A 61,665-nucleotide genomic window follows, 5' to 3' on the forward strand; every position below is an offset into this window, starting at 1 on the left:
CTACATGTATGTGTAACTGAGTCACCATGCTGTACAGTAGAAAATTGACAGCTATCATGGAAAAAAATAAAAACCATAAAAAGAAAAAAAAGAGGAGTTTCCGTCGTGGCACAGTGGTTAACGAATCTGACTAGGAACCATGAGGTTGTGGGTTCGATCCCTGGCCTTGCTCAGTGGGTTGAGGATCCGGCGTTGCTGTGAGCTGTGGTGTAGGTTGCAGACACGGCTTGGATCCCATGTTGCTGTGGCTCTGGCATAGGCCAGCAGCTACAGCTCCGATTCAACCCCTAGCCTGGGAACCTCCATATGCCACGGGAGCAGCCCAAAGAAATAGCAAAAAGACAAAAAGAAAAGAAAAAAAAAGTATGTAAGAGAAGCCAGGCACTCACAGCACTGAGGGTGCTGAATGGGCCTGGCAGGCTATGTGTGGGACCCCCCTCCCCATTTCTGCTTTTCCCAATTTCCTCCCATTCTTCCCTATGCTTCCTTTTTTTATTTTCTTTTTCATCACCTAGACCCAGGAACTTTGCCTCCGGCAAGCCTCGCTCCCATATCCAAGCCCCTCCATATTTTGGAATACTATCCTCCATAGTTTTCACGTTCAAGTCCTTCATTGGGGCTGGGATGGGGTGGGGCCAGCAATGCCATTCAGGCCTCCTGAAGCTTAAAGGGTGACCTGTGGCCTGTGACCAGGCCCTGATGCCAGGGGGACCTGCCTAGCCAGGGATTGTGTCTGGGGCAGGTGCTTTTCCATTTTTTCCCTTATTTTTGGTGTGAGATTGGGCCTTCAGAAAAGCCATGCTGATTTGGGGTGACTCAAATAGTTTACAGAGACAGGGGCCCTGAAACCTCAGCCCTGACGAATGTGCCCGTCCTTCTCCCCCACCTCCATCCCCAGGCACCTGAGAACCTCCAGCAAGTTTTAGCATATCCATGACTCTCAGATTTAGATGGATGAACTGAGGCCTTCCAAAGCTGCCAGCTGGAGGAGGGCATGCCTGGGCTGTTAGAGAAGCCCCCACGTTCATTCTGCTCTTTGGCCTTTGCTCTTCAGGTGGAGTTTGCTATATGCTATTTTAGCAAATGGGCCTAAGGTAGGAAATTTAAGGAATTATGTACCTGGATCTCTGACTCAGTATAGGAGTCATTTTTGTACTTTGGGGAAGAAACATTAAACATTCTCAAATCTTAATTTTGTTCTAAAGTCAAGTCCATTTCATTAAGTAATAATGAAGATAGTTAACAATTACTGGGCTATAACCTTGCAGACCCTGAGTTAATTGCTTTAACTTCACTATTACACTTAATTTTTTAAACAATCCATTGAGGAAGGTACTGGCATTAATGTCATTTTACAGTTGATGAAACTGAGGCTAAGGCACATCAGACAACTTGAGCAAATGGCACAGCTAGTGTCTAGCCTGAGTAGATCACATGCCTCAGCTCCGTCACTGAACTATTTATTAACATGATGATATAATAATGGTAGCAAACATTCATTAAGTGCTTACAATATCAGAGGCAATGCACTATGAGTTTTGTAAGTGTCAACTCATTTAATACTTACAATAATAGGTATTGCTTCTTCTTTTTTTTTTTTGAAATTACAAAAACCTAATAATAGGTATTACGTCTATCCCCATTTTATCTGCGAGGAAACCAGATTACAAAAAGGTACAGTAACTTTACTAGCAAGGCTGGATCCGAGATTTGGACTCGTGCCATCTGGGTCCAGAACTCACATTCTTACCCTTCATGCTTCCTTCTTAACATAGGTTGATTAGGCCACATTTGGAGTTTGGTTTTATGGGTGGGAGGTAAAGTAAAAACAAGAACTCACTCTGTTTTCTGTGCCCTGGGTATAGTTGACCACAAAAGACTATTGATTTGTCTTACATAAGCTTTACTGCAGCCCAAATGAAGGGTGCCCCATCTGCTGAAAACTACCTCAGAAAGGTGCAAGCCTGGTACCCAGCCAGCCTCCTGCTGCCAATACAGGGCAGTGGTGATGCCCACACGATCCCCTTCTGTTCTTTCTGACTCCAGGAAGCTCTGAGGAATGATGGGATAGTGGGTATCAGCAACTTTCTTTTTTTTTTTTTTTTTGTCTTTTTGCCATTTCTTGGGCCACTCCTGTGGCCACTGAGCCATGATGGGAACTCCTATCAGCAACTTTCAAGTTCTAGATGTCAGCCCCAGCTCTGGATGGCTCTGGATATCCAATCCAATCCAATCCAATCCAATCCAATCCAATCCAATCCAATCCAATCCAATCCAATCCAATCCAATCCAATCCAATACAATCCAATCCAATACAATAAGTATTGCCTGTTTGCTGGGATTACAACAGGGTGGGGTTTGCAAAAGCTGTGCGTGGGGTGGCATCGACCCCCTTGGCCTCAGGTAACAGACGAGGCAGCTGCCAGAACTGCCCTGGCGGCTGGGGGACCAGACCCCGCAGAGGCTGATGGGAGAGAGGGGGAGGGTCATTTTTGTCGGTCTTCCTACTCTTTGTTCTCCTCACACAGGCTCTCTGAGCATCCTTTCGAGTATATTCTCAGGAAAGTGACCCTGGACTTGATGTTGGCTAAACACAAGCCAGGAGTTCCGTCGTGGCACAGCGGCTAACGAATCTGACTAGCATCCATGAGGATGCAGGTTCGATCCCTGGCCTTGCTCAGTGGGTTAAGGATCCAGCGTTGCCACGAGCTGTGGTGTAGGTCACAGACGTGGCTCGGATCTGGCGTGGCTGTGGCTGTGGTGTAGGCTGGCAGCTACAGCTGCAATTTGACCCCTAGCCTGGGAACCTCCATATACTGCAGGTGCAGCCCTAAAAAAGAGAAAAATAAATTAAAAAACAAAACACACAAGTCAGTGTCCTTCTGGGAAAGCATTGTGAATAGGGGAGTATTGTGTTCTCTTGTATTTGGTGCTATTCCTGACATCCAGTCTTTTATCAGCTTCTGGTCCCTTATGGCTTTTAGAGGTTTTATTTCCCAGGCGGGTAGAAGGTCTGATCTTCTCTCCAGCCACTCTTTGCCCCCACTCAACAGGGTTTACCAGCTAGGGCTTAGCTGCTGCTTCTCCCACTTGTGGACTTGCCGTTTTCCCTATGAGAGTGAAGCCCATGTTTAAAAATTACACATCCTTTCATTTCCTCTCCCTGAGGAGCTGCCCCTGATGTTCAGCACCTGTGCCACGTGCTCTGGGACTGACCTCAGAGTGACTGATGGGTCCTGAGGTCAGTGGCTGGAAATAGCAGGAGGGCTCCGGGCTGCCTCTGTCCATGGCAAGGGACAACTAGCCTCTTGGGGACTGTGACCAGCAGCTGTGGCTGCGCAAACCCAAGTGGAGAGGCTTGAGTTTCTCTGGTGGGAATGACACAGAAATGACATGCTGTTCCTGGGTCGTCTGGGATGTGACAGCCCTGCAAGGCCTGCTGCCAGCAGGGCATATTGAGCAAGGTTGGTTAGTGTCATGAGTCCCTGTGTCTCGAATGATCTGCCCTGTCATCGAGCCAGGGAGAAGGCTGAAGACTGTACAGTTCACCCAGAGAGGCAGGTCAGAAAAGAAAGGAATATAGGTTTATTTTATATGTCTGAGTGGTAGCAGGGAGCCACTGAATTTGTAGCAATAAGTAGAAAGATGCTCTGAGATCATTGGCTTTGCATTTTCTTATTCTTCCCTCTTTGCACAGTTTAGGGAACTCACAGTGGGTGAGGTCTCCATGGAGCTGGAGATGCTTTAGCAAAAGAGTTGCAAATGTAAGATACCCACCAGTGCCAAATAAGCAACAACTGATTGAAGCAGGCCTAGTGTAGGGTGATAGGGAGTGGTGAAGACTGTGGTAAACTGGAGAATCTTGGCCAAGCAAGAACTATGAGAAAGTCAGATTCAGACCAGCAACCACCACTTTCCTACTACAGACCAAAATTTTGGTCTAACTTTGTCTCAGACTGCTAAGTAAAGGAACTTTTTTTTTTGTCTTTTTGCCTTTTCTAGGGCCACTCCCGTGGCATATGGAGGTCCCCAGACTAGGGGTCTAATTGGAGCTGTAGCCACTGGCTGATGCCAGAGTCACAGCAATGTGGGATCCGAGCCATGTCTGCCACCTACACCACAGCTCACGGCAACGCCGGATCCTTAACCCACTGAAAAAGGCCAGGGATCGAACCCTCAACCTCATGGTTCCTAGTCGGATTCGTTATCCACTGTGCCACGACAGGAACTCCAAGGAGATTTTTTTTTTCTTTTCATCTTTTTAGGGCCACACCTGTGGCACATGGGGGTTCCCAGGCCAGGAGTGGAATCAGAGCTACAGCTGCTGGCCTACCCAACAGCCACAGCAATGCCAGATCCGAGCTGTGTCTGCAACCTACACTGCAGCTCACGGCAACACGAGATCCTTAACCCACTGAGTGCAGCTGGGGATTGAACTTGTGTTCTCATGGATACTAGTTGGATTCATTATTGCTGAGCCACAGTGGGAACTCCAGGAACTTACTAGTTAAAATTATTCTTCTGAGTGCAAAAAAAAAAAAAAAAAAAAAAAAAAAAAAAAAAAAAAAAAAGACAAAAAAACAGACTTAGTAAAATTCCCTTAAGTGCTTCTACTGTATTTGCCCTTCATGGAAACCATTCCAGATGCCCTGTATAAACCTTTGGGTAATGAACATATGATACTGCCCTTACACAGTGTTTTGGTAGAGTGAAAATTACCATTGAAAAATCTTTCAGGGAGGTTCCACGTTGGGCACTTTATTAGTACCTTTTGCAGAAATTCCACATGCCTGGATGCTAAAAAGTATTGGAAATCTTTCAGTTGAACAGGAGATAAAATGGTTGGCTTGTGTCAGGAGCCAAGTTGTTTGGGAAATTCTAGTGCTGTGCTTTACACACCGGAATCACTCTCAGCACATCGGAATTGGGGCCAGTTGAGGGAGCCTTCCATCTTCCCTCTCCCACTCACTCTGAGGCCTGTGTTCCCTGGGGCGAGGGTGGAAATGAGGGGGTCTTTCCTTTATGCATGTGTACAAGCCCTGTGCTTTCCTTCGCTGAGTTCACGTAGTCAAATGCTTATGGTCAAACACATGTGATAAGATTCCAGCATTCAGAAGGATACAGCTGTACACCTTACATGTGCACAGAAAAGAAGGCATCGGTGGTCTTGTACTGCATCTGCACACTTGTTTCAGGCTTTGACTGGTGGCAAAGTGTAGTCCTAGATTATGCCCAAGAGTTTACGTTATTCTCACTGAAGGAAGGGATCATGAGCAGAGCGTGATCTGAGCGTGGAAGGTTTATACAGAGAAGTAGCCCTGGGCTTGGGCTGTCCTTTAGGGAAATGATGTATTTGCCTCATAGTTTATATGCAAATCTGATTTTGTGTCTCACCTCTGCCCCTGATCAGCTCTGTGACATGGGTACACTATTTCACTTCCTTGGACTTCGATTTCCTTATCTGTAAAAATGGGCATAGGGACCCCTCAGGGTTTGTTAAGAGAATTAAATATAATAATGTGTGCATATCACTGAAACCATGGCATCTGGAACGTAATAGGTGTTCAATAAAAGTCGGCTTCCAAGGTTTCCCTCCAGACTCTGAAGACTACGTCAGCAGAGGTGGTTGAGTGGTTACGGTGACTGAGTGCTCATCTGCATACAGAATTCTTTTTTTTTTTTTTTGTCTTTTTTGCCATTTCTTGGGCCTCTCCCGTGGCATGTGGAGGTTCCCAGGCTAGGGGTCGAATCGGAGCTGCAGCTGCCGGCCTATGCCACAGCCACAGCAACCCAGGATCCGAGCCGCGCCTGCAACCTGCACCACAGCTCACAGCAATGCCGGATCCTCAACCCACTGAGCAAGGCCAGGGATCGGACCCACAACCTCATGGTTCCTAATCGGATTCATTAACCACTGAGCCACGATGGGAATTCCCTGCATACAGAAATTTTTATCCTCCCCTAGTTCATTGTGTTTTGGATGCAGTGTGTGATAGTAGAATCAGCAATGACCCTGGGAGACCCAGGTTGAAATCCCAGAGGGAAATTTTAACTGTAGTGAAATCCGTGGCAAGTGATTCAACTTCTCTATTTCCTCCTGCACAACTGGTAATAGTAATTTGTGAACATCGATTGAAATGATGTACATGAAACACCAGGCACACCCCGAATCCCCATTAGGCATTCATTTTCTCCTCCTTTACCCGCTCCCCTTTTTGTTTCTTTCGGCCACTTGGGTCCATTTTCTCAGTATTGTCTCTTCCTTCTTCCCAACATACAGAATCACCAGAAATTTTGTTTGTTTTGTTTTTCTTTAGGGCCACACCCGCGTCATAGGGAAGTTCCCAGGCCAGGGGTCTAATCAGAGTTATAGCTGCTGGCCTACACCAAAGCCACAGCAACGCAGGATCTGAGCTGCATCTGCGACCTACACCACAGCTCATGGCAACGCCGGATCCTTAACCCACTGAGCGAAGCCAGGGATCGAACGTGTCCTCATGGATACTAGTCGGGTTCATAACTTGCTGAGCACAACGGGAACTCCCAGAAATGTTATTGGAACCAGCATGCGATAAGGACCTTAAACCACTTAGTCTAACCATTCATTTCAGAGCTGAGCAAGTTGAAGTCCCGTGCTCCGAGTAACTTGACCACACAGCCAAGGTCGTGGTGGCATTTGATTGAAATTTCCAGGTCTCCTCACTGTGGGTCTCCATCTAATTTGGTTCATTCATTCATTCATTCATTTTTTTCTTTATTTCCAGCAGTCACCTAATATTTCGAAGTTGTGTCAGGCACTTTTCTAGGCACAGGGCTACTCTGGTTGAACAAAACAGTGAATGGAGCTTACATCCCGGTGGAAAGGGCATAGCTGCCTCCAAAGACAGGTTGGCATACACCCCATTTCCACTATACCCACAAGAAAGGCATTAGCCCACTCAGGCTCTCACAGCTAAATCTGAACCTCTTCCTCATCAGGGGCATGCGGCCTCTGAGAGGGGGCCAGGAGGGGCAAACTTACATTGAAGAGAGGCGAGTGTGTCACTCAGGCACCCTGCCTGTGTTCTTACATTCTTTAGTGATGAACGTCCTCGAGCTCTACTGGGAAAACATACGACCGATCCTTTTTTTGAATGTGTAGTCTCATCTTGAAAAAGGCTTTTCCCTTTGGAGTTTGTGAGGTTCCCCTGACGATGTGTATGAATAACAAGCTTATCGTTAGCATCAAGGATGCTGCCCATTTCAGAAAGCTTTGTTTCTTGAGGAATAATGAGAAAATGAGATTAGCCCTCTTCTGAAACCGTCAGCAACTGTCTCCAGCATGACAGCTGATTGCTAAGGACAGGGCAGGGTGGCAGCGATCACCGCCACTGGAGCACAGCCCCTTGTACAGGAGGGTAAATGTGTGAAAGCCCCAGAGGCCCAGGGCAGATCTCAGCCAGCGAGCCAAGTGATGCTGGCCTTCTGGCCCAGCACCTCCACTTAGGCTGATCCCGGATGCTAAATCTAGTTTGGTCATGGACTCTGCTGCTCTGGAGTCCATCCTGCCCCCTTTTGAGAGTTGAAGGATCCTGGACTCTTCCTGTGACTCCATCAACGATTCTTCTTTGGGAAGAGCTCCTTATGTATTAAGCTTTACTCTTGGCAGTTTAGCTGTCAGCCTGATAAAAGAGATGGCCTATTTTTAGTGGGCTTTTGTGTTGAGGTGTGTCAGAAGAATTTTCATACTCCAGGCACTGAAGGGAGGGAGAAAGCCATCAGCTGAAAGATAACAGCAAGGGGATGCATTGTGCAGAAAGCTTGTATTTAGTGGGGAGGAGCGTGAGTTTTATGAAATTAAGGCTCAGCTTTCTTTTCTTCCATTCATACCACCCTGTCTTTCAGTTCTCTCAGATGCTATTTTGTTTCCTAGCAGCGCATCTGATTTACAAGAAATATGTGGAACTTATAATATGTGGTTCTTTAGTAGGAGGTGGTAGAGGAAAATTGGCTCGCTCTGTGGAGAAAAGCAAAACCAGATCCCTACCTAACATTGTAAAGATAATAGAAAAAAAGGTGGAAGAATATTGTGACGTAGGTGTAGAGAATTCAAAAGACTTTCAAAAGCATGAAACAGAAAATCCCTGATGAACTTGATTATATCAAAATTAAGGATTTCTGTTCAACAAATGGCGCCATGAACGCTTTTAACGAATACAGAAAGAATTGGAAAAGACTATTGCAATGCCCCAAACCACTGATATTCTGCTATCATTCTAGAATATAAAATGGACCCCCAGAGTTCCCATTGTGGCTCAGCGGGTTAAGAACCCAATGTAGTGTCCATGAGGATGTGGGTTCAATCCCTAGCCTCACTCAGTGGGTTAAGGATCCAGCACTGTCGTGAGCTGTGGTGTAGATCGCAGACATGGCTTGGATCCTGTGTTGCTGTGGCTCTGGCGTAGGCTGGCATCTACAGCTCTGATTCAACTGCTAGCCTGGGAACTTCCATATACTGCAGGTGCAGCCATAAAAAGGGCTCCCTAAAATCAACCAGAAAAATATAGAAAACCCCATTAGATAAAAGGGCAAAGAATTTGAAAAGGCAATTTTCAGAAGAGGAGCCCCCAAAGAATGAACAAGTGCCTAAAGAGATATTTGATGTCATTAATAAATCAGGTCAATGTCTGCACTAATCAGTAGTGTTTAACTGGCAGGTAACAACAATTAGGTGCCAATTAGACTGGAAAAATTAGAAATCTAGTTGACGCCAAGCAGGCATCAGGGAGAGGGTAGTAGAGATACAGGGTGCTTTGGGGGGCGGTGTTGCTAACGGGATACTGTTATTCGGGAGCACCAGCTGGCAATAGCAGTCAGGTTACATATATTCAGACCTGTGACCTCCAAGACTCTGTTCATGGGTTTACACCCTAGAGAAACTCTCCTGTGGGGTCATAAAGGAATGTGCCTGAGGTGCTTACTGTGGAGGAGGGTGGAGGCCACCAGGGGAGTAGAGAAATAAGCGAGAAGACTTCTTAGACCATCCAGGAGTTAGGAGCGATGGATCAGATGGATCGGATGGACACAGGGAACGTGGGAGGAAACCTTGCACGGAGTGAAAAACCAACCAACCAACCAAGAAACAGATGAGGCCTGCAGGATGACGTCTTCAGAAGTTAAGAACACGTGCACACAAAGCAGTTAATACACAAAGGGCTTTACATTAAATTAATTAAAACGGTTGGGTGGGGGAACAGGATTGGAGATGAACGGAAACAAACAAACATACAAATAAGCAAACCGGCTGAACTTCCGAGGGCATTTTGTAATTTACCTAGACCCACAGAAGAGAGTGACAGATGGGTGGGGGCCGATTTCCCACCCACCCAGCTTTAGGTAAACGCCTAAAGGATTGTGAATGAAGGAAGTCCAACTGGTGCCGTCATCCAGGACTTCACTAATCCTCTAACGTCATTCTCTTGGAAGAGCGGGGAATGCACGAGGTGGGGGAATCGGTGAGTTTGCTTGGCCCACAGCGAGGACTGTGCCTACCCATCGCTATTATTTTCTACTGAAAAATAAAATGCCAAGTTCTCTGTCTAGAAAATATGGTTTATTAGTTTGGTCCTAAGTAAGCCATATATAAAGGCCAAAGCCGGATCAGATAGATGTCTATCTGATGTCTGGCAGTTCATTGCCATAAACTCTTTTTTTTTTTTTTTTTTTTTTTTGCTTTTTCGGGCCACACTTGTGGCTTACGGAAGTTCCCAGGCTAGGGGTCAAATCAGAGCTGCAGTTGCTGGCCTGCACCACAGCCACAGCAATGTGGGATCTGAGCCATGTCTGTGACCTACACCGCAGCTTAGAGCAACACCGGATCCTTAACCCACTGAGCAAAGCCAGGGATCAAACCCACATCCTCATGGATCCTAGTCGGATTCGTTATTGCTGAGCTACAACGGGAACTCCTGGCACAAACTCTTATATAATATTTGGCATAACGTGTTTAATCTAAGCTCCATTCTCAGGACATTATAGTCATGCTAGCAATGGTGTGCTGGAAAGAGTCATCCATGGAATTCTCTAAGAGTGAAATTCTGGGTTCCCATCCAGTTTTTCTAGATTCGACCTATCAGATCCATAGCATCCAAGGAGAAATGGTTCTTAGTTCATAGCACGTACACAGAATAAGAAGTTAGCCAGTTGCTAGATTCATCTTTTCTCTTCTAGTTCTGTTTCTTTCTCTAGCTCATGTCTCTTCATTAATCTCCTTGGTGATGATCTCATTTCTACCTTCCTATTAGCCTAAACCAGGTTTCCCGAGCTTGGGAGCTCGGCAGTCAGGGCTTGATAGTCGTTGTGGGTGTGTGACCTTTGCGTTGCAGAATGTTTAGCAACATCCCTGGCCTCCACCCATTAGATGCCCGTAACACCCCCCAGTGTGACAACCCAAAACGTCTCCAGACATTGCCAAATATTTCCTGGGTACAAAATTGCCTCAGATGCATCACTGTTAGCTAGACAAAGACCTTGGGACACCTTAGCATTTCTGTACAAAACCTATTTGAGGAATATTCTCATCTGTTTTCAGGATACAAGATACAACATTCCTTTTGCTGCTTCTGTTAGGTAAATGTCTAAGACTAGATGTTCAGAGAAGATGATTCCAGGTAACCATCTGGCCACATCTACTTGTGAAACGAAGGCTGGGGCCCATGTTCTGGACTAATTCAGAAATAAAGCAAAACACAAAAGCTGAATCTCCACATTGAGTTAATAGAGTAATCAGGGCAAATATAGTTTTTCTGTGCCTCTATTTTTCCAGGGTAATTGCTTCAGTTTTCCTTTTACCACAGCCAGGGTTTTCTATGATTTGCAAGAAGAGAACAATGCTGGGAGTTTTGAGTTGGTTCTTTTGAGTCAATAGCCATCACTGTCCCACTGTCCTAGGAAAAGACTGTGCTAAAAATTGGGTTTCATAGAACCAATGAAAACAGAAAGCATATGAAAAGATTGAGGATCTACCGGGAGATTGTTCGATAAGACATAATGAGGAAAATGCTTGGCTATTCCAGTTGATACCGCAGCACTTCAGAAAATGACTGTTGCTGATCATGCAGAGGATGATTGTGAAGAGGAAGGGAATTCAAGTCCAATCTGGCTCTTGCTTAGGAATTTTTTACAGCTGTAGTTATTATTGCTCTTTAACTGATGCGGGACCTGATTTAGGGAGATGAGATGCCCTGAGAGGGTCCTCTAACTACCAGCTAGGGGTGCTCAATCCTCTAGAATTATGGTGGAAAGAAAAAGGCAATTGATGTTTCTCTACTTCCAAATTATGATTGAGGGGATTGATCGAAGGGTTAGGGGCAGATTTTATCACCATGGTGATGAACCTGGGCTATTGTGGGGAGGGAAGGAATGAGAAAAACACTGGAGAGAAGGAAGATATGGGAGACACTGGGAAGCATATGAAAGGGAAAAAAGAATAAGAAGCCCAAAGAGAAATGACAAGCTTTCTGAAGGAGGGAGATTAGAATCCTGGAGAATAAGCAAATGACTGCAGTGGGCAGGAGAAGACTTTTTTTTCCTCTCTTTTTATTTTTAATTTTTAATTTTTTTTCCTCTCTCTCTTTTTTTTTTTCTCTTTTTATTTTTGTTTTTTCCATCATGGTTGAGGGAGAAGGCCTTTCTTCTGCGGTTGGTGGTGAATCCATGGGCATCAGTCCCCACTTGTGACTGTCAGAGCGCTGCCTGGGGCTCCCGCCTTCTCACATAAACTCCCGTGACTCCTCATGACTGCCAGCGAGACATAGCAGATGAGCCCATCTCACAGATGAGAATGTGAGAGACAGAAGCAGGAGGCCCTCTCACACACTCAGTGGGCAGGGAGCAGGGGTGGGGGTGGGTGTCACACACTGAGTTTCTTTCTTGTCTTCCTCCCATCACACCACACGGTTGCCTGGGCTCTGCAGATCCTCAGAGAGCAGACTTTGTGATAAGAAGTTCTCAGAGGAGTTCCCGTCAGGCTCAGCAGTTAGTGAACCCAACTAGCATCCATGACGACTCACTTGGGTTGGATCCCTGGCCTCACTCTGCGGGTTAAGGATCCAGCGTTGCCATGAGCTGTAGGGTAGGTTGCAGATGCGGCTCGGATCCCGTGTTGCTGTGGCTGTTGTGTGGGCCGGCAATTGCAGCTTCGATTCGACCCCTACCCTGGGAGCCTTCATATGCCACGGGTGAGGCCCTAAAAAGACCAAAGCCAAAAAAAAAAATAGAAGGTCTCTTAAGGAAGACTGAAGATTGGCTTAATTTCTCTGCAGAAGGAGTAAGCTATAACGGGAGAACACTAAAAAAGAGGGGTGTATATTTAAGTAAGCTTTTCTTTAAACTAATGGTAGATTATATATTTCTCCATTCTGTTTAAAATATGTTTTCCCATAACTTTGCCAAACTGGATTGAAATGGATGCCTGGTGTTCTGGAGGCAATGTCTTAAGAGGTTGACAGGACAGTGAAGGGGAGAGAACAGCCTTCTTTGTTTTGGGGGGTGGCAGTCATCCCTAAATTCTTGCGTGACAAAGAAAAAGCCCATGGGCCTTTATCTCTACTGACCTGTGGACCCCAGCATCAGGGCAGAGTTATCTCTCTGGAGAACAGAGAAAAAATGCAGTTAAGTAGGGCTTGACTTCCCTGTGCCCAGAGGGAACTCCCTGCTTGAGAATTCCATTGAATGCAGAGCAGAGCTGAGCCTGTTCTTGGAATGGATGAGCCCCAACGACTAAGCAGCTGGACCCTGTGACCATTCATCCCGTGGTTGTGAATTTCCAGAGCCCAGGAGAAAATGGGCTAGGCAGACAATACAGGCGGGCACAGGAGAAGAAATCATTTTGGTTTTGCAGCTTTGGTCTGTGTCGGGTAAAAACTCATTTTCTAGTGAAGAGAGAATTTCTTCATCCCATCTGGGCAGTTGCTGGCTTGAGTTTACAGCTGAACTCAACCCCATGGGCTCATCAAAAGGAGTTGTTTTTCAGTTTTCAGTGTGAGGAGGAAATAGAGGCCACCTCAAATTTTGATGAAATGTTGAGGAAATTAAATAATCCCTTGGGCCAAGGTGCATAAGGGATAGAGGGAAGCAGAGATAAATGATCTCTCCTAGTCCTCCACAAAACATATGATTCTATTTGTGTATAATTTATCACCTTGGATTTAGGAACAAAAATTGATTCTATTTCAAAAGCAGCTAAGTAGAAACTTACTTGAATGTGAGCAACAGATTAAAGCCAAAGAAAAGAGAAGATTTAAGTTGAAACATCCAAGAAGATAGTCAGGAGGCTGGGAGAAGATTAGGGCTCCTGCATTTGAGCTGTGCTGCTTGGGGGCCTGATCGCGTAGTCTGTATATCATGCTTCGGAAATATGGGTGCCTTTCCCAGGTGCTAACACTCTTGACCAACCGAGAGAACCATTTCTTCCAGTATTATTTCCTTTTAGTCTTTTGAGAAAAGTCAGTTCAACTAAATATCACTGGGGTCATGTAGCTAGAGTGGCCCCGTGGGATGCGATGTCTTATAAGAATATGCTAATTATAGCCCTGCATATTGGGAAGCATGGAAAGAGGAAGAGAAGGTGCTGCTGACTTTCTACTGTCAGAATGATGAAGAGGACCATGGCTAGACTCCAAGGTGGAGCACTGCCCTCCTGTAGGCATGCATACAAGGTCCAAGTACACAAGCAGGGCAGATGCAGACCTGCCTCCAAGGCTGGAGGGATTTCAGCCTGGCTCCCACAGGCATCCTCTGGAACTCTGGGCAAATTGCTGGCAGGGAGTTCCCGTCATGGCTCAGTGGTTAACGAATCTGACTAGGAACCATGAGGTTGCAGGTTTGATCCCTGGCCTTGCTCTGTGGGTTAAGGATCTGGCGTTGCTGTGAGCTGTGGTATGGGCTGGTGGCCACAGCTCTGATTCGACCCCTAGCCTGGGAACCCCCATATGCCGCAGGAATGGCCCCCAAAATGGCAAAAAGACAAAAAAAAAATTGCTGGCAAATCCCAGGCCCTTCAGACAGCACAGCATGGATGCAGCACACTCGACAAGAGTGAGGGCTCTTAAGTCAGGTAAACCTGGATTTGAATCCAAGTTCTGCCACTTCCCAGTGATGTGACGTTAGTCATATTACTTCTCTAAAGCTCTACTTTCTCCATCTTTAAACTGGAGATAATAGTGTATCAATTCATAGGACTCCTGTGGGGATTCGTGGGATTACCTGTGAACTTTATAGACTGCTGTGAACACTCAATAAGGGGCAGCAATTAGGGTTATTTTGTTTCTTAAGCCATATGCATCTTCATCCGATGACAGAAACAGTGAGAGCAGTATTCTCAAGACATGGCCTTCTGGGAAACGTTGGAAGCCCCCAACAAACAGCCACCCCAAGAACTCCTTGGAGGGAGTTAGTCACCCCGCATCCCCATCGTGCAGTCCTGGACCCCCTTAACCTCCCAGCTGCAACACCCTACTTCATCCCAAACAACCTGGAAGACACAGTAACTGGTCCCATGTGGTGACATGATTGGGATTTGTACTTTAAGACTCTGAGTGAAATGGCTGCAAGCCTTGATATTTGGTTCCGTAGCATTTGGTTAGGTAGGTGTCATGTTCTGGAGACTTCTCTAGTGTTCAAGACCTAAGAGTAGACACAGAAGGAGATGGCCAGGGAGCCCAGGGTGCGGGCAGACACCGAGGAGCTAGAAGGTGTCAGCCTGGATTTGTCAGGCTGGACACTTTGATTGCTTTCGAGGAGGCTTTGCAAATGCCTTGTACTCTGAACACTGTGGCAGGAAGTAAGCAAGAGAGTCACCAGGAAAAAATACTACAGCGTGAAACGTAGGTCTCATTTATAGCAGTACAACAATCAACCATAAATATTATATCTATAAATGTATAGTTGTACAACTGTAAATGTAATAAAATCCATTGAGTAATTAAAAAAAAAAAAAAAAAAAAGGTGGGTCCCTGGAGAAGGAGAAAGCCTAGGGAGACGAAAAGGACAAAAGGTTGAGAGAATAAAGGTGCAAGAGAGAAAAATGAAGTCTCCAAGATCACAAAAGAAACTAAAGGGAGATGGAGCTTTCTGATGCTGATGAAGCTTAAGAAGTAGGAAATGATAATAGTTATAGAAAGAGGGGTGAGGTGGTTAGAAAGCCTTGAATGAGAAATCGGAATTAGGAAGGAGCTTTTGAGGCATTATATGATCCATCTCCCTGTCTTTATAACCGAAGGAAAGAAGAAAGGGGTGGCGTTCTGCTGTGGTGCAGCAGCTTAAGGATCTGGTGGTGTCTCTGTGATGCCAAAGGTTTGACTCCAGCCCAGCACAGTGAGTTAAGGATGCAGCTTTGCTGCAGCTGTGGCCTAGGTCATAGGTCCCAGCTATGGCTCAGATTCAGTCCCTGGCCTGGGACCTTCCATATGCTGAGGGTGTGGCCAACAAAAAAAAAAGAAGAAAAAGAAGAAGAGGAGGAAGAGGAAGAAAGGAAGAAGGAGGAGGAGGAGAAGGAGGTGGAAGAGGGGGAGGGAGAGGAAGAGAAAGAAGGGGAAGGAAAGAGAGACTCCTTTGTCTCCCTCTTGGCAGAACTGTGATCTATAAGGCCCTTTGCAACGCTCACAGTCTGTGCTTTGTAAATCATGTGCATGTTTTTAAGAGTCCTGATTTGGTTAAGATCTGTCCCTGTGGTCTGCTTAACTTCTATGAAAGTCACTTTGTCATGGATGGCATGCATGTGTTTCTTTTCCTCGGTTCCCAGAAGGTCAGGATCATAATAATGCCCTTCAAAGTTTTCAGTAGCTTATACAGTATGATCATTTTTAAAAAACACCTGACCAGGCCCCAGGTATGTTCTGGAACTCATGCTTGAACTTTGGGGAAAGTAAGAATCTGAGTTAGAACCAGGTCCGAGAGCTTTCTGGCCTTCCTTTGGGGGACTCCTCCGTTTGCTCGTCGTTAAACTCAATGATATCCGTTTCCTTGGTGTCCAGGTTTTCCATTAAATACAGCACATCGGGGGACACTCGAGAACCAGCCACAAAGTTGATTCCACTGGTGTCTGAGGATGCTTCTGTGTCAAGTAAAGAAACTGGCTCAGGGCTCGTGGGAGCCAGACTTGGGGCTGCCAGGGAGGTGTGGCTGGACCCTAGCAACCCCGGGAGGCTCCACCTCTGAGGGGACTTGTCATTCTTCCGAAGATCCTCCCCGGAAGCGAACTTGAGGATGTTTCCCTCAGCTTTGGCTGGAACAGTCTGGAAGCTGGGGTCCTGAGGAGGTGTCCCTTTCTCTGAGGGGAACGGGATGGATCCCACAGGGTCCTCCTGCTGCCCAGTCCCGCTCGGCTGAACCCCAGTAAAGTCAGAGCTCTGGATGGAGGCTGTGGAGTCGTAGTGGTCCTCCTCCGCCGGGGGCACTGGTGCTGTGACCCGCACCTCGGGGACCTGCGGCGTTTTGGTGGGGGAGCCCCTCACGCTGGACTGGGGCGTCAGGCTGGTCTCTCTGATGGTGGACAGCTCTCCCAGGCTGGAGTGCACCTTGGGGCTCCCCTCTGCGGGCCACGGCTCCTTCCAGGGGGCCGAGGCACGGTGAGGGCTCCTCGGGGGCACGTCCAGCAGATCCCTGGCAGGGCTGAGGTCCCTCGGGGTGAGGAACATGGAGCTGTCACTGGCCTGCCTCCCGTAACTTCTCCTCCTGGGGCTGGCGGCGTGTTCGTGGGCGCTCAGGAACCGCTTGACCCTTCTAATCACGGAACGGCGATGGCCGTGCTTCTCATAATCCCACAGCCACTCCTCACTCGGCAGGTCAGACCCGGACAGCCTGAAACACACAAGAACAAGATGCAGGCAGAACAGCTTCAGAGGCCCAACTTTGGGGCCAGGGTCTCAAAGTTAAGGACCAAGTTCAGGATTTTCACATTACAGATTTTGAAATGGAGGAGGCAGGGGGACTTCACCTTGAGATAACCTAGCAGAGGTTCTCTAAACTTTTGGTCCTCAGGACCCTTTAATACTTTAAAAAATTACTGAGGGAGTTCCCGTCGTGGCGCAGCAGAAATGAATCCCACTAGGAACCATGAGGTTGCGGGTTCGATCCCTGGCCTTGCTCAGTGGGTTGAGGATCTGGTGTTGCTGTGGCCATGGTGTAGGCCAGCAGCTGTAGCTCCGATTCAACCCCTAGCCTAGGAACCTCCATATGCCAAGGATGCGGCCCTAAAAGGACAAAAGACAAATAAGCAAGTAAGTAAGTAAATAAATAAATAAATAATTACTGAGTACCCTGAAGAGATTGGTTTATGTGGTTATAGTGACTGCCATTTACTGTGTGAGAAATGATGACTGAAGAATATAGAAAGCACAAGAACGAACAAGCATGCATTCCATTCACTAAGTAATGACATCATCACATAGCACATAGCCTCTGGAGAATTCCACCGGACACTCACAAAGGGATAAGAGTGAAAAAGGCAGATAACAGCTTAATGTTACCATGAAAATAATTTTGACATTAAGGACTTGGATTCTGGGGTCTCAGTTCCTGGGGATTTCCAGAGGTCCCCAGACCATTCTTTGAGAATCACTGATGGGACATTAAAAAAAAAAAAGGGAGTTCCTGTCATGGCACAGTGGAAACAAATCCGACTAGGAACCATGAGGTTGTGGGTTTGATCCCTGGCCTCACTCAGTGGGTCAAAGATCCAGCATTGCTGTGAGCTGTGGTGTAGGTCACAGACGTGGCTCGGATCCAGCTTTGCTGTGGCTCTGGTGTAGGCTGGCAGCTGTAGCTCTGATTAGACCCCTAGACTGGGGACCTCCATATGCAGTGGGAGCGGCCCTAAACAGGCAAAAAAAAAAAAAAAAAAAAGATATAGTATGTGTTCTTTCTCCATTGTTACAGGTGAACTAAAGTCATTTTTTCCCAGGACCCATATAACCCCCTAAAACAATGGATCATAGCTAAATTCAAGACAATCCAAACAACAGCTAACATTTCCTGCACCTCCCATGTATCAGTTCAATCATCACAGTAGTCGTGTATGTTGGTATCATTATTATTCACACTATGCAGGTAAGGGTACTGAGGCCTTGAGAGATTCATTAAGGCTATGTAGCTAGTGAAGGCCAAATGCAGAAGCCAGATCCCAAGTTCTTTGCTCCTAATCCCTTCCATATAATGTCTGCTACATAGATGTTAAGTGAGAAGATAGAACCCAGGAGCAAAATAATGTGTAATGTGTATAATACAGTCCTTGCCCAGAGGTCATTTGCCAGCATTCCTGGTCCATACTTTGCATTTCTGTACTTGGGGAACGAATACAACCGTCAGGATGGTGTGGACTTGCAAGGCAGCTGGACTCTGCTGGTGATTAAGTCTTATGGATTTGGTATTGCTAAGAAGAATACCCTGTTGAATTTTCAACATTTAAGATATAAAACAAACCCCCCCCCCTTTTTTTTTGTCATTTTAGGGCCGAACCCACAGCATATGGAAGTTCTCAGGCTAGGGGTTGAATTGGAGCTGCAACTGCCAGCCTATGCCACAGCCACAGCCACGCCAGATCTGAGCCTCATCTGCGACTTAAACCACAGCTTGCGGCAATGCCAAATCCTTCAACCCACTGAGCGAGGCCAGACATTGAACCCAAATCCTTGTGGATACTAGTCAGATTCTTAACCTGCTGAGCCACAATGGGAACTCCAATTCTAACTTTTTTTTTTTTTTTGTCTTTTTGCCTTTTCTAGGGCTGCTCCCGTGGCATATGGAGATTCCCAGGCAAGGGGTCTAATCAGAGCTGTAGCGACCTGCCTATGCCAGAGCCACAGCAATGCGGGATCCGAGCCGCGTCTGCAACCTACATCACAGTTCACGGCAATGCTGGATCCTTAACCCACTGAGCGAGGCCAGGGATTGAACCCGAAACCTCATGGTTCCTAGTCAGATTTGTTAACCACTGTGCCACGACGGGAACTCCAATCCTAACATTTTTAATCTTCTCCAAGGCTGAAATAAATGGATAATGGAATGACAGTAGGGCTATTGGTAAAGGTAGGTTCTCACCTCAAATTACTCGGTTATTTGTCTCACATCTTTGTGGATGTACAGTCTTAACGAGTTTCAGAGAACTGTTTCAAGCCCTGCCCTTAAACCTGCTGGCTCTAGGAGCAAGAGTGATCAGGCCGTCCCAGTCCAGTGTTTATATTGACATCTGTGTTGACAAGATGCTTTAACCAAGTGCATTTTATGGGACATAAAGGAAGAAGTTGGAAGAGCATAATAGGGGAACAGCATAGTACTGGTGTAACCTGAAAGTGTAAAGTGAGCGGCCAAAGAAAACGTTGTTCTTCTGTGTTTATGAATAAAAGATGGATGATTGAGATGATTAACTGGCTCAATGTCCTGGCATGGCATCCGATTACAACCTTGTGCTGTTATTCTAAAGCCCCGGCAGTGCCCTTGGCTACCAGATAGGCTTCTGGCCCACCCTCCACTGTTCAGGGCTCAGATTCTGTTACACTGACTTGAGAAACGCAGACTCATGCTTCAGCAGCCTTGGTGGCCCTACTTATTGCATTTCATTAGGTCAGATCTTCAGTCACACTTCAGGAACCCATTTAGTTACGGAGGACAGCAGAGCAGTTTGTCACTAAGACTGGGAATCCAAGGTAGAGCTGGCAATCCCTCCGTAAAGGACAGGCCTCTGTCCTCCATTGGGGATCTTGACTTTTTATTTAGGATTTGTCTTCCCTAACTACTTCTAAACCACATGTCCTTGTAAGAATGACAAAATCCTTTTTATTTTTTTGTCCCTTTGCCTTTTCTAGGGCCGCACCTGCAGCATGTGGAGATTCCCAGGCTAGGGGTTGAATCGGAGCTGTAGCCACCAGTCTACGCCAAAGCCACAGCAACGCTGGATCCTTAATCCCCTGAGCAAGGCCAGGGATCAAACCCACAACCTCATGGTTTCTAGTCGGATTCGTTAACCACTGCGCCACGATGGGATCTCCAAGAATGACAGAATCTTTTGGGGAAAGCATTTTTGTATTGTTATTACTTTAAAACTTTGTGGATCCTAAGGAAAAACTTTGTAACTACAACTGATGTAGTGGTATGTACACTCACCTGGGGCAAAAGGATTAAGGGTCACAAATTGGAGAAAAATAAACTCGTTGCAAGAGCAAATGGCAAAAAGGCCAGGCCTCCTGCAGATATTCTACTGACTCACCCCCTGATATTGGGCAGGACTGCCAGTGAGATCTGTGGCACCTTCCTGCTGTTTGAGACTGTGCTGTGGATGCACAGGATTTATCCACGTACCCAACTAAATGCATTGAGCATCTGTCATGAGTAAATTTGTTGTGTTAAGTTCTGTATAACATGATTTAAAAGGAGGGGGGAAGGCCTGTATATAAATAGCTCAATTGGGGGCAAAGTAAATGGTTGAGCTGGTCTTTGACACTGAGTAGGAATCAGATAGGTAGAGAAGGGACAGAATATTCCAGGTGGAAGAAGTGACCTGAGCAAATGAGATGGGGGGAACTTCAGGAATTTGTGAGGAATGGGAAATACTCGAGTTTGTGTCAAACACACAGAGTAGATGTCAGGTATAAAGCTGGTAGCCTTGGACTTGTGTTATAAAGAGTCTTATAGACCCGGCAGGAGGATTAGGACTTTATCCAAAGGCAGTGGGCAGGTATGGGTTGTCTTTGAGAGGAGAGGGCCTAACTAGAGTTGTGTCATTTGGTAGTTGTGTCCACATAGGAAAGGTTACATGGAGAGCAATGTCGATGAGTATTCTCATGCAGAAATGCTCTGGAAAAGAAACATGACCTTGGAACTTTCTACACCATTCGTCAGAAAGACCTAATAGTGCTCTCTGGAAGAGCACTTGGTGGTCTGTGATTTGGAGAGCCATTCTATGAGTCTCATGCTGGAGTGGTAAAGGAAGCCCTCTAGCTTGCCATGCTATCAAACAGCAGTAGTGAACTCTCCCCCTGCCCCGCTGCATGATTGACCTAATGATCTTTCTTCCAAATGTTTCTGTGTTGGAAGTTTTCATTGCCAACACCCAATACCCATCTCCTTTCTCTGAGTCATGGTTCCCCATATGACACCAGTGGTTTGAGAACAAAATGGTTTAAGGCTTAGAACATGCAACATAGAATACATTAGAAGATTCTTTCTTTCCCAGTTGAAAGGAGGTAGCTTTTAGGTCCTTTCTGCTCCTCCTTATTTGATTTTTAAAGGGTACCTTTAGTATAGGGTTACAATCCTGAAGCCCAAATATAACACCACTTAAAATGCCCCAAAACAATTTAGCAGAAACAATATATGATAGAATGTAAGCCCCCTCAAGATACTGCTATATATTAGAGAAGGTCAGATGAAAAACCTGGGTCTTGTGTTCTGGAGTCCACTTGGACTGAGATAGGCAGGTAATTAGAGACCTGAGGACATTCATGCAAAGTGCCATACAGCCATTAGTGTCCAGAAGATGGAATTTGAGAAGTGCTTCTGTGGTGAGGAAAATGATTTATTTCAGGAGCTTGCAGAGCCAGGATGACTGCTGCTGTCCAGGCTGACACTAACTAGCTGTGTGACCTTTGGTGAGTCACTTAACCTCCCTGTGACCTAGCATCATGCTTGGTAAATCAATGACAACAAACCCACTCTACCGGCTTTACAAGGGTGTTTGGAAGTTCAAAAGGAATAACAGATGTAGAAAAGCTTTGAAGAGGAGAAGATATATAAAGGACTCTATCAATGACTGGCAACCCTTCAGAGATGGTTTCCAAACCACCATCGACTGCATATGGTTGGAGGAAAAAATAGTGTCTGCCCGAAGGTCACTCCCTTTCCTCCTTCAAGGCTGTCCTTTAAGGAGTTCCCGCTATGGCTCAGCATGTTAAGAACCTGACTGGTCACTTGTGATGAAACATGACGGAGGATGGTGTGGGGTGAGGAATGTGTATGGATGTATGACTGGGTCACTTTGCTGTACAGTAGGAATTGGTGGGACACAGTAAATCAACTATAATGGAAAAAATAAAAATCATTTAAAAAAAAGAGAAACCATGAGGATGCATGTTCCATCCCTGGCCTTGCTCACTGGATTAAGGAACTGGTGTTGCTACAAGCTGAGGCTCAAATCTGGTATTGCTGTGGCTGTGGTGTAGGCTGGCAGCTGCTGCTCGAATTTGACCCCTAGCCCGGAACATCCATATGCTGCAGGTTCAGCCCTAAAAAAAGAAAAGAAAAAAATAAAGAGTGTCCTTTAAAAAATGTTACTACATCTCAAAGCTGCCATCTAACCATTAACATGTTGAAAGGGATAACTACCTCAGTCATTTAGTGGTGAAACTAGAGTATTGAGCAGATGGAGGGGAAATATAAGGCTGGGAGGAAGCTGGGTTGAGAGAAAGAAGATAAAGCCAATCAGGTGGTGGGAACGCCTTGACCTTGCCTCCCAATGCTGTTGTTTGGTGCCATTTGTGGACATTGTCAAATCCTGCAGGGAGCCTTTACGGCACAACATAAATCATCAATGCAGAAGAAGTGAGATTGAGAAACATTGTGGCATGTATTGGGCTATTTCTGAAAGGGAGGCGCAGGGTCGCTGGCAGAGAAAGAATAAGTTACGTTAAACTCAGCAATCTCGTTGGTTCTAGTTGAGGTTGGAAGGTGGGAGACCATGTACTATTTCTACAGGTCAGATCAATGTCCAGATTGAGATGTGTTCTTATTGTAACCTCGAGTGTTAAAAAAAAAAAAAAAATGCCAGTTTTCAAAATGGTTATGGAGCACCTACAAAACCATCAGCCCCACAGTCTCCCTGACCAATGACAAATATCAGAGGGCACCAGCAGCCATGATTTAATTAAGGCCTCTTGAAAAGATGCTTGGGTTGGTCACAGGTGCAGAAGAGCACTTGTCACCCCCTGTTACCATAACAAAGAAGAGGCAGGGCACAGGGCTTAAGCAGAGGGCTTTCAGACTTCTTGGGGTATATCTGACATGGAAAAGACCAAAACGGCCCTGATGACTTGAAAGATTTAGTGTATTTTTTCAAAAGCAAACCCCTTTTCCTTAGTGTGATCAAGTAAATATGGATTTTCAAAGATTGAAGGATAAAACCAGATGATGCTTGTCTGTCTTTCTCTGTGGCTGCTTTTAAAGTGGTATTTTGACCATTTAAATCCAAGTAATCAGAGGTCACTTTAGCAGAACTGAAATGAGGAATTTAGCAATATTATATTTAATCCAGTGAGTCCTATGTGTCACGTCAGCTTTACTGTTTTCAAATTGCTAGTGTATTCAGTCAGGCGGCTGCTTGGAGCGAGCCACTAATTTGCCTGAAAATCTCTCAGGCAGAGGTGCGTGTGCCCTTATTCGTGGGAAAAGCAAAATGTACGCTTCAAACCCATTAGAGGCAGTGTTATTTTTAACCTTGTGCACTGCAGAATCGCCGTCAAAGCTGTCACTAAGGATTTAGAAGATGAGTAAGTAACCCTCATGCTAAGCTGGGAGCGTACGGCTGAGTGTTGTGAGGAAAATCCGGCTGACAGAGGGTTGTATGCACCCAGCCCCCTCCCCACTCCCCTGCTGGGGACAGTTTCAAGCAGTGGAGCATGATGGGAGCTTGCTGAGCTCAGACGCTGGCCACCCTCCCGCTGCCTCTCTGTTGCCTCTCTGCTGCCTCTCTGCTGGTTTAGACTGAGGATTATGGCAAAGCTGGTTAAAGAACAGGCATATCTAGCCTCACGTTACCACTCCGGGATGCTCACTGGGCCTCCACCGGCTGTTGCAAAAAGAAGCTGTGGCCTAGAGTTAAAGTCCCCACCTTTCCATACTGTTGTATTCAATGGGAGTTTTGTTAGAATGGGAAATTAAGCCATCTGTACCCCTCATACCACCTAGGAGGTGAAAACTGAGCGCCAATGGTGACCCCGTGTCAGCTATGAAAGAATCCCTGAGCAGGTTCTAAAATTATAAACTTAATGCACATTCATCCCCTTGGGAGTTTCCATCTCTCCTTCCTTTCTGGTCCATTAAATGAAAATCAATGTTCCGAGAATATGTCTTTGGTGAAGTTAGGGATTCAGAATTTGGGATATTTTCGGTTGTTTGTGGCGCAAGCATGCATATATATCTCAGACTGTGCATTTTTCTTTTAAAGTTAAAATACTTGAATATTGTTGGCTAAGAAGGGATTACTGAATAAAACATCCATTTAGAAGTATGTTTAACCACACCTTAATAAAGTATTTGCTCGCCTGAATACTGATTTTGCTAATTCAAACTAATAGCACTAAGAATATTCTGACTGTACTGCAGTATCCTAGATGTGCTATATACATTAAGTACATATATGTAATAATTGCAAACAAGTAGTTGTATTATTTCTACATATTCTTAGGACTTTGGGGATGACAATAGATACGTAAAAGTCATTATTTCCAGGTACGTGACTGTAGTTACATAAAACCAAATAAATATTATTAAAAATTTTTTTTTTGTTTTTTGCTTTTTCAAGCCACACCCACGGCACATGAAGGTTCCCAGGCTAGGGGCCTAGTCAGAGCTATAGCTGCCAGCCTACGCCACAGCCACAGCAACGCAGGATCCGAGCTGCGTCTGTGACCTACACCACAGTTCACAGTAACGCTGGATCCTTAACCCACTGAGTGAGGCCAGGGATTGAACCCCCAACCTCATGGTTCCTAGTCAGATTCATTTCCGCTGTGCCATGATGGGAACTCCCCAAATAAATCTTAAATAAATTCTTCAACTCTTACAAAAATTTCACGGTTTCTCCTCTTTGTTAAGTGGATCCTTAATTCACTTCACAGACGCGTTCCTTAAGATCACTCCTGATGTGAGGAAGTTTCGGCATATTTGAATCATGGCAGAAACAGTGTTCTTTGGATGGGACTGCAGTTAGCAGTTTAAGGTTCCCAGGCTGAGAGCACGCTTTTAAGTCAGCAGGACAGAGTGAGGTCAGTGCCACGTGGACACCCCTCATGACTCACTTGAGGGATCCATCTCAGAAGCAGCTGTAGCCTCACTTCTCCAGATCTTCACACACTTGGGCTGTTATGGATGGCTATTTTGTTAGGATTTTTCCAATGCCTTTAAGGGGTTATTGCTGCTTTACTATTGGCTGTTTTGATTTCCCAGACAGGATTAAAGGGAGTTAGGAGACTTCAGGTCTTTATTTCCCATATATTCCATTCCTCAGAGCCTTAAAAATTGGAGCTAATGGATAATCGCAAGTATTTAAAAAATAATAAGAATTTTGGAGTGAGTTCATGATGGTATAATGTGAAGACAAGCATTGCACCTCAGACTAGCTGTGGTAGGCTAGGTAGGCCTGGACCTTATTTCTTGTTTGTTTAAAAAAGAAATTTATTTTCAACAATGTTGGCTTGAGTTTGAGCATTCTAAGTTTGGGTTTTGTTTTGTTTTTGTTTTTTTTTTACTTTCTTTTTAGAGCTGCACCCTTGGCATATGAAAGTTCCCGGGCTAGGGGTCGAACTGGAGCAGCAGCTGCCAGCCTATACCACAGCCACAGCCACGTGGAATCTGAGCTGTGTCTCCCCCTATTCTATCTGTGTGCTAGCTCCAAATTCTTTTTTTTTTTTTTTTTTTTTTTTTTTTGCTGCACCAGCAGCATATGGAAGTTCCTGGGCCAGGGATTGAATCCATGCCACAGCGGAGACCACACTGGATCCTTAACCCCACTGAGCCACCAGGGAACTCCCCAAATTCATTTTTTTTTTTTTTTTTGTCTTTTCTAGGGCTGCTCCTATGGCACATGGAGATTCCCAGGCTAGGGGCCACAGCCACAGCCACAGCAACACGGGATCCAAGCCGCATCTACAACCTATACCACAGCTCATGGCAATGCTGGATCCTTAACCCACTGAGCAAGGCCAGGGATCAAACCTGCAACCTCATAGTTCCTAGTCGGATTCGTTAACCACTGGGCCATGATGGGAACTCCCCCAAATTCATTCTTAAAGATGCATGTTAGATTCTCCAACTACAAGAGGCTTCTTTGAGTCTTCCAACCCTGTGAAGGGTACCTCCACTGCGTTCCTGCAAGACTCTCAGCATTTCTCTATTGTTGCATTTACCACAGGGTATTATAACATGTCTCCTCGTTATGTCTGTGAGCTTAAAAGGTGTGTTTTACTTGCTTGTTTGTGTTTTAACAAGAATTTTATTTATTTATTTTTTGCTGCACCTGTGGCATGAGGAAGTTCCCAGGCCAGGGATCATACCCACGCTACAGTCATAACCAGAGCCATAGCAGTGAAAACACGGGATCCTTAACCTGCTGAGCCACGAGGGAACTCCTGCTTGTTTGTTTTGTTATCTCCAGACTCTGACATAGAACCTACCATATACTAGGCCCGAAAAGAAAATTTTGCCCAAATAAACGAGGGTGTTCTATATGTGACCATACAAGGGAAAACATGATAATTTAAATTTGCACTTGAGATAAAAAGGGGGAGGGAAGTACTTTTATTTCAGTAATGTATATTTGGTAAGTGCCTGAAAAGACGGCAGTGTTTTGAACATGTTCCTGAATTTAGAGAATAAAGGAATTGTCTCCAAGGAGTTTTCTTTTTATGTGGAAATGCATAGTGTGCTGCATGTAAAAGAATGTGTGAGGCAGAGTAATTTCTCAGGTTGCCCTTGGATGGTATTTTTGCTCAGTTATTGAAGGGCACTGCCTTGATTTTGGAATTTCTGGGCCATGGGCATTGTGATTATAAACCCGAAACATTCGTATGAAAAGATGAGGGAAATTTGATTTCTGAATGAAATATGCTGGAAACATATATCCTAAATAGAATAAGAAAACAAAAACCTTACTCATCCAGGAAAGGATTTTCATGTGCCCATCTAAGAGCAAACACCGAAATGTTTGCATCCGTACCATGTTTGACACCTAGTCCACATCCTAATGCAAAGAACTCCTTGGCTCCGTCATTGTCAACCACCTGTGCTACAATAATCCTTACTTTTGCTTTCCCTCTTCCCTGAGCCTCAGTCAGATGGTTTACTTGGTGTTGACCTTGTATTTGGTGAGTGACCAAGTCAATGCTTAGGGAATCATTTTTTTCTGATTTTAGAGGACATCTCTTATTTTTGCCAGCCCAGCAAAGCATTCACCCTTCTCCTGGTAATAGCACTCTGATTTTTTCTTGAGACATCACCTACTCTATATGGTTGGTTGGGGCTGACCACACCCTTTAGTCCAAATACAGACACATGAACCAACCTTCACTAATCAAAATATTATGTCTTCCTGTCGATAATTACTGGTTCAAGAATGGGCTTGTTAACCAAGCCCAGACAATCATAATCAATCCAGTACTTTAGTTTTAAGAGTTGGAAAAGAGATGTAGCTTTCCACAGAGGATAAACAGTTCACCTGGAAAAGCTGGCTGCCATCTTGCCTTTTTGCCATCGGGAGTGGGGAGCCTACTTGAAACCTGAGCCCTTGGAGAGAAGAGTAGAACTGAGGGACAGTGAAGGCAATGCAGGTTCTGCACTGACATGCTTGAGCCTCTGGATCCAGCCACACTCAAGGATAGGCTACTTTCTGGATATGATCCAAGAAACTCCTTTTTGCTTAAGCTAGTTTAAGTTGGTTTTCTGTCATAGGCAGTCAGATAGAAACACCTTGCCTTAATAGCACAATCATGAAAAGAACTGACACTAAGGGATCAAAGACGGCATTCCTGGAATGCTGGCTTCCAAAAGCCTGAATTCCTTCAGTGACCTTTCCTGGGTTGTGAGAGTCCGTTTTAAGGGTCCTCATTCGTGCAGAAAGTCAAGATCAAGTGAGCTTTTGCCTAGTCGTTTCTTTGACCAGTTGGATCTAGCACAGTTCAGTTAAACATCTCAAAATCTCCCCTAGTAGACGCTGGCTTTTGCTTGTGCCTGTTCCATCCTGCTAGTAAACAGAGCATCTTAACTAGAGTTAGTTTAATATGAAAAAATAGCTTAGACTTATTTAACCTTTCTGTGCCTCAGTTTGACACCCACAAATAAGATTTCTGTACTAGTTGATAATTATAATGCTCTGCAGTTATATTTCGCGTGTTTTTATGTTGACAGTCACTACAATCTTATTTAATCTTCTCAATAATCATTTGGGTTAGATATTTTCTCCAAGGTCTTGTAAATTCCTAATATTGTGTTTCTATATTTCAAAATAGGAGAAATATGTATTTTAATACTTTCTATAGAACATAGACACTTGCACAGGAATGTAAAATTATGATGATTAGGATGAATCTGTCGATCAAGATAAAAATCTCAAGCCCCCAAAAATGATAACTTTAACCATCACGCAAAAACAATTCAATAGACATTAGAAATGGGGCACAAGTGGGGCTTTCAGTCTACTAAGATCATCACCATGATTCCTTGACCCACTCAATGGTGCTGGTCTCTTTTCTTTTACAAGTCAGATCTTCAAATATTTTGCATTAATCAATGATGGGGGTGGAGGGGAAGGTAAAAGCTTATTTAGTGATCTAAAAGCAATTCACAGAAAAGTATTGGATTAATTTTCAGAACTGGGAAGGTTGCTAGATACCTGTGAAACTGCCACTGCAGAAAGTATTACAAAGGGCTGAGAAGGGCAAATAGTAGGAAATTACTGTTTCAGGTGACTGCAGATGAGTGTCTTGGTCTGGATAAGTACAGAAAGCCCAGGTTGAGCAGGTATCTAGAAGCATAAGCAAGTCAATCCTGGAGTAGGTAGACAAAGCTGTGCTTTGAGGGCAAGGCAAGTCTCCTGGCTCCTAATCCATCTCATTATTTGCCTCCTGAAATTCCGCTTTTAGTCATCTTTTTCTTCGGGTTTTGAAGGGATTTCAGCCTCAAAGTTTCTTTTGGAGGAGGAGCTCCCCAACCCATTATTTAGGAGGATTAGGAGACATTCCACTAAGAATAAGGATTGTAGGCATGCAATGGAAGCTAGATATCCTCCCAGTAGTGTTAAAAACCAGCCAATAGGCCCCAAGTGGAGACCAAGCCCCATGTTACCAAATGGAGACTTAAGTATTGTTTCAGTTCTCCCAGAAATGGAACCTTAAACCAATCAATCAGGAATTTCCTGATCAGCCTCAGTTAGGTAATCGGCCTACTGGACCCCTGCCATCCCTTTTAGGAAAGTGACCTTGCAATAAGCAACCCACTTTTTTGCCTGGTATGACTTCCTTGTTCCTGCTTCCTTCTGCCTATAAAAGCATTTCATCTGCGCAGCTCTTTGGAGCTCCTTACTGACTGTTAGACTGGATGCTGCTCAATTCATGAATTGTTGGTAAAGCCATAATATCTTTAAAATTTGCTTAGTTGATTTTTGTTTTTTAGCAGTAGAGAAAAAGGAGGGGTGAACGGGGGCAGGGGGAGAGAACAAAGAAGAGTCATGGGTGGCAACTACAGGACACAAACTCACTTCACAAATCCACTTAGACCTGACCTCAGGGAACAATGAACCATAGATTTGCCAAAAGTTATATGAAATATTCTGCAAAAGTTTTTCCTTTTTCTACAATATTTTTGAGGGGTTCTTTTTACTTTTCTAAATTTGTCTACACTCTTCTCTTTAAGTTTCTTGGAAACTGTGACATCTGCCTTCAGCAAATATACTCAAACTTCCCCCACATTCACACATTTCTCCAAAATCAAATACATTATCAGATTTAATAAAATTATTCAAAAACCGTGCATGATTTACTGCAGGCCTCAGCCTATTTATTTAAAGCTCACAGTACATGGGGACAGATTGTTATGTTAAAACCGCTGAAGAGAGACTGGCTGTATACTAAACAAGTTAGTTTGATCAAAATTATAATCTTAGAGAAAGCTTTCGATAAAATTTATCTTATTCCTTAAGGCTTGTTTGTCTCAAAATAGTCCTAACACAGTGCTCACTTGGTATATGTTCAATAAATACTTGTTAAAATGCATTAATTATGATAATCGTGATTAAATAATAAACAACCATATAAGTAAATAATTTATCTTCAAGTTGGAAGAGAAAAAAAGAGGGATGGTTTCACAACCCTTGGAAAATTTGCTGTGGTATAAAAGAAAGATAAAATGCAAATTATCCCAACACATACACATATACACTATATTTAAGCCAGAAACTATAGTCTCTTTACTTTCTCAGTCTCTTGGGCTTATTAGTTATGTCTGAAAATTTGAAAAGGCTACCATTATATGATGTTAATAATATGTTCTCATGAAAGTAACTATAAGACCATAGCATAAAAAGATCAGAGTAGTGAACTACTTGTTTTCCAAAAATTGATGATTTTTTTAATTTTTAAATTTTTTCCCACACCCATGGCATATGGAAATTCCCAGGCTAGGGGTTGAGTCGGAGCTGCAGCTGCTGGCCTACACCACAGCCTCAGCAAGAGCAATGAGGGATCTAAGCCTTGTCTGCTACCTACACCGGAGCTTGCAGCAACACTGAATCCTTAACCCACTGAGCAAGGCCAGGGATCAAACCCATGTCCTCATGGACACTAGTTGGGTTTGTTACTGCTGAGCCACAACGGGACCTTCTAAATATTGATGATTTTTTAAAATGCACTTACCCCATTTGGACTGTTGACCCCAGAAATGAGGGTATGCAGTAGTCAGCCGCTGCCAGTGTATATGGTGGTCGAGCAGCAGAATCATCCCAGTAAATGTCCTTCTTCATCTTGGGTAAGCTCATGTGCATTTCATCCACGGCCAAAAGAGAGACCTAAAGTCATGGTTATAGTGTTAGAAGGATTCAGATGTGACTTGTATAAAGCAAAAGAATAAGTTCCAGTGGGTGGATGGGGTTTGGAGTGGGATAGAACACAGTCTATGTGAAGTTCCAAAAAGACCTCCAGACAACATACTGAAGAGCCAAGCCTCTTTCGTTTGTGGCCAAAGCTCTCAAGTTCAGGGGCCAGCCTTCAGAGTCTGTTTAGATTATTAATGTTTATAAATGAAACAAAAGCTCCTCTAACCTGCAGATTTCTGTCAATGCACCAGTTAGTTTCAAAATCATCATCATCTTCTCCAAAAGGGTTGATAAGCTGCTCGGCTACCTGTAGAATAAGAATAAGTCCATCACGATACTTGTGAAAACTAAGAATGGAGGTTGAAGAGGATTCCTACTTCATTCTCTGCTTTCTTTGGTCATCTTTCATAATAGGAAGTCTGGAAGGGGGTGGGTTGTCCTGCAGACACACAGATTTATCAGCCAGTGAGACTGGGCTCTCAGACCATCATGGGTCATGTACCTGCATGGGTCTGCTCCCCAGTGGCTCTGTCTGTTCAGCTGGTGACAATGTAGGCCCCATCTCAGAGAAGCCACAGACTGTTTAGGAGCCAAATGACTGATTCTCAGGTACAAATCAAACTAGCAGATATCAGAGGAGCACTGCCAATGTGCTAGGCACTTCAAGTGTTATGTAGCCTGTTCTCTTAAAAAATTTACGAAGGCCCAGGTGATGAGGTAAAATGTAAACAATAGGGAAGATTAAACAGCAAAAGGACTTAACAATTAAAGAAAATAATACGGGGAAATTTCATAATTATAACTGTTAAATGAATGAGTCAGAGAGCTAGGAAGTCATAAAGCTGGAATTTGTCTACTTAGTTTTACCTTAAAGGATTTACTGCTATCTAATAAATTACTCAGAAGTTATGTAGCTTCTTATCATATACCTTCTAATAGTTGGTCAGTATTAGATGCTCTTATCATGTTCCTGAATTGACTAGCCTTCCTGATCAGAGAAGTATATGCCAAATATGACTCACCTGTTTTCTCCTTCTTGATTTCATCTATCAATCAAAGTTGATTTTTACAATCTGGATGTGGTGTGTGTGTGTGTGTGTGTGATTTTACATTGGGCGTAGATGTGAAAAACTTACAAGTGTATAACATAGAGGCACCATTGTTTAGTTAATTCCTAGATTTTCAGACTATTTGGTAGAGAATCTACCTACATATCTTTTAGGATTTAGGTCTAATCATTTAGAGCAGTTGTTCTCTACCTTGGCGGAACATAACCTGCAGAGCTTTTAAAGAAAATTGATGCCTGGGTTCCTCCCCTGGAGATTCTGATTTAATGGGTGTGAGGTTGAACCCAGGCATTAGTATTGAGTAGCGATCCCAGGAGGTTTATGGTGTTGAGAATCACTGACTTAGAGAGAGTACGTCTCTCTTGTTCTAAGGGACAGCCTTGGGAGGGCCTGTGCTCCAGATCAGTCAGCCTCACAACAAAATCGATGCCAAAGTCCTTTACTGTAAATCCTAAAGGGCTAGAATTTTCCTTAAATTAAATGGGCCACTGAATAGGTCCTGCAAATTATTTTTGATATATCCACAATTCCATTTGTATGAAATCAGTCCTGCATATAATAATAGAGTCTACATTTAACTATCAAAATGCTATCCATGTTTCTGAATTGACTGTGTCCCCAAAATATCTTTTAATCACTGGGAGGCTCCATTTCCAGCAAATACCTGAGTAATTAATACACTGTTCATAAGGTTAAGATGAGTTTTCTACACTTTGAAGAGATTTGTAAATATTAGAATGGTCAAGACAAAACAGCTGTTTAGAAACTGAGGATTATATAATCCACTGGGTAGGAAAACTCCCTTCTCTTAGAGTTGCCTATCTCTTAATGGACCTAAGATGGTCTTTTCATATTTTGCCATCGAAAAGTATGTTATAAAGGAAAAGAATGCTCATACTTTAGAGACCACTCCAGAAGGCAGGAGCTGCTAACTGTTCCTTTCACACTGGCCAATCACCTCACATGGACACAGAGTGAGGAATAAGAAGCTCAGCAAACTTAGGGGAAAGGACAATAAAAGACCAGAGTGATTGAGTGTTTGGGCCAGGTGGGGTGATTTTCTGCTTGTAAAAGTAGAGTCTACTTTTTTTCTCTAGTAGGAAATGAGGGCTATTAGTCTCTCTTGCTCTTTGTCTTAAATGGGTAAAGGTAACTGAGTCACTGTCATCTGGTTAAAAAAAATTTTTTTTAAATGAGAGTTGCAACATTTATTTCAGGTTCTCTCTCTCTCTCTCTTTTTTTTGGGGGGGGTGTATTTTTTTCCTTATTTTGCCACATAGGCAGTATGTAGGAATTCCTGGGCCAGGGATTGAACCTACGCTATACAGCAGCAACCAGAGCCACAGCAATGAGAACGCAGGAGCCTCAACCTGCTAGGCCATCAGAGAACTCCCTAAAAAGGTTTTTGCCGTCTGTAAAGGATATGCCTTTACTCTTTGGAGTGTAAGTATATTTATTTTTCCTGGTTAAGATTCAAAGCAATGAGAGTAAAGACATCTGCAGGGGAAATGCTGCTATAACCTGGAAGGTCTCAATGGGGCCTGTCAATATGTGACTATTTGGAAGCTCAAATATCTGAAGTTCTCTTTTATTAATGTTATCTTCCAGCTGCTGTTAGATTTTAAGTAGCTCAATGATCCCATTGTCTTTGACCTCTTTCTTCAACCCATTGTCGCATACAAATAGGTGGAAGATTGGATTGTGATGGTCATTGCACAACTACAAATGTAATAAATTCATTGAGTAATAAAAAAAAATAAAAAAAAAAAAGAGGTGGGGAGTTCCCGTCGTGGCACAGTGGTTGGCGAATTCGACTAGGAGCCATGAGGTTTCGGGTTTGATCCCTGGCCTTGCTCAGTGGGTTGGGGATCCGGCATTGCCGTGAGCTGTGGTGTAGGTTGCAGACTCAGCTCGGATCCCGCGTTGCTGTGGCTCTAGCATAGGCCAGCAGCTACAGCTCCAATTGGACCCGTAGCCTGGGAACCTCTATATGCTGCGGGAGCGGCCCTAGAAATGGCAAAAAAACAAACAAACAAACAAACAAAAAAAAAGGTGGAAGAATCAGGCCTCTGATATTTTTTTTTTTTTTTTTTTGCCTCTGATATTTTTACATACATCTAGGGAGGGGTGGGCCAGGGGAGATGGTGGTGGGAATAAATAAAATTCTACGATGATGACTGGACTAGTTATTCTCACTGCTCTAATATGTTTTTAATTTCCTTGCAAACCAAATGTCATCATTAATCTTGGTGTTTCTGATTTTGATTCTTCTTTTGAGTCCCAGTTCTAGTTTTAAAAACGGAACACATTTAATGTGGCATAGCTAGCGGGATTTCAGGGAATAGAAGCTAACCATTTACAGACTTGAACAGAACCAAGATAATATAATTGCTTAAGTCTGAGATACAAGGCTTCCTATTTACTCTCCTTTACTCTGGTTGCTTGCTGTGGTATAAAGTATCAATACAGGTACAGTTATGACTTTAATTACATTACTGTGATCCTCATGGGAGCGCATCAAGACGTAAAACAATCGATGGCCACAAAAGAGCGTGCTTGTAATGGCTTTGCGCAAATGAGCTGTTTCAGATGCTGCAGGATGATACTCACCACATCCCTGTCCCTTGGAGCCCCGGTGGAAAAGTAATAATATCTCTGAGCTATTAAATGTTAAATCTACCTTTGCGTCACTCATGAACGAGTAATTCAGTAAGGGATCAGATCAGTGTGCAGAGTGTGAGCATGTTGGAGATGGCAGAGCGGGTCTCAGGCCCCGGGACCGGTGGCTACCTTGAGCCATCCTGCATAGAAGAAGAATTGTAGGAGAGTAAAGATGGGAATGTAAAGATCTAAGTCATGCCCCGCGTAGCCTTTGGTGGGATCCAAAAACTGGCGTCCAATCAGGCACGCGAAGAAGAAGGTATAGACAGCCAGCGTGACAACCTGAAACAGAGAGAAACCCCCATGAGAGCACGGCGCCCACGGCCCCCAGCCAGCCGGCATGCCAAAGGGGCAAGAAGAAATAAAGATTTGATACCTGGGTGTAAACCAGTGGAATCCCAACCCAGTCATAACCAAATAAGAGGCTGCACCAGGAGCGAAATCGGTTCATTTCCTAAGCCAGAAACAGATAAAAAACACAATGAATGGGAGTGATGGGTGGGGTAATAAATATTTACTGGGATTCAGAATATGGCTTTTAGGAACATGGCTGTAAAATGATGAGAGTGACTTTGAAAGGCTGGTAATTGGTTCCAAAGGCCACGCCAAAAGGAAAAAAAAAATTTTTTTTACTCAATGAATTTATTACATTTATAGTTGCACAATGATCATCACAATCCAGTTTTATAGGATTTCCATCCCACAACCCCATCGCATCCTCCCACCCCCCAAAACTGTCTCCTTTGGAGACCAGAAGTTTTTCAAAGTCTGTGAGTCAGTATCTGTTCTGCAAAGAAGTTCATTCTGTCCTTTTTTCAGATTCCACATCTCAGTGAAAGCATTTGATGTTGGTGTCTCATTGTATGGCTGACAAAAGGAAAATTTTGAAAATAACAACCTATCAACATTATTCAACAATGTGAATGTGCAATAAGGATGGGTACAGTTAGACATTTTTATGATATTAAGATATATCAGGACTGTCTAGAAATATCCTCTACTCAATTGATTCTATAATTTCCAATATATATATTGGCCCAGAGTGCTGGTGGGAAGACGGTGCTTAATATTTTAAATAAGTCAGGAGTTTCCATCGTGGCTCAGTGGTAACAAATCCAACTAGTATTCATGAGGACGCAGGTACAATCCTGGACCTCTCTCAGTGGGTTAGGGATCTGGCATTCCTGTGAGCTGTGATGTGGGCTGCAGACATGGCTTGGATCTGGTGTTGCTGTGGCTGTGGTGTAGGCAGCCAGCTCTGATTAAACCACTAGTCTGGGAACTTCCATATGCTGCAGGTGCAGCCCTAAAAAAAATTAAATAGAGAGTGTGTGTCACTTCTAGCCATTTAGATAAACTATGTGGAAAGCAGATTATTTTTTTCCTTTCTTTTGAAAACATGCTTACTATAGATCACAGAAAAAAGAACTAAATACATCCTAAACCTTTCCCCCAACAACAGCACTTTAGAATACATCTATTGACAGAAAATCTATCTCTGTTTAAAGCAGGAAGGACTGGAGCCTATTGATTTTTTTTCTCTATTGAACACAAGTTATTATTTAAGACTGGGAAAAAAGAGTAGACATTACTTTGGGAGCTATTTTTAAATCATTTATTCCTTTTAGCCTAATCCAGGCAGGAGACTGTCATGGCACAAATCTATCCAGCCCTTCCATAAATTTGTTTCTCAGATGAATTCAGGGTTATATTTCATTTAATAAAACTGTAGTTTTGTTTCCTGGAGTATCTGGAAAGCTGAGCTATCCTTGGGACATTCCAATTTGGGGGAACTGACTGGGGAGGTTAATTTCTACTCTGGATTTTAGTCTAGGATCCTGGGGTTAGTGATGGCAAATGTGCCCCCTGGCCGCCACGTCCTTCCAAGCCCTTGGCAGCCTATTACAAAGCCTTAATTCTGTTTAAAACAGAGCCTCTAAGCAACCACCCCCAATCAACCTGAGTTAAGCCTGTGCACCATTCCGTTCCTGCACTTGAGGGTTCTGTTACTAGCTCACTTTCTTCCGATTCCTTAGGAGCCAGCATTGATCAAAGCAAACTCATCCAGGCCCAACCTACTGCAAGCAGGTCCCTGTTGGTCTCTGATTAGCATCTTTTACTGATGCTATACTATGTACTTACAGTCATCAATGATTGCAGATCAACACTGTCTCTGATTCTACCTTCCTTCCGGGCTTTAGCTGCGAGATTTCCAAACCAGATGAATGGAACCCAGTATTTCAGATGAGGAGATTTGAGGTGGTCAAATAATTTTCTTTCATCTGCTGTCATAAAACCTTTACATGCGCAGAAAAAATAACTAGGTTATACAGACTTGTTTTAGTATTGATACATTACTGTAAATATTTCAGTGTCTACTACGTGCGTGTACATATAGTGGGGGTATTCAGGAAATAGAAAATAAAGGTTCCTGTTTCAAGTAGTTCATTCTTGTACTAGAGATAAGGAATATGTATGAGCAAGCACATATCCACACACACACACACACACACACACACACACACACACTATATATATATATTAGTATACGAGACAATGCATGTGTAAAACCCTAACAGGGCAGCCAGTAGGAAGTAAGGCGACATTAATTAAGATGTTCTTCCCCAATAGAGCATCTGGGGAGGGTCTCCTTCAGGTTTTGGTTAATTTATCTAAAATCGGGAATAAGAATACTTTGAATTGTTAGGATTAAATGAATAAAAGGTGGAGCTCCTGTTGTGTTTCAGAGAGTTAAGAACCCAACTAGTATCCATGAGGATGTGGGTTCCATCCCTGGCCTTGCTCAGTGGGTTAAGGATCCAGCATTGCCATGAGCTATGGCATAAGTCACAGATGTGGCTCTTATTTGGAGTTGCTGTGGCTGTGGTGTAGGCCAGCAGCCGCAGCTCGATTCAACCCCTAGCCTGGGAACTTCCATACGCCGTGGGTTTGGCCCTAAAAAGAAAAAAAAAAAAGAATGTATACAAAGCTCTTAGTATGGTGCTGACCATGTGAATCACATGACTTTTCCTCCTGATACTTCCTTTCAAGCTCCCACTTAACCAGGTCCTCTTCTGTGAAGCCCCCCTTGATCCCTTCCTTCTTATCTCCTGAGATTTCTCCCCTCAAAGCTCCACCACAGTGCTCTCTCTTCCCTTGTATTATAATAATGTTAGACATAAATGTTCCCCCTGCTAAGGCTCTTTGGAAGAGCAAAGAGCCTAGTATCTTCATAGTCCCCAAAGCGTTTTGCATGTCCTTTAAAAGTGTTTTTTTTCTTTCTTTTGTTTAGGGCTGCACTTGTGGCATATGGAAATTCCCGGGTGAGGGTTTGAATTGGAGCTGCAGCTGAGGACTATGCCACAGCCACAGCCACACCAGATTGGAGCTGCATCTTTGGCCCACGCCACAGCTTGTGGCAACCCTGGATCCTTAACCCACTGAGCAAGGCCAGGGCCTGATCCCGCATCCTCATAGGCACTATGTTGGGTTCTTACCCACTGAGCCACAATGGGAACTCTTAAAAGTGCTTCTTTGATTTGGGGTATCTTTGTATAAGTATGTGTGTTTGTTTCTGTATGAGTATGTGTGTGTGTGTGGGGGGGGTGTCTGTGTGTCTTTGTGTGTGTGTATAACAAAACTTGCTTGAGCTTGCAATGACCTCTCTAGGCCTCAGTTTTTCTCATTTGTAAAAGAGAGATGATAAAATCTACTTCTAAGGGGATGTTCCTGAGATGAGGTACATATGTCAAGAGGTTAACATAATGCTTAGTACATACTTTGTGCTCTGTAAGTGCCAAGGCATAATATATTTAGTGAATCTTTATTTATTCACCTCTCATACCTGCACACCAAAGAAAGAAGAGATTTGAATAATAGCAGAGGAGAAATAAGGTAGCAGGTCTATTTCTAACAAACATTTATTGAATGTCTGCTCTACCAGGGTTTGTTCATAAAAGGATGTGCTTCAGGAGTTCCTGTTGTGGCTCAGCCTGTTAAGAACCCCAAACTGTCTCTTTGAGGATGCAGGTTCGATCCCTGGCCTTGCTCAGTGGGTTAAGGATCTGCCGTTGCCACGAGCTACTGTGTAGGTCACAGGCGCAGTGTCTATTCCACCCCTAGCCTGGGAACTTCTGTATGCCACAGGTGCGCCCATAAAGAGAAAAAAGAAAAAAGATGAGCTTCAAAAGCTTACAGTTTACACTTGACCTTTTTAAGAAAAAAGTGAGTAATTTAAATGGTAAAAAAATTCGAAAGGGACAAAGAATATTAATGGGAAAGTAAGTCTCATTTTCCCAACCAAACACTTTCCCTCCCTGAAGGAAATCACTACAACCAGATTATTATGTGTCTTTCCAGAGAAACAGCACAGATTTCATATAGGCCACATTTTTAAAAACACAAATGACTTTATACTTCAGACGTACCTGTCATTTTCTTCTATTTTCCAGGTTACATCTTAGAAATCCCTTTTTTTGTTAATATATAGAGAATAGCATCATTCTTTATAATGGCTGCATTCTAGTTAAGTGTGTACAGTATTTTATATAACTAGTCCTCTTTTGAATAAACTTAAGTTTTTAAAATTTTTTTGCTGCTAAAAATAATGCTGCAGTGATTATCCGTGTACTTATCTCCTTGACTGTTGAAGTGGACTTAACATCTGGTTAATTATGATTTAATACAAATGTTTTCTGAATTAAAGCTTGTTTTTAAAACTGGCTTTTGTTAGATAAGAATTTTGAGTTACTTTTGATTCAGAAATGCAATCATTAGCTTGTGAAATTCTAACACATTCAGATGAGAATCAACCTTTGCCCTAATGTGACACAATTTATGTCCTTAGCCATCTGTAATTGGTTTATAAATCTGGTTTTGCTGCTTAAGTTAATCCTCCCTCCTTATGATATGGACTGAGTTTTATTTATTTTATTTTATTTTTTTGTCTTTTTGGGGCTGCACCCATGGCATATGGAGGTTCCCACGCGAGGGGTTGAATCAGAGCTGTAACTGCCAGCCTACCCCACAGCCACAGCAACACCAAATCCGAGCTGCATCTGCAACCTACATCACATCTCATAGCAATGATGGATCCTTAACCCACTGAGCAAGGCCAGGGATCGAACCTGCATCCTCATGGTTGCTAGTCAGATTTGTTTCTGCTGAACATGATGGGAACTCCAGACTGAGTTTTATTTAAGAGGTGTTGATATAACAGAAAAGAAGTCAAAGGAGAAGTGAGGTGCGCCCATTGATCCAGAGAGTTTTGGAGTTACCTAGATCCTTGATGTGACCCAGGCCAGTGCTTTGAGAATATGTTCCACAGATCATGGGTGTCTGAATCACTTGTGACAGATGTTATATATAGGGAGGGCTGGGCTCCACCATCACCTGCTAAACCAGACTCAACAAGACAGGAATTCTTGACCTAATGTTGCACCTTACAATCTTATTAGGATACATTTAGAAAATACCAGCGCTTTTACCTTATCCCTAGAGATTTTGATTTAATTGGTCTGAAGTGAGGTCCAAGCGTAAGCATCCTTTTGAATCTTCCTGGATAATTTAATGAAATTGGGTCCAGGCAGTTGCATGTTTACTAAGCTCTGTAGGAAAATTCTGACCTACAACGATGTTTGAAAATCACTTCCCCACTGAATGAAGATTCTGTTTATTCAGTAAAGAGAGTAACAATTATAAAGCCAATGTTTACCAACAAAAGACTACTTAGATAATACTCGGGTTATTTATATAAGCTTTGAAGGAGTCTGCACATGCTTGGGTAACTGGACTTTCTCTGGTGGTCAAAAATAAGCATGAGCCTAAGAATTCTTCGTCTTATTTCTCAGTGCATTTCAAAGTTGTTGCATGATCCAGATGATCTGATCTGGTTTTGGTTTTGTTTTGTTTTTTTAAGACTTGTATAGAGTGATTAAAACTGATGACAAGAAGTTAATAGATGAACTTGATGTGTCTTGGCTCTACGCTTTAAAGACTTGCTATGACCCTTCACCGCTTCCCTGGAAACCTATTCTCAGACATTTCATATCAATTGTCTAACACTTATAGTCTTGGGATTTAGAGTGCAATTACCAAAATGACCCCATTTATACACTGGCTGCAATCTCCGTCATTTGACCAAAGAACAACTTTACCTCTGGTTATTTTTTATTCAGGAGTATAGATCAAATTGTGCTGGCAAGTCCCTTCTTGGCTTTTGAGCAGAAAGCAAATATGCAGAGTGAGGTTTATTTAATGCAAACACTAAAGTGAGAGCTAGGTCCCTCTACCCCATCCTCCACCATATAGCACACTCACTGATTGGAAATAGACATGTAGAGCTAGGAAAGCAGGTATTTTCAATGTTCAGCCCAAGTTTACTTATTTATTTATTTTTGTCTTTTTGGCTTTCTAGGGCCGCACCCACGGCCTGTGGAGGTTCCCGGGCTAGGGGTCCAATTGGAGCTGTAGCCACCAGCCTACGCCAGAGCCACAGCAACTCGGGATCTGAGCCGCATCTGTGACCTACACCACAGCTCACAACAACACCGGATCCTTAACCCACTGAGCAAGGCCAGGGATCGAACCCGCAACCTCATGGTTCCTAGTCGCATTTGTTTCTGCTGCGCCCCAGCAGAAACTCCTGTTCAGCCCAAATTTATTGAGTACTTTGCTAGGCGCCATGAAAGATGAACCAGACATTAGTGTGTCCTCCAAGAGTGTATGGGTAGAATGATTTTGGTTATTTCCTGAAGGATTACACATTTTATCCAAAGTAATCCCATTCTGGGGAATTCAGTTACTGGGCCATTGAAAGACAAGTCTAGATTGTTGGTCAAATAAATTCAAAGAGCCATTTGTTATGAAATGGAATGTTATCTTCATCAGTGCTCCTGGCCATTTGAACCAGAGACTGGTGATATCTTTAGAATGTGTCCATCATCCTCATCTCCAAGGCTATGTTAACCGCAGGTATTGATTTGCTACAGTTTGGCAGCACCATCAGTTGGCTGGTCCTCAGAGTGCCCAGTCTCCTTCACAGGTCTGTCTTCACACCACGCTCCCACAGACCCTATCCACACCCCCGACATCACTGTTCTATCCTGCCATTGCATCTGCCTTGAATTTCTCTTGCTCTCTCTTTTCTTTTTAGGGCATATCCCTGAGGCATATGGAAGTTCCCGGGCTAAGGGGTCACAGGGGGGCTACAGCTGAGGCCTACGCCATAGCCACAGCAACAGCAGATCCCAGCCGTGTCTGCAACCTATAGCACAGCTTGTGGCAATGCTGCAATCCTTAACCCACTGAGCAAGGTCAGGGATAGAACCTGCATCCTCATGGATACTAGTAGGGTTCTTAACCCTCTGAGCATTAAGGGGAACTCTATCTCTTTTCCTTCCGACTTTCTGGCTGGTTTAGCTCTGCTCAGCAATTTTCATATTGCTTATCCAGAAAGCCTCTCCTTAATATTTCAAATCAGAGTAAACACACACACACACGCACACACACACACATACATTTATATGTCTGTATCTACATGCGACTCGAATTGTGGTTTAATGGAGTAGGATCTGCTACTTTAAGGCAAAATTTTATTGCCTTCAAACTAAAGGACCAATTAAGTCCATTAATAAATAATACTCCGGTAGTGGCAGATTCAGTCGAAGCTGAGGCAGATATGTTTTGCCTTTAAAGCAGAGAGTGCTCATGAGGCTCTATTAGCAGAAGAGCTAAACACTCTGCTTCTCAAAACTTTTAGTCAGGATGGGTTTATTGCCAATTCTTTCTGAAAGAGAAAGTTGTGCATTCAGCATCTGAGCTCTTCTCAGAGAGATGACTTTTTCAGGAACATTGCAACAAGCCTGGCTCATTTTCCTCTCTGTACTTTCCAGATGAATGGAACGAAGCCACCAGATTCAACTGCAGCTGTTCTTTAAATTCAGTGATAAACGTTTAGAAATCCTTGTCAACTGGGAAAAATCAAGAGGAGGCAAAATGGAACTGAGAGAGAGAGATGGAATTCCATTGTGAAGGCATCAAGGAGGGCAATATTCAGAGTTTTTTTTTTTAACCCTGAACCACAGTAAGATATATATATGTAGTTCCCCAAACAATTATTGGCTCCTCTGAATGAGATGCTCTCTGATATTTCCTGTTTTGTTCCATTCCATAAAAATTGCTGGCCGAAAGCCATGAAAATGACGTAAGAACCCAATAATAAGTGACAACGCACAGTTTGAATGGCTAAAAATGGATATGGTTGAGTAAAATCAGTTTCTGGGGGTAGCAACAGAGTCTGAACAGAGGCAGAGAAACTCCTCCATCTCCCTAATGTGAGCAAAACATTCCTAGTCAGCCACATTGCTGTCGCTAAATTCGTATCCTGTTTGGTAGTTCACTACCTTCTACACATGACGCACAGGAACTATCATTCACAAAATCAGTGCTTTTAATTCCTCGCCTGTCCAGGTGGCCCAGAATTCCATTTGCTTTGGGTAAACAGACCTGAGGCGATTTGCAGATAAAGTTGGAAGAGTTCACAGATGCGTTCTGGTGCATTTGGTTCCTCCACTTTGCTGCATGTTATAACGGTCTGGGGAATTTTAAAAACTCCTGCGTCAGCCTATTGAATCCCCATGTCCAGGGGTGTCAGCCAGACCTCAGTATTTTTAAAAGATCCCTAGCAAGTCCATTTTGTAACCTGTGCAGGGTCATGCAGCAAGCTGGCCACTTCAGCCCTCCCGATCTGGGTCAGATGTAGTGATTCTGTCGCGCTTGTGTAAAAGTGGATTTCTGGGTCCCAAGCCCCAGAGATTCGGGTTTCACAGGCTGTCTGGGAACCTGCAATTTAAATAAGCACCCTGGATAACTCAGTGAGTATGGTGGTCTATGAGCATACCTAGAGAAGCATTGACTGGCTTCTATTTTTGTTGTTGTTGTTGTTTTTGTTTCAGGGCCGCATCTTCGGCATATGGAGGTTCCCAAGCTAGAGGTCTAATCAGAGCTATAGCTGCCGGCCTACGCCAGAGCCACAGCAACGCCAGATCCAAGCCGCATCTGAGACCTACACCACAGCTCACAGCAACGCCGGATCCTTAACCCACTGAGCGAGGCCAGGGATCAAAGCCGCAACCTCATGGTTCCTAGTCGGATTAGTTAACCACTGAGCCATGATGGGAACTCTGGCAAATCTTGACTTAACCCCTAACACGGGGCTGGTGGGAACCTCAGACGTGGAGCAGAGACTGCCCGTCCATGGCATTAATTCAAGGAGGGTGATTCTCTCCTATGTAAAGCCACTGTGCATAGGTGAGTCAAGTGTCACTCACAGGATGATATTCCATCTCTTCTGGGCTCATCATGTGAGATTATAGAGATAATTGACTCAGCCTGTAAAAGTACAGCCACCAGAGGAAAAGCCAGCACAACCATGAATACCACCACCCCTTGATCATCTCTCCTGTAACACAGAGCAGCGGGAGATTTCAAAGAGACCAAGCAGCCCCAGTGCCTCGGAATGCATCAGGAAAAACTACAGACCACAGGGCAGAAAGTCAGTATTAGACAAAATCTATTTGATTCCATTTAGCAAGAGATCACAGATTAAATGATCTAAGTGCGGGGCTAGCTTTCCAGCCAGTTCATCTAAAGTTAGAACTTTTATCTCAATGGCCATTTGACAATTGGGAGCTTGCTCAGTTGTATTCATGCCTTACACCTGTCGCTAAAAATTCTAATGGGGTCTCCACAGGCTCGCACTTGTCAGAGCAGAAGTTCAAGGCACTTGATGTTAAGACTCCAGGCCTTGGAGTTCCCATTGTGGCTCGGTGGGTTAAGAACCCGACTAGTATTCATGAGGATTTGGGTTTGATCCCTGGGCTCGCTCAGTGAGTTCAGGATCCAGCATTGCTGAAGCTGTGGCGTGGGTCACAGCTGTGGCTCAGATCTTGGCGTTGCTGTGATTGTGGGGTAGGCAGGCAGCTGCAGTTCCGATTTGACCCCTAGCCTAGGAACTTCCATATGCCACAGATGTCGCCCTGAAAACAAACAAAAAATATCCTAGGCCTTTAAGAAAATGAAACAGTGCCCTTTCCTCAAATTTTACTGTCTTTTAACCACTCTTGTAAGCTACCAAGCACAGAAGGAAACTGTTTCAGAGAAATGGAAATGCACTGGAGTGATATGAGATTCAGCCGTAAATTTTATTTGGGCTTTTCTTTGAAAATGATTCATAGAAGAAGAGATTTGTAGTAATTTTTACTGATCTTGAGGACAGGGACTATATCCACTCTTGCTTTTAGCTGCAGTCCAGGGCTCAGCTTGGCATACTGTATACACACAATAATAAATCTTTGTTAAATAAGCAAATGCATGGCAGACTTAGCAGCAGATTTAGTAATGCTTTTTTTACAGGAATGTATCTAATTTCCCATTACCTATTTTGGTGCTTCTGGTGAGGAATTTTGAAAGGAAATATTTTCTTCTGATCACTGTGGAGCCCCAGATAAGATGTTTTGATTCAGTCTCACCCCATGACATAAGCACTCAATTAAGGCCATCACTTGAATTGGCAAAGATCTGGAATTGTGCCTCTGACTTGACTTAGAATGAGCCACATCTTTCAGGGCAGGTGATTGAAAGGACTGGAATTTTCCAGGGCAACTTTGTAGCCAAGTGGGAAAATAACAGAGACTCCTGGGTTGCAGCTCCTCTGCTAAGTAACTATTCGCTACAGGCCAGTTTAGGGAATTTTTAGCAAAGTAGCTATTTTGCATTCAAAATTTTATTTCTCTATTTTCATGGGAACATAAGTAAAGAACTTTAAATTTTTTTCAAGGAAACAATCTCACATGCAATTTTTTTTTTTTTTTTTTGTCTTTTTGCCATTTCTTGGGCCACTCCCGCAGCATATGGAGGTTCCCAGGCTAGGGGTCGAATCAGAGCTGCAGCTGCCAGCCTATGCCAGAGCCACAGCAACAAGGGATTCGAGCCGTGTCTGCAACCTACACCACAGCTCACGGCAACGCCAGATCCTTAACCCACTGAGCGAGGCCAGGGATTGAACTGCAACCTCATGGTTCCTAGTCACATTCGTTAACCACTGAGCCACAACAGGAACTCCTCAAATGCAATTTAACGACATTTTGCATGGGGGATAAGAAGAACGTTTAATTTTTCATTAGACAAATTTAACCTGTAACATCAAAGCCTATGTATTTCCCAGAATAATGGTCTTTTAATTTCCCAGAATAATGTGACTTGAGTGTCCAACTTCAAAGTAAGGGATGTTCAGGGACAAGTAGGTGAGTGACCCAACTCAGCCAGCTCTAGTCAAGCAATTGCCAGATGCTCCAGAAGGAGATGCTGGCTTTCATTCTCTCTGCCCTCTCTTGTCCTCCCACCAGTCCTGAACCTTTGCGGCAGGGACCCTCTCCCAAACAACACAGAGAGGTTGGAGGGAAACTCCCATTGCCTTCAAGCCCATTGTCTCTGAGTATGATCCAGGAACCTCCCTGTCTCAGAGTCTCCAGAAACTTATTAAATATACTAGTTTCTGGACCCCAACCCTAGACCAACTGAATCAGGACCTCTGGGAGTGGTATCTTAGGATCTGCATTTTTAGAAATATTGATTTTTAATAATAACCAATGTGCATTGAGGTTTGAGAACATGGACTTTCCCTGACAGGTGGCTTTATGGAGGGACGTTCAAAACCTGGTAAGAGGTCTTTTGTGCCCTCAACATTGCCTTCTGCTTTTGCCCCCGCTCCTTGGGGGCCCCTGTGCTTTACTCACTGGCCCTCTCTATCCTCAGGCAGAGCAGGTGCCCTGGCACTGGGCTCAGGGCATCTGCCAAACACTTTCCGCCATCCCTGATCTTCCTGTTCTTCCCAGAATCGTTGGCACAGGCCAAGGATAGTCAGAGAGTGGCAGAGGCATGTGCCCCGTTGGGAGAGCTTGGAAACTGTCCCCATGTGCCGACGGAGTCAGCCCTCTCTAGTGGGGCAAGGAGCCAGAAGGGAGGTAAATCTATGCTGCCAGTCAGAGAGGGTACCCCCCCATGTGGCTGGGGGTGGGGCTGCCAGGAAGGACCCTGCCCCTGAAGCATAGCCCCCAGCTTGGAAGGCAGTGGCTCAGAATCTTTGCCCTACCACCTAATAGGCAAACCTTGGGTACCTGCCGGCCAGCTGGTCCATTACCCCATTTTCTGCCTTTGGAGAAAACACTTAGGGATGAAAGAGAGAGTAGAGACCTTTATACCTCGAAAATCAGTGACAGCCCCAGAGGGCACTTGCAAGGCTTTAGCCCCCTCTGATTTCCCTCAGTTTTCTTCCTCCTTCTGATGTTCCACACAAACTAACCAGAAAATTGAAGTGAGAATGATGCTTGTTGTGTCCAGGCAGCTCAAATTCAAGTGCCCTAGATGGTACCCTCTGACCAGACTGCTGCCCAAGGCTGCCCTGCCATTCTGGAGCCTCCAGCATGGTTGGAATCTTGAATTCACCCTTTTCTTAATTGTTGCAGCTTTGTTGTTAGTAACGAATTATTATTTGGTGGATGCTAAAGCCTTTTACCCCAAGGGTAAGAAAAAGGGTTTAAAAAAATAAGCATCCTGGGAGTTCCCATCATGGCGCAGTGGTTAACAAAACCGACTAAGAACCATGAGGTTGCAGGTTCGATCCCTGGCCTTGCTCAGTGGGTTAAGGATCCAGTGTCACTGTGAGCCGTGGTGTAGATTGCAGACATGGCTCGGATCTGGTGTTGCTGTGGCTGTGGTGTCGGCCAACGGCTACAGCTCCGATACAGCCCCTAGCCTGGGAACTTTCATATGCTGCAGGTGTGGCCCTAAAAAGACCAAAAAAATTTTAAAAAAATTAAAAAAGACATAAAGAGGCTGTGGGTCAATAGATCACACCTTGAGATATACTGGTTTAAATGCACATCAAGGGGCAAATGAATTGCCCTTGGAACGGTTGGAGGGTACTTGTGGTTAGACAAGTATCCAAGTATTCCGAATGCCTTGGCCAGAGGGAGAGGGTGGATGCAAGTACCTGATAGGTATTTGCAGGCGTTTGATAAGGAGCGAGACTTTAGGGCACCTAAAGGAAATGAATTCACATTATTCTCCCATTCATCTTGCCATTTCCACTTGCCCCTCAGACCTGAGCACAGCTCAGGCCTCCTTGCGCTCAGGTCTGACCAGAGGCCCCAAAGGCTCCTCCATTGCCAGCCACCCTGGCTGCCGCCCACTGTGCTTTTAACATGAAGGGGATGCTGGGAGGATGAAACCCGCTCTGAGAATTGGGCCTGGAGTCTGATTTCTGTCAGAATGCACTCCCTTCCTTCCAAGGATGCGTCAGGACTAGAGAAAGGTCACCTTTATTCATGCAAGTAAATTTTAGCACTCACTCATCCATTTGGAACGGGCCAAACCTTTCTTGTTTGTTTTTAGGACTTTTTCAGAGGTTGAAATTTTTATTGCATTGAATCCTTTAGACATTAGGGCAAAAAAAAAAAAAAAAAAAAAAAAAGAGGTTATCAAGAGGCATTTCAACTTGGTCATTTGGAAGCAGTATTCCACTTTTACATTTGGATAAATAGCGGCAGTTAGTTTAAGTTATGACTGGTTTTACATCATAATATACCCGTGCATTTGCCAGGCCCTTTATATGCTCCTCTGAATCCTTAACCAAGTACTTGTGCCCCATTACTTTCTCACATCTTGCTCTGCAGCCCTAAAAACAGCCTCTACACTCCTTCCTCCTTATTTGCGCCTTGACTTTCATAGCCTCCTGGTCATAACAGATCAAGAAGACCCAAGATGTCATATCAAATGAGTCTTCCCAAGTGACCAGAGGGCTCTGTTATGCTGTTGTACTAAATGATTTCATTATTAATAGCAAGAACTCGTGTCACACCACAAGCGAGGTACTGCTTTAACGATGCAAATATTAACTTACTGAATCCTCACAACAAGCCTATGGGGTATATGAGATAGAGGGTATTATAGACCACTATAAACTCATTTTATGGATGAGGAAACGGGCATAGGCAGGGTAAGTAGTTCAGACAAAGACAAGGTCATGCAGTTGGTAAGCAGTGGGGAAGGATTTGAACTCTTACTCTGCCTTCTTAGTCACTGTCTGTATCGTGCATCTAAGACAAAACCAAACCACAAAAGCCAAAGAAAACTCCAGAAAATAAACAAAAATTACTCTTCCTTAAAAAATTACTTTCAAGGACATTTCAGAAAAGGAGACTAGAAATAGCAACCTAATTTGAGACTATGGTAAATATAAAGGCAGAATCATTTCACAGTTCCTATATCTTCTGTGTATTCACTGATACATTCCCATGAACTCTCAAATCTATCAGTGACAACCCAGCACAACAATGCATTTTTATTTTCTTCATGCCAACAATCTCATTTAATTCCCATCCCCTTGAAGGCTGAGTTACCAGCTTCTTTGCTAAATATTAACACACCAAAGAGAACCATCCTTCAAACGTGATTGTCCTCAGCATCCTGTGTCCAGGAGCCCAGGTACAAAACTGCATCTACTTTGAGGAATAGGAGAGACAACAGACCCCCATTCAAGCAACCCTCTCAGGGTCTGCCTAGATGAAAACCCACATTGCTGGTTCCTTCCAAATCTGCTGTGTTCGGGGAAAAGTATTATGTTAGGAGTTCCAAGCCTGAATTGAAAGTTTGGCTCTCCTGCTGATTACTTGTATGATCTAGGAAAGGTCATAACCCTTCTGAGTCTCTCATGGTTTTTTTGAGATCCAAGTGAAATAATATTTATGAAAGTGCATAAATTTTAAAGTGCTAGAAAATGTAAGGTAATGTTACAGATGGTTTAAATAAATATGGCAATTATCACTATATTTACCTAAAGACCACGTGACTGTGCACAACTTAATTTGAGACTGTCTGCTGCTTCCTTTGCTCTACACCCCCGATAAACTCCTTGAGGGCAGGAATCACGGCTTAGTCATTTTTGCCTCTTAAGACTGTTTCTGGGACATGGTAAATAATCAGTCAATGTTTCTTGAATGAATGAAAACATAAAAGGAACTTTCAAAGGAACTTTGAAGTGTCTCATCAAGGTCGAGGGGAGCCCGGTGGAAGGAAAAGTCATTCACGGTACCTGCTTCAACCACGTGGTCCATCGTCGGAAACCTTTTGTACACAGCTGTGCTCACTGAGCGGAAGATGAGCAGGGATGTGAGATTGACATAGCGCATCAGTGTCCTTCTGAGCAAGCGCCCGTGCTCGTCACTTCCGTGAACACTGCTGGAGATGAGAAACATCAGCCTGTCTGGCCAGGGCAGATTCACAAACTGGTTCCACCATCGGTTCACTACCAGAGTAACATAAAACCCTGTAGAATAACAGCAAACTGTAAAGGAATTTCTTACTGCAGGCATGTTGTTGACACTGATGTTTTTAGCAGAATTTTAGCCTTTTTAGGGATTGGGGTGTAAAAATACGTTGTTATCCATATCTTATGATTTTTGCCCTCCAGAAAAAAATAATATCATTTGTGCTTGGCAATGCTGTAGCACCCAGTGAGTGGGTATTAGAACTCAAATGTTGATGGCAAAAATGGAGAGTTAGTGACTAGGAAGCTTAATTGTCCAAGAGCAGATTATTACCTCAAACTCGTTTGGGTGTTAATTTAGTAAAAGCAGCCCTGACGGTAAACCTTGTGGATGATTCTGGTTCTATTGCAAGCAGTGGCTTTTCAGGCATGCCTCTTAGCTTGGAAACACTCCCATGCAGAGTCATCGGTGTCATCCTAATGGAGACAGCTGTGTGGCTGCATTCTGCGTGTGACCTATACTTACCAAGCACAAAGGTTACTGGAATTTGTTCAGCATATCTGTCACAGTAAATTGATAATTTTTCAAAGTAACGTTTTTGGGCTCCTGTAAGTAAGAATCTGGAGCAAAAATAAAATGCACAGCCCTTTATGATATTATACTTCTGCACCTGCTTTGCAAGTGACATTCAGTGCAAACAATTAAGCACAAATAATCTCAATTTTGTTTTTTAAGGAGCAATAACTTTTTCTTTTCTAGCTAAGCTGAGGTATCTCAAAAACTTTTTAACAGCTGAATGTTTTAAGTACTAACTTTTTTAGTACATTAATGTTACTGGCCGTTAGACATATTAACCACTTTATTTTTAGGTACTTTATTTTCAAATTTTCATATGACTAATGCATTGGATTTGGAGCAGAATACCTCTGAAAGAGTCTGTTTTTCAATTTTATTCATCAGGTGTACTTAAAAAAAGAATGTCTTAATTAAGTGGATTATACTTATAAGTCATTGTTGAGTAATAACCCTGAATTTGACATTTTGGTCTTACTTTCTCCTGAGTATGCTACTTAGCACATTCTTGATTATATGTGTCGTACTTCAAGGGGTGTTATAACTATTTATTTTAAAGCCTACAATTATTTAAAATATAAGACAACATGATTTAACGGTTAGAAATGAAGATTTTTATTGTTCTATTTGGTGGGTCTATATTTCTATAATATAAATGTTGAAATTTATATTATAGATCTGACACAAACCCATTTTCTGGTGTTAAACACAAATCCATTGAATGGAGCTTTTCGTGTTTCAAGGAGGAGATTCAGAAGCAGAAGAAATGTCTGAAGGCAGGTTAATAATAATGATCAGGATCCAGAAAGAGAAGCAACACAGATGAATCTGCAGAAATGAATGAACGCAGTTGTTCCTAGGGAGGAAGGAATCCCTTGGAAATATTCATGATAACACATCTCAGAGGCTTATTTAGGTCAGCAGAGCATTGATGAAGGAAGCAGAGGGATAATGAGGTGACGGGGAGACACCCATGAGATCGAAGATGAAGCTGTGGGAGCTGGAGGTGACCGAGAAGATGTGTGGGGTGCAGGGTGGGCTGGGAGTTCCCACCTCAGCTTTGGAGGAGTTGTCAGAAATTCTGAAGTCAGGAAAAGCTGACAAGAGAGGCATCGCCTGGTCGACAGGCCTATCAAGGTCCTGCTGAGGACAAGTTACAGCCAGAGTGGTTTCTGGTACTCAAATAGAAATGGTCAGAGGATTTAAATGTGTCCAGACCATGGGGTCTGATGGAGCCAGTTTTGAAACCCAGATCTGCCACTTACAGGTTTGGATTTTGACCATATTTTTAAATCTCTCTGAGTCTCAGTTTTCTCATTTATAAATGGAGAGAATAATACTTATATATCAGGGATGCTATGAGGATTAAAGAATGTATGATATATAAAACCACTTGGTGTACGGTGTTATACTTAATCAGTAATAAAGTGGTAGCTCTTATTAGTAATTGGCCATAAGAAAAAAAATTTAGCTAATGGACACATAGAAATTTTGCTAGCTGGAAAGTACTACAGTGATTATTTTGTCAAATCCATCCCAAAATAAAAAGAGATATAATCAAACTCTTATATATGGTAATGAATTCTGGTTCTGTATTATGATTTTTTTGCTATTTGCTTATAATAGGATTAAAAAAATCTAGGGTCATGAGTAGGCATGAGAATGAAACTATGTCTATATTTGTCTACAGGTATATCTGACTGTTGTGACAAATTCAGCCTGTAGTCCTTGGTAGAGCTTTGATCATGATAGAAGGATCTATTTTAATAAGCTTTTATGGTTAAACTTTAAAAAATGAAAAATGACTTGACTATTGTTATACATGTAAGCACTCTGCTGTCTTTAGGAAAAATATGTGCATACAATTTTGTGGGGTATAAATAAGATGTTGAAGCCAAAGTTAAGGCCCCATGGAGCATTTTTGGCTGCGATGCAACTGTTCTAAGAGCTATTCTATTCTAAGAAGCAGTAGCAGGAATAAATTCACATTAGTAAAAATAAACTAATGAGACAATTAGCCTGAAACGTCATGTGTCTTCCACCATTTCATATTTTGAAAGATTAGGTGACACATAAATAAACTGTCAAAATAATATCACATTTAGAAGACATGTCTGAAAAATGATTAGAGGTTTTTAATAAACTTTCCTTTTAAAGATATTTTGCCAAAATGTATACCCATATATACATTTGTTTGGGACTATAGTTTTGATGTGTAGCAAAATAGCTCTTCTATTCTACTTTTGGTCATTAACAGCCAGACATATTAAGTCCCTTCTTCACATAGGGTCCTGGCGCTGCAAGGAAGGAGGCAGGTGAGAGCAACCGTACACAAATTTGTTCACTGTACGCGGAAGGACAAGGACAAACAGAGGTACACAGAAAAGGCAGAGATACAGCCTCAAAAACCTTTAGCTTTTCTATTTTAAGTTTTAACTTCCCCCAGAGAAGAAATGTATGCAATCAATATTAATTTTAAAAAACTCATAAAGCTTCCCTGTTGTAATATGGATAAAATGTTATCAAGATTCCAATTTTTAGTTATAAAAGTATTTCTTGGACATGATAGCGCTCAGATTTCCTGTCAATCTGATGGGCATAGGCTCTGATGTTATAAAGAGTAAACATCTTCTTTTGCCAATATAATGTGCCTGGAACTCAGAAGATATAAAGAAAAGAAATTAGGTTTCAGGCCTTTTCTTTAATTGAGATACTGGGGAGGTTGGGGGCACCATCTTGGGAAAGATTTCATCATTCCAGGAAAAGGAAGGAAAGTTGCCCAATATACACTGTTCATGAACATGTTAATTATGTAGGTGGTCGCTACAACCTGTCCAATCAGAAATGCAAACTCTGAATGGTATAGTTGTTTTTTTTTTTTTTTTTTTTTTTTGTCTTTTTGTCTTTTTGCCATTTCTTGGGCCACTTCCGCAACATATGGAGGTTCCCAGGCTAGGGGTCGAATCGGAGCTCTAGCCACTGGCCTACACCAGAGCCACAGCAATGCCAGATCCGAGCCTCATCTGCAACCCACACCACAGCCCATGGCAATGCTGGATCCTTAACCCACTGAGCAAGGCCAAGGATGGAACCTGAAACCTCATGGTTCCTAGTCGGATTCGTTAACCACTGAGCCACGACGGGAACTCCTCTGAATGGTATAGCTGAGAGAGGCATAAATAATTATTTGTCTGTAGACTCTGCCATTCAACATCATCACTTAGTGAGGATCTAGGATCTAGGTATGAATTTTTTTGTTTTATGCCTATAGTGAAATTCTTGAAGTGCGACTAATACCTCTTTGTGACCAATTAAATGGGGCTGGAATGAGAGCCACCTGAACCTGATGGTTAGCGTCTCTTTACCATTCTGAAAATGGTTAGATGTGAATTAAAATACCATGTCCCAGGGAGGAGGCAACAGAGGATCATGCAAAGGAGGAGGTTACATAATGCAAAAGTCAGCAGCAACCAAAGGGCTTGGATTTTTGAGGCTGTATTCTTATATGCGATTTGATGCCATTTAAGGACACATGCAAAGGAAAGTACCTGTACATCAAACTTATTGCTGTGTAAAGAACAGCAAAGACAATAAACTCCCTGTACAGTAGTTTGTAGATGCTGCCTCTCCACTTGAGGAGTAACCTATGAAATCCAAAAAAAGTCGCATTTGCTACTTTACTGGAGTAAGTGACAGTCATCTTGGATAGTGTTTTTGTTTTTGTTTTTCTAGAAGAGCAAGAAGACAAAACACAAGTAAAAAGCAATGTTTAAGACAAAACGAATCTGTATCTCAAAAGAAAGCCTAGCCAGCAACCAGTCAGCCCTCTCTACTTTTTCAGCTTGAATAATTTGGAATTTGGAGATAACCACCATCTCAGTACTAAATCTTTCAGCAGAAAAGGGGAAGAAAGGAGTGTTTTGAAAAAAAAAATCTTAGAAATCTTAAACTTGTTTTCATTGCTTTTTTTTTTTTTTTTTTTTTTTCAGGTCCACACCCGAGGCATATGGAAATATGGAAGTTCCCAGGCTAAGGGTCAACTCAGCTCCAGCTGCCAGCCTACACCATAGCCACAGCAACGCGGGATCCAAGCCACGTCTGCGACCTATACCGAAGCTCACAGCAACACCAGATCTTTAACCCACTGAGTGAGGCTGGGGATCAAACCCCTGTCCTCATGGATACCTAGTCAGGTTCATTACTGCTGAGCCACAGTGGGAACTCCTCATTACTAAATATTATTTTGAAATTATTATAGCCATTGCTCAATAAATATTTGAAGGAACAAATGAAGTATATGAGAGATGTTGTAATATCATCATCATTTATTTTCTTAATCCATAGGAAAATCTGAGGTACTGATGTGCTATATTAACTGACATTTTCAAAAGCAGTGTCCGAACTTATTGTTTGGGTTAAAGTGTATAAAGAGGTATTTGTTTCACCCCTAAATTTCCTAAAAGGAAGTTATGGCTCTCAGAAATCAGGAGACATTGTTGGAATGAAGCAAGCCCCTTGTAGGAATTTAACTGATGGGTTACTTTTTTTTTTTTTTTTTTTTTTTTTGTCTTTTTGCCTTTTCTAGGGCAGCTTCCTGCATCATATGGAGGTTCCCAGACTAGGGGTCCAATCAGAGCTGCAGCCACCAGCCTACGCCAGAGCCACAGCAACGCGGGATCCTAGCCGCGTCTGCAACCTACACCACAGCTGGATCGTTAACCCACTGAGCAAAGGCAGGGATCGAACCCACAACCTCATGGTTCCTAGTTGGATTCGTTAACCATTGCACCACGACGGAACTCCTGGTGGGTTACTTTTGATGGTTTTAATTAAATTGGGTCTCTAGTGGAGCTCTTGAGTGCATGGTTAGCACTCTGCACTTCAAAAGGTAGATGAAATGTTGGACCTCAGTGATGCTAAGTAAGGTGCATTTTCCCATTGAAAAGTCTCACGTAAAATGCTTAGGGATGGGTCACTTTCAGCTTGAAGCTGAAAAAAAAAAATGAGGACATTATTTAAGACTCTTTCCACTTGGATCTGTTCCACAGATGTGGGTAGGATGAGAACTGGGCCCCACACCCTAGTTTTCAGTGAGTTCTCTGGCATTCCATTGCTTTTCACCAAGACACTAATCATGCAGATTTTACGAAGATGCCCCAAAGCTAAACTTTGAAAATGCTGCTCCATGAGCTAACACAGAGCATACACAGAGGAAAATGAGATGTCTTTGAAGACTTTTGATTTCAAAAGGATCTATGAGGAGAGTCTTACAGAGCTACTTAGACTGAAATTATGGCGTTTTTAGGTAGAATGGTGCTAGACATAAGTAATAAACTGTATAGCAGATTTCTTTTATAAAGTAGCCTACAGCACACATTTGACCATAAACAAGGAAATTTTGTCTTTATTCAGAGGTAAGGAACCAAGCCAACTCTCATTTGCCTAGTTTCCCTTAAAAAGAAAAAAACTCTGTAGCTTATATTCACTATATATATAGTGAATATATAGGAATCACCAACCTAAGCCTTCAACATTACTGATTTTAAGACAGAAACCAGGGCTTTTTGGCAAAAGTAAGTGGCATTACGAAAGGATGGGACTCACACCACAAAAAAATGGTTTCACTTTTCTAGCTTCACCTTGTCTGTCTGTCTCATGTGAATACAGCCAAAATTGGGAGAGGAGCATAATCTATATATATTAAGCCCATTTCATAATTTCTTCTCACGGGCACCAGAGTGTAAGTCCTCAAAGAACTCTTTCTTTGAACAGTTCACCCTTCTACTTAAGCTCTGTCGGAAAAACCAAGATCACCTAGAGCAGAGGTTGGAATTCAATGCATAGGTATACTCTGTGCACTAACCTATTGTTTGGTTCAGAGTCTCCAACAGGAAAGAAAATCTCCAGGCTCCAGGCGGAGGTGCCCTCGGGTCGCAGTTGCACTCTCTCGGTTTACCCCTCACTCATGCAGAGTCAGATTTTCTTTCTGTTCTCTTGGTCACTGAGAGGACCCAGAGTGTGACAAGCACAGGGGTTAAATGTCTTTCCACTTGTGGAGGCCTGTTTATGCCAAGGTGCCCATGGATGACAGTGAGAGCCAGGGACAAACAGGAGCAACAGCTGCTGATCCGACTTTTTTTTAATCTATAATTATAACTCCACCTGCCGCCCAAGCTACCCCTTTGAATGAGAAGTCGGAGGTGACGTGAAGGAGGCTGGGTCATTTAAGTCTGTTATTTTTCATTTTGACTCTGCCTTGGGATCAAGGAAGAAAGAGCCATTTGCCCCTAAAGTGCAGAGGCTCTACCAGCCAAAAAAAAAAAAAAAAGAAAAAAAGGGGGGGGGGGATTAGGATACCCTGTGGGTGCTTAAAAGGAAGAATAAATTCTTGTAAAGCATAAACTGGGGCTGGCAAGAATATAAACAGGATTTTTCACTATTTGAGACATACTGAGGATGCTCTTCTGTTAAAAACAACAGGCATGTATATTTAAGAGTGTGGTGTATGTGTGTGTGTGTTTTAGAAAAGCATAGAGAATTAATACATCATGTGATGGCTTATAGTAGTGGAAAATGATAACACACTGATTCATTATATGTGTTATTCTTCCATGGTCAGCTAGAAACATGCTTTAATTATTCAAAATGGTTGGTTTCTCTTAGGTTGGTTGTGCGCCCATATTTTCCTACCTTTTTTTTTTGTCTTTTGAGGGCCACGCCCGTGGCATATGGAGGTTCCCAGACTAGGGGTCCAATCGGAGCTGTAGCCACTGGCCTACGCCAGAGCCACAGCAACGCGGGATCCTAGCCACGTCTGCAACCTACACCACAGCTGGATCCTTAACCCACTGAGCAAGGGCAGGGATCGAACCCGCAACCTCATGGTTCCCAGTTGGATTCGTTAACCACTGAGCCGCGACAGGAACTCCTCCTTCTTGAAGAAGAGCGTTCATGGGCATTCTTTATTTTTTTTCCTTTTTACAGCTGCACCTATGGCATATGGCAGTTTCTGGACCAGGGGTCAAATGGGAGCTGTAGCTGCTACCTACGCCACGACCACAGCAATACCAGATCTGAGCCGCATCTGAGACCTTTGCTGAGAATGTGGCAACACCAGATCCTTAACCCTCTGAGTGAGGCTAGGGATCAAAGCTGCATCCTCACAGAGATAATGTCAGGTCCCTAACCTGCTGAGCCACAATGGGAACTCCCATGGGCATTTGAATAACTAAATAAATAATCTCAGGGTCAATTCCTGGAAGTGCTCCAACTTTCTAAAGTAACGTGTGTACCAAGTACTGCACCTTAAGTTTATTTTATTTTTTATTATTATTATTTAATTTTTTTTCCCGCTGTACAGCGTGGGGACCAAGTTACACATACATGTATACATAGTTTTTCCTCCCATTGTTGTGTTGCAGTGTAAGCATCTAGACATAGTTCTCAATGCTGCACAGCAGGATCTCATTGCAAATCCATTTCAAGAGCAATAGATTGCATCCGTTAACCCCAAGCTCCAGATCCTTCCCACTCCCTCCCTTTCCCCCCAGGCAGCCACAAGTCTATTCTCCAAGTCTATGATTTTCTTTTCTGTGGAAACATTCATTTGTGCTATATATTAGATTCCAGTTATAAGTGATATCATATGGTATTTGTCTTTCTCTTTGTGACTTATTTCACTCAGGATGAGAGTCTCTAGTTCCATCCATGTTGCTGCAAATGGCACTATTTTGTTCTTTTTTTGTGGCTGAGTAGTATTCCATTGTGTATATATACCACATCTTCCTAATCCAATCATCTGTCAGTGGACATTTGGGTCATTTCCATATCTTGGCTATTGCGAATAGTGCTGCAATGAACATGCGGGTGCATGTGTCTTTTTCAAGGAAAGTTTTGTCTGGATATATGCCCAAGAGTGGGATTGCTGGGTCATATGGTAGTTCTATGTATGGATTTCTAAGGTACCTCCATACTGTTCTCCACACTGTACCAGCTTACATTCCCACCAACAGTGCAGGAGGGTTCCCTTTTCTCCACAACCCCTCCAGCACTTGTTATTTATGGACTTATTAAAGATGGCCATTCTTACTAGTGTGAGGTGGTACCTCATAGTAGTTTTGATTTGCATTTCTCTAATAATCAGTGATATTGAGCATTTTTTCATGTGCTTGTTGGCCATCTGTATATCTTCCTTGAGGTCTTTCGCTCATTTTTCCATTGGATGTTTGGCTTTTTTGCTGTTGACTTGTTTAAGTTGCTTGTATATTCTAGAGATTAAGCCCTTGTCCGTTGCATCATTGGAAACTATTTTCTCCCATTCTGTAAGTTGTCTTTTTGTTTTCTTTTTGGTTTCCTTTGCTGTGCAAATCTTGTCAGTTTGATTAGGTCCCGTTGGTTTATTTTTGCTCTTATTTCTGTTGCCTTGGGAGAATGACCTGAGAAAATATTCATAAGGTTGATGTCAGAGAATGTTTTGCCTGTGTTCTCTTCCAGGAGTTTGATGGTGTCTTGTCTTATATTTAAGTCTTTCAGCCATTTTGAGTTTATTTTTGAGCGTGGTGTGAGGGTGTGTTCTAGTTTCATTGATTTGCATGCAGCTGTCCAGGTTTCCCAGCAATTCTTGCTGAATAGATTTTCTTTTTCCCATTTTATGCTCTGCACCTTAAGTTTAAATAAAATGACTGTGAAAAAAAATTTTTGTGGAGAAAGATATAGAAAAAAGATGCTCCTTCTAAAATTGAAAAAGGAGTTCCTGTGGTGGCTCAAAGGAAAGGAATCTGACAAGCCTCCATGAGAACGCAGGTTCCAATCCCTGGCCTCACTCAGTGAGTTAAGGATCTGGCGTTGCCGTGAGCTGTGGTGTAGGTAGCAGACGCGACTCAGATCCTGCGTGGCTGTGGCTGTAGTATAGGCTGGCGGCTACAGCTCTGATTTGACGCCTAGCCTGGGAACCTCCATGTGCCAGGTGTGTGGCCTTAAAAAGACAACATAAGAAGAAGAAGAAGAAGAAAATAAAGTTGAAAGAAAATACATTTGAGAGTTTTTCTACAGTATTCTTCTTTTTTTGTCTGCACTTGCGGCATGTGGAAGCTCCTGGGCCAGGGATTGAACTCACACCACAGTTGCCACCTGCGCCACAAGGAATTTCCTTTCTACAGTATTTTTAACTTTTATATGCACTTGACTTATTTCTCTATCAAACTAGAAGTACCTCACAGCAAAGACAGAGTTGTTGGTGTCTGGTTTCTCATCCCCGTCCCTGATCATAGGTCCAGCACAGAGCTCTGTGCGTACTGGATATTGAATATGTATTTGTCTTTTTGTCATTTGATTATCACCTTGTCACTGTGATACTTCTGTTAGTACATTTGGGGGAGTTTGTGAACATTTTAAAAGTATATACACTGTTGCACATTTTATATTTGCGTTTCAGTGAAAAGTGGGTGGAAAGACTTGAGTTTGCATTTAGAAAGGTTTGCAAGGCCGATCAACATTGTAGAGTTCGAGCAAATTGAAACTCAAGTGCTTATGAAATAGAAACGTTGGAGCTATTTAAAAAAATTCCCACTCTTGCATGTCTTTTTGGATGTGCTGTGGCCCTGAAATGTGGCCTGATTCCCAGCAGTCATGACTGCATAACTGGAGGAATTGGCCTCCTCTATGGGGTGCTATTGGCTGGTCTCACTTTTATTTCTTTTTTTCTTTTTTGTTTTTTAGGGTTCCACCAGCAGCATTTGGAGGTTCCCAGGCTAGCGGTCAAACCGGAGCTGCAGCTGCAATACCCCAGCCACAGCAATGAGGGATCCGAGCCAAGTCTGCAACCTACACCACAGCTTAGGCAATGCCAAATCCCCAACCCACTGAGCAAGGCCAGGGATTGAACTCGAATCCTCATGGATGCTAGCTGGATTTATTTCTGCTGTGCCACAGCGGGTAATCCCTCGGTTTTATTTCTTATTTTTACTTTTTCGCTGTGTCCAAGGCATGTGGAAGTTCCCAGATCAGGGACTGAACCTGCGCCACAGCAGTGAAAATGCCAGATCCTTAACCCACTGAGCCACCAGAGAACTCCCATGGTCTCACTTTTAAATAGGGGTAATTATGTTCGTCTTTGCCATGGAGCTGTTTTGAGGAATGACTAAGTAATGGTTGATATAGCATTCTAAATTGAAATTAATCAATAATGATTGGATTGACTAAACCAACTCCCATTGTTACGCTCTGGTGGTTATTTCTAACCGGTACTGAAAGATGCCATTTGGAAATCAACTCATTAGAAGGGATAAGGCATGAGAGCAAATTTCAAAATATCCAACAAATACCACATTGCAAAGTTAACTGTTCATATGGCTTTTTGAAGAAAACTTAAGTTTCTTGTTTAAAACAAATATATTTTTTCCAGATTCTAAAAGTAATATATTCTTGGAGTTCCCGTCGTGGTGCAGTGGTTAACAGATCCGACTAGGAACCATGAGGTTGCGGGTTCGATCCCTGGCCTTGTTCAGTGGGTTAAGGATCCGGTGTTGCCGTGAGCTGTGGCGTAGGTTGCAGATGCGGCTTGGATCCCGTGTGGCTGTGGCTCTGGCGTAGGCCGGTGGATACAGCTCCGACGAGACCCCTAGCCTGGGAACCTCCATATGCCATGGGAGCGGCTCTAGAAAAGGCAGAAAGACAAAAAAAAAAAAAAAGAGTAATATATTCTTATTAAAAAATAAAATGTAAAACAATATATAAAGAACAGACTGATACTCTGTCACACCACCCTAGAGGAGTCATAATCATCTAGCAGAAAGTTCATCTTCCTAGACTTGTAGAAAATGTTTTAAATCCTATAATTAATAACAAACAATATGATAGACATTTATGCAATGTCAGGGCTTTATGAAATACATATACCAGCTGTATTTTTTTTTTTGACAGCAAGCATCAGATTTTGCGATTTTGACCACTCTTGTTTGTAATAGGCCTGATAAACACATTTATCTTTGATTCCAGTAAACCTCCAGTGACAGGACAATTCATAAAAAAAGAACAACTGATCATTTCTAAGGGATGGAAATGCTGACATTCATCCATAGATGTCAGGATAAATCACCCTTTGTTCCTTAAGGGAACAAAACAACAAGTTTAGGTCGACACCACCACTTCCTTAAAGGAGAACCAGCTATTTATTTCAGGTTATATGAAAAACCTTTTGCCAGATTTCTTT

The 61,665-nt window shown here is 43.2% G+C and overlaps 1 protein-coding gene across 5 annotated transcripts; it reads right to left on the reverse strand.

Moving 5' to 3' along the window:
- Nucleotides 1-14,851: 14,851 nt before the first annotated feature.
- Nucleotides 14,852-56,545, reverse strand: BEST3 (bestrophin 3). 5 transcript variants are annotated; one of them, XM_013997720.3, is made up of 10 exons: nucleotides 56,320-56,477; nucleotides 54,005-54,100; nucleotides 50,409-50,503; nucleotides 49,709-49,942; nucleotides 36,700-36,854; nucleotides 34,934-35,011; nucleotides 34,687-34,839; nucleotides 31,056-31,136; nucleotides 30,651-30,802; nucleotides 14,852-16,839 (listed from the first exon to the last, which is right to left on the reverse strand). In XM_013997720.3, the coding sequence occupies exons 2-10, from the start codon at nucleotides 54,010-54,012 to the stop codon at nucleotides 15,918-15,920; spliced, it is 1,878 nt and encodes a 625-aa protein (XP_013853174.1). In that variant the 5' UTR covers nucleotides 54,013-54,100; nucleotides 56,320-56,477; the 3' UTR covers nucleotides 14,852-15,917. The 5 variants fall into 5 exon arrangements, with proteins under 5 accessions (XP_013853174.1, XP_003481706.1, XP_013853172.1 ...); XM_003481658.5 differs by having other exon boundaries at nucleotides 54,005-54,184; nucleotides 56,320-56,469; XM_013997718.3 differs by lacking the exon at nucleotides 50,409-50,503 and having other exon boundaries at nucleotides 56,320-56,545.
- Between the last annotated feature and the right edge of the window lie 5,120 nt (nucleotides 56,546-61,665).

This window comes from Sus scrofa, chromosome 5 (assembly GCF_054392235.1).
Source record: "Sus scrofa isolate SSC_HxYL_T2T_F1_AM1 chromosome 5, Sscrofa_HxYL_maternal_Yorkshire_Landrace_v2.0, whole genome shotgun sequence".
Lineage (NCBI taxonomy): Eukaryota > Metazoa > Chordata > Mammalia > Artiodactyla > Suidae > Sus > Sus scrofa.

Excerpts from the sequence above, each read along its gene's own strand:
- BEST3 (XM_003481658.5), bottom strand. The coding sequence starts at position 54,156 with ATGACTGTCACTTACTCCAGTAAAGTAGCAAATGCGACTTTTTTTGGA. Across the intron at positions 30,803-31,055 it reads GCATTGACAGAAATCTGCAG|GTCTCTCTTTTGGCCGTGGA; the intron begins GTTAGAGGAGCT and ends CCATGACTTTAG. Across the intron at positions 16,840-30,650 it reads GGGTCAACAGTCCAAATGGG|GCTGTCCGGGTCTGACCTGC; the intron begins GTAAGTGCATTT and ends TGTGTGTTTCAG.